The sequence below is a fragment of the Triticum urartu genome, chromosome 6A (genome assembly GCF_056163025.1).
Source record: "Triticum urartu cultivar PI428250 chromosome 6A, HENAU_Tu73, whole genome shotgun sequence".
NCBI classification, from domain to species: Eukaryota; Viridiplantae; Streptophyta; class Magnoliopsida; order Poales; family Poaceae; genus Triticum; species Triticum urartu.
This window is the reverse complement of record NC_141878.1, coordinates 177,850,481-177,922,569: the sequence shown is the minus strand read 5'-3', so window position 1 is coordinate 177,922,569 and position 72,089 is coordinate 177,850,481. Positions and strand designations below refer to the sequence as shown.

The following is a 72,089-nucleotide window of genomic DNA, read 5'->3' as shown; positions in this document are numbered from 1 at the left end:
TTGGGTGTCGGATTCTGGGTTCCGGCAAAACCCTTAAGGTTCGAACACTAGGGTGCGCACGAAGATCTTCACCCCCTCTAGCTCATTCTCTCACCGCAATCTCAAGTCTTAGCGTGTTGAAACCGCAGAACAAAGGGACACAAGATTTATAATGGTTTGGGCCACCGATGCGGTGTAATACCCTACTCTAGTGTGGTGTGGTGGATTGCCTCTTAGGCTGAGGACAAGGGAAGAACAACCTCCTGAGGAGAGGTGCTCTTGTGCTTGGTGAGATGAGGAGGTGATGGATCATCCCGCTTCTAAGGTGGTGGCTAGTACTATTTATAGAGGCCTAGGTCCTCTCCCCAAATATTATGTGGGAAGGGATCCCAAAATGGCCAGTTTGAAGGGGGACAACTAGTACAAGCTATCCTGACAAAAGGTGGTCTTTGCCTGCCAAAGGCTCTGGTGGTGGCACCGTCTTGGGCTCCACGGTGACCTCCGTCCTGCCATCCTGCTCGTCTCATTGCACCGATATGGAAACCTTTGCTTGACGCCTCAGGACTCCGCGTTTGCGCTTGTCTCTTTAGCACCAAAGAGGAAACAAGGACACTGCGTGCGCTGGCGCCAGCCTGGTGCCTGCCTGGCCTTCGTCGTCATGGCTTGCGTCATGGGGACCTCGCGAGGTGCCCCTTGCCTTGATCTCTTTGCCCCTCGTGAGCCAGCCTGGTGAGGCCGCCCCCGAGGAGGTCTTGCGTCATCCACCTCGCGAGGCTTGGCCCCTCACGAGGGTCTTGAGTGCTTGCTGGTGAAGATGGGTCGTTCAGGGCCGCTTGTGGAGCCACGTCATGGGCCTCAGGCAGGCAAGTCTGGGGACCCTTGTTCCCAGGACGCCGACATTGGTTGCGTTAGGGACACAAGAGACTCTTTGTTAGTGGGTTGTAGGTTTGTTTGAGAGAGACCATCTTCATCCTACGCCTCCCACGGATTGATAAACCTTAGGTCATCCACTTGAGGGAAATTTGCTACTGTCCTACCAACTTCTGCACTTGGAGGCCTAACAATGTCTACAAGAATAAAGTTGTGTAGTAGACATCAAGCTCTTTTCTGGCGCCATTGTCGGGGAGGTTAGCGCTTGAAGGTATATCTTTAGATCTTGCAATCGACTCTTTTTGTTTCTTGTTTTATCACTAGTTTAGTCTCTAAAATAAAACTACAAAAAATGGAATTGAGGTTGCCTCATATGCTTCATCTTTTAATGTGTTCCGTGAAAACAAGGATTCTGATAATTGTGCCAAAGTGTTAGAAGAGTAATGTATTAAAAAGTTTGGCACTAAATCTTTGGATGATGAGCATGATTGCAATGTTGTTAGCACGAACTCTTTGAATATCCATAGTACTAATGATGATTGCACTAGTCATGATGAAAATCTCTCTTATAAGCCTGTCAATTTTTGTGGAGTGCATAGAGTTTGCAAGTACACACCAAATAGGGAAGATAGATTTTTCAAAAGGCATAACACTACAGGAATCAGCTATTTTGCCGTCTGCCACGGCGGACGGCAAAGGCATGAATGGCGGACGGCAAAAGGCTCCGGCAAAGTAGGCTACGGTAAACAGTTACTTTGCCGTCTGCTTCCTGGCGGCTGACGGCAAAGGCCCTTTGCCGTCTGCGGCGGACGGCAAAGAGAGCGGACGGCAATAATTGCGCTGTCAGTCCGTTAAGTGGCTAACGGCAGGCCTTTGCCGTCCGCCGCTGACGGCAAAATTTCTAGTGTCTTTGCCGTCCGCCGTATGATGTCATCTACACGTCACTACATGGCAGGTTCTTTGCCGTCTGCCACTGATGGCAAAGTGCAGGTTCTTTGCCATCTGCCACTGATGGCAAAGTCTTTGCCATCTGCCACTGTAGGCAAACTGACCAAATGGGTCAGCTCCCAGGAAGCACAGCTGGATGCCACGTGTCTTCTTTGCCGTCCGCGGCAGACGGCAAAGAGCCCGTTGCCATCGGTGGCAGACGGAAAGAGCCTGCATATTGGCTCTTTTATCTGTTTTTTATTAAATCCAACAATTTTCATCACAAATATATATGACATATATAGATATATTTCAAAAGGCCATTACAGAGCAAACATATAAGATATCCAACACATAACTTCATCATCCAACCATATATATTACATGCATAGTTCCATCATACATAACAAGTTCAACATAGAGGCATCCAACCATATATATTACAATAGTTTCATCCAACGATACATGCATAGTTCAACGATACAAAAGAAACAGAGAAAGGGATAAGGAGCACTCCATCTATGCAAGCTTTCGTCAAGTGAATGAAATCTGCAAAATGAAAAATAAGAAAGTTAGAACAAGAAGAGTAGAACAAGAAGAAGAGTAGAACAAGAAGAAGACTAGAACAAGAAGAGTAGAACAAGAAGAAGACTAGAACAAGAAGAGTATGTTATTTATGAGCTAACTTACGTGAAATGGATCATATATGAGCTAACTAAGTTGAAATGGTCGTTTATGAGCTAGCTAAGGTGAAATGGATCATTTATGAGCTAACTTAGTTGAAATGGGTCGTTTATGAGCTAACTAAGGTCAAATGGATCGTTTTTGAGGTAACTAAATGGATCGTTTTTTAGCTAACTTAGGTGAAATGGATCATTTATGAGCTAACTTAGTTGAAATGGATCGTTTTTGAGCTAACTTAGGTGAAATGGATCATTTATGAGCTAATTTAGTTGAAATGGATCTATTTGAGCTAACTTAGGTGAAATGGATCATTTAAGAGCTAATTTAGGTGAAATGGATCGTTTTTTAGCTAACTTGGTGAAATGGATCGTTTATGAGCTAAATTAGTTGAAATGGATCGTTTATGAGATAACATAGGTAAGATGGGTCATTTTGGAGTTAACCTAGGTGAAATGGGTCATTTTAAAGCTAACGTAGGTAAAATGGATCATTTAGGAGCTAATCTAGGTAAAATGGGTCATTTTTGAGCTAACTTGGATGAACTGGATCATTTATAAGCTAACCTAGGTAAAATTGGTCATTTTAGAGCTAACTTAGGTAAAATGGATCGTCTATGAGCAAACTAAGCTAATTATGCAATTTTTGACATAAGTAAGCTAAGTACAGATCATTTTAGAGCTAACTTAGGTAAAATGGATGGTTTTGGAGGTCAGTAAGCTTATTAAGTCATTTTGGAGGAGAAGAAGCTAAGTCTAGGTCATTATGGTAAGCATTGGAGGAAATAAAGCTAAGTCTAGGTCTTTATGCATGTGTTAAGCAAAACACTAGATAAACTTACCAAGATCTAGGAGGTGTAGGAGCGGGGTGGCTCGTGTCGGTAGCTGGAGAAGGATCGTGCGATGCTTGTCTGGAGTTACGCTGCACCAAAGATCATTTCCAATGTCTTGTTAGCATGATGACACTCAAATGTTAAGACTAGCAAGTAATGTCCATTCAAATAAAACTCACCGTGGTCCCAGGAGCAATCACTGGCATCGGCGGAGCGGTCTGACATGTCTTCTCGCACACAGACTGCACATTTGGTTTTGACGACTCAGTCATACTAGTTAGTAATGAGACAAACACTACATGAATGTTTTGGCTAATCTGCAGAAGAAACTTACCACAAGGAGCTCGTACATGGCCCTTTCCTGCATGTCATTCCGTGCCCTCTCCTCCTCCATCATCTTTGTCGTCCTCTCCTCCAACTCCCGCTGCCTCTCCGCCGCCTCCGCCATAAGTTTCTCCGTTCTATCTCTCTCACTCTGTATAGCAGCCTGCAACACCACTCACATGACCATTTGTAATCATTGATGGAAGCGCACACAATGTAATGGAGAAAGATAACTGAGTACGTATCACTAACCTTGATGGCAAGTTGCACTGGCCGTTCACGAGGCCTTATCTCAGGAGCGGAGCTCGACTGGAGCGCCTTGATCTCCGGGAGAGTGCTAGGACAACGGATAAGTCCATCTCCAATGGCTATGGAGCCATGGGACCTCCCGCCACCAGATATCATCACCAGCTCTGGATCAATGGGACCCTGGCTCGGGTTAAAGTCCTCCCCTTTCCTCGCCTTCCCCTCATCTCTATATCTCACGAGCTTGTTGTGGGAGGAGATGTTGGTGAAGTTGTTTGCATCATCGAGGTCAGACTGAGAGAAAGCCTTGACTTTCTTGAAAGAGGCAGTGTGGGCCATGGCATACAGGTCGTACACCTCTGGCACCTTATCCGCCTTATTGTAGTGTGCCTGAAAGAGAGAAACAATGAAAATTAGTAATTAAAGGGCTCAAGCTAGCATGATGAATGAATTGCATGAATCATGAAGCAAACCACATACCCAGTTGCGCCCGAACTGATATAAGTTGGAGCTGCCTTGATGGTGTGGCACACCTTCCATTTGGGCACGTTTGTCCTTGGCCTCGTTGTGGAGGGCTAGCAATTGTTTTGAGCACCACTCATCGACCAACACCTCCCAACAATCCATCCGATCCGCACACCATCTCGGAGGCGCCTAAGTTAGCAAATAGAAACTTGAGCACTACGGCTAAGAATTACTAAATGAAGGAACTTAAGTAGAGAAGGCCTTAAGAATTACCTTCATGTACTGCTCCTTACTCAGGAACTTATCGCGGCACGCCGGCTTGGTCTTCTTGATACCACGCAAGGCGTAGTAGTCTCGAACAGCCTGCACCCGAGCCGCGTGCCGTAAGTTCTGGAGTAGGCGCTTGCAGACGTTCTCGATAACATGTGCCGCGTCCTCCTCGTATCCCTCCTCACACCTGTAGAATGTCTGCAATCAAATGAGACAATATTGATTATTACAATTAATAACTAGCTAGTTGAAGATTTTTAAATGTGTAAAGGAGAAATTACCCAGAACTTTCTGATCACCATGTCTGCCCTCGTGTCGCACAGGACACCATCGATAATCTCATCCGGCGGGGCCAAGGCAGCCATGTAGTGCTCCCAGCTCAATCCAAGCTCTGGAAGCCGACCCTCACCAGGAAACGTGACAAACCCCGGGAAGTTTTGCCGGCAAAGAACTCCAAGGACGGATTTGGGCCGGCGGACACTATGATGGTGGTCCCAACCCCTGCAGCATGACAAGGCCAATGCATTAGTTATTTGAAGAAACGTGAATGTAGAAGGTACAAAAATATTAAATGCACTTACGTACCTCTCCCCATCAGGGAAAATCAACCGCCTCTGCTCGCGGGTCACCGGCACGGACGGGAGCCGTGTAGCACCACGCTGGTAGACGTTGCCCCCCTCCTCCCCCTCCTCATCAGTCAGCTCCCCGCCATCATCAGCATGGCCACTCGGCTCCCCGCCATGCTCAGGCTGACCCGACCAGGTACCCCATCCAGACGTGTGCTCCTCCGGGGTCTTGTGGGCCCAAGTCTCGTGGGCCGAAGGCCCGTCGACCCGAGGCTCATGGGCCGAAGACTCGTGGACCGGAGGCTCATGGACCGGAGTCCGTGCAGCCTCCTCCTCAGACGAGTCCACCCTAGCAGTCACGTGCTCGGGTGAAACAGCTGGGGGCGGTGGCAAGGAAGGCGCCGTAAGAGTCACCCTACCTCCTCTCCCGCGACCACGTGCTCCACCTCCTCTCTTCTTCTTACCTCGTCCCCTACTGGGCACCGCGGTCGACGAAGAAGGGCCCGGCGGTGTCGCCATACTGTCCAGCAACGCTCGGCGAAGAGGTGCGTGTGGAATGGAAGACCTCGCACCACGCGCCGACGAAGAAGGGGCCTCGGCGCGCTCCCGACCAGCGCCCACCATCTTTCAACACCTGCCATGACAAAGAATAAACGAAATTAGTACAACATAAAAAAAGTACCGACATGAATAATAATATGTATATCACTTAAGTGTATCATCATCAAGTACAACATAAAAAAATTGAATACATGACACTACTAATAATCTCGATCAGTATCATCAATAAATGCATAATCATCATCATCACTATAATCAATGATGGGCTAATAGGGTTCATTGGCATCAACATGTGCAAGGCCACCTTGACGTAATCGGTCAAGCATTGACAGGTCATCCGCAGCAGTAACCTCTTCTTGTTCCGGCTCTTCTTGTTCCTCCTCTGGGGTGATGTCGGATTCATTGTCGCTGTCTACTTCAATGTTTTGGGGTGAAGTATAGCGGTTCTTGGAACGCTTTTTGGAAAGACGTGTCTCTTGGAAGAATTCTCCTTCATATGTGTCTGGGTTAATGTGAGGTTCATAATCCTCTTCCTTTGGGGGAGAAAGTCTAGCACGTGGCGGCACTTCATAAACGACATCCCAACCTTTCAGATTTGGATTAGTTTGGCAGGCCCACGGTAGATAGAATACTTGGGTCGCCTGTTGAGCCATAATATAGACATCAGGAACATCTAAATGAGTGCTTTGGTTGATTTCAACTAGCCCTATATGTTCATGAGTCCTTCTAGTCTCCTTCGGCTAAAACCAATAACATTTGAAGACTATGACATTCGGTGGGTTTTCACCATAGAACAGAAGTTCATAAATTGCTTCAACTCTCCCATAATACTCGGTACCTCCTTCGCCGATAGCAGATACACAACAATTTGTAGACTTTCGGTCGGCCATAGATAGCTCTTTGCCATAGGTACGAAAGCGATACCCGTCGATGTCGTACTTGTCAAATGAACGGACCTTATAGTCAAAACCAGTAGCAACTTGTCTCAATTCGGCGTCCATAGACTCTGAATTAGCCTACAAGTTTAATATGAAAGGATTGTTGCATTATGCACAAATTAGCGAATGAAATGAAATTGTCTAATAGAAATTACCGTTTGTTTGAACCAAGAGATGAAACCGGGATAGCCACCTCCTTGCTTTGTGAGAAGCTCATACTCTTCGACGGAATCCTTTTGGATCTCCGCTCCATACAAGAATATGGCGACGTATCGACTGTATGACATATCCAGGAATAAGAGTAGTTCAAAGGAAATAGAAGTTGCGAAACAATGTACAGAGAACTTACTCGATGTACGGCCGCACTTCTATCAGGTTGTTGAAGATATACAACGAAATGGTCCGCCATTCTTCATTATCCAAAGATACTGGATGTGAAACACTAGCTGGTGCGAGATTCCCTTTGAATAGGCTGAGGTTGGATGCACCCTTTTTAGGCTCGTCAGCATTGTACCGAGGCTTCGGATTATGCAAATGACGATTTTTGGCTTCGTAGTGCGCTGTTACGAAGTTTGTCGCCTCCTCTGTGATGAATGCCTCAGCCATCGATGCTTCAATTCTACGTTTATTTTTACATTTTTCTCAAAGCGTCTTCTGCATCCTCTCAGTTGGGTAGCACCAACGATTTTGCACGGGCCCCCCCCAATCTTGCCTCGGTCGGGAGATGCAAAATCAAATGCTGCATTGGATTAAAGAAGCCCGGTGGAAAGATCTTCTCTAACTTGTAGATCAACTCCAGCACAAACTCTTCCATTTCTTCTAGCACGCCAGGCGATAGTTCTTTCGCACAAAGAACACGGAAGAAATAGCTGAGTTCTGCCAGTACTAGCCATTCATCCTCAGGGATGAAGCCACGCAACATCACCGGCATTACCCGCTCAATCCATATGTGTCAATCATGACTCTTGAGACCAAATATCTTTAGTTTATCAAGATTCGCTCCCCTCTTTAGATTCGCTGCATACCCATCGGGGAACATCAACTGCTGTTGCACCCACAAGAGAATTTCCCTCATAGCTGGCCTTCCAAGATTGAACCATGCCTTTGGCTTCGTCCAGTTCTGCTTTCCTTTCGGTTCTTTCATGTTTTGTAACGGCCTATCACATAGCGCCTCCAGATCGACTCTAGCCTTAGTATTATCCTTTGACTTCCCATCTATGCCGAACAATGTACCAAAAAGTGCCTCGGCGATATTCTTCTCAGTGTGCATCACGTCGATGTTGTGTGGGCAAAGGAGGTCTTTGAAGTAAGGCAGATCCCATAAGCATGTTTTGTGAGTCTACGCGTGCTTAGTATTATACCCCTTGAAGTACCCTGGACGTTGTGGATCTGGCTTGAGAGCGTTTAACTGATCCAGGGTCTGTTGGCCTGTCAATGCAGGTGGTGCAGAGTTTTTGACAACTCTACCCCTGATGAAGTTCTTCTTGTCTTTCTTGAACTTATGGTGAGGATCCAGGAACTGTCTATGCATGTCGAAGCAAGAAAACTTGCGACCGGCCTGAAGCCAACGAAACTCAAGAGCTCCCTTGCATGTGGGGCACGGGAACCTTCCATGCACACACCAGCCAACGAATAGCGCATACGCCGGCAAGTCATGCGTCGAGTACATGTACCAGACACGCATTATGAAGTTTCATTTTCTATAGGCGTCATATGTCTTGAACCCATTATCCCAGGCTTCTTGCAATTCGTCCTTAAGCGGCTGCATGTACACATCATATTTTTCCCCGGATAGTTGGGCCCTGGAATTATCAACGTCAGGAAAATGTTCTTTCTTTGCATAATCTGTCCGGGGGGGAGATTGAGTGGAAAGACAAATACGGGCCAACAACTGTATTGGGCTGCCATCATACCAAACACACTGAACCCATCGGTGCTGATGCCGACTCGAGGATGCCTCGGATCTGCCGCTTTGTCAGCATGTAATTCATCAAACCTTTTCCACGCAACACCATCCGATGTGTGTACCATCATCAGTTTCCCATCTGCATCTAGTTCGGTTCTTTTGCCTGTTTTGTGCCATGTCATCTGTCTGGCCGTCTCTTCGACCATGAAAAGACGTTGAAGTCTTGGTACGATTGGCATATACCGAAGAACACTAACAGGGATTTTGGTCTGTGTCTTCTCACCCATACCGTTGTCTACCACAATATACCTGGAACACATGCAAATGGGACAATAGTTCAAGTCCGCATAGTCAAGCCTAAATAAGGCACATCCTTTCTCACAGGCATGTATCTTCTCATAGGGCATCTTCAGTGCACGGAGGATTTTGTCCGACTGGTACAGGTTTGCAGGCATTACATGGCCTTTGGGTAGAAAGCGTCCAAATACTGTCATAATTGCGTCATAGCATTCTCTGCCCAAGTTGAACTGAGCCTTCAAAGCCATTACTTGTGAGATGGCATCCAACTGACAAAGCTCAGTGTGCTCGTGGAGCGGACGTTTTGAAGACTCCAAAATTTCATTGAAGGCCTTTGCAGATTCCTCCATCTCCTCGTCCGAATCCCAAGCATCATCATAGTCTTGCACCATGTTTTCCATCCCGGTACCATGCTCGTCGGTGCGACGATGATCCACCTCAGCTCGGTCACGTTGGGCAGACTCACCATGAAATGTCCACACCGTATAATCGGGCATAAAACCATTCTTCTGCAAGTGTTTACCCATTTCCGCCTCTGTCCTCTTTTCCCAATTGTCGCATCAGAAACAGGGGCACCAAGTTTTCCTCTGGCCATTTGCAAATGCGGCTTGCACAAACCCCTTGGTTTTTGTGAACCATTCAGCGCTCCATTTGTTCTGACCAGTGTGACCGGTATACATCCACGCACGATCACTCATCTTGACTTTCAGAGCTACTGGACACACAACAATTATATATATAATTCACCATGTATATATTCATCAGTTGATCTACTTTGTCAATTTTATTACGTCCATGCAACCTACACTCTAATAGGTAATGATAGGTCCTAATCCCACCCGAGTATGTGTAGATTGGGTTCATTTTCCCATATGCTATGCTCCGGATCCGACGCAAAATTTCGGCAGCACCTCCCTGCTGTTCTCCTGATACACGTCTCTGCAATAAACAGAGAGGATGTGTACCCGGAGAACAACAGGGGAGGCACTGATGAAATTTATGCGTCCGATCCAGAGCAAAGCATATGGGAAAACGAACCCAATCTACACATACTCGGGCTGTCCGTGGATAGCGTTGGACAATTCGAAAGAATCAAGGTTATAAATATGCAAATGCATGCATATTTATAACTATGACGCTTTCGAACGGGAGACACATATTGGTTACACATACTGATGATTCAAGACACATATATAGCTAGCTACCAAATTTCATGTCATTTGTGCAAATAATTAATGGGGGAGAAGGACATGTCATTTGTGCTCACCCACGAACGAAGGGGCAAAGCTCGTCAAACGCACGGCGCGGTCGTCGAACACCAAACCTCGCAGCGATGAAACAACTGCACATTTAAATCTACCCGATCAACACAATTATATATGATGTTTTTCATAACAAAATCGAAAAATATATGACCTAACTAATAATTCACAAATATATAACCCCGTCGGCCTCTAGAAGGCCAAAGAGCACCTTTTCGGGAGGTTTAGGGGGTCGGGGTGTCATGTCGGTGTCGGGGTGCTGTTTCGGGGTTAGGGTGTCGTGTCGGGGTCGGGGTGTCGGGGTGTGGTGTCGTGGTCTGTGTGTCGGGGTCTGGTGTCGGGTTCGGGGTGTCGGGGTCAGGGTGTCGGGGTCAGGTGTAGGGGTGTGGTGTCGGGGTCGGGGTGTCGGGGTCAGTGGTCGGGGTGTTTCCTCCTATCCTTCTTCTTCTTTCCTTCTCTTCTTCTTCTTTTTTCTTCTTCTTTCCTTTCTTCTTCTTCTTCTATCCTTCTTCTTCTTTCCTTTCTTCTTCTTCTTCTTCTTCTTCTTTCCTTTCTTCTTCTTTCCTTTCTTCTTCTTCTTCTTCTTCTTTTTTCATCTTTTTTCTACTTCTTTTCTTTTGTTCTATTCTTCTTCTTCTACTTCTTCTACTTCTTTTCTTCTTCTTCTTTTTCATCTTTTTTCTACTTCTTTTCTTTTCTTCTTTTTCATCTTTTTTCCACTTCTTCTTCTTTTCTTCTACATATTCTTTTTTCTAACACTAACACTAAATTTTCTTCTTTTCTAACACTAAATCTAACACTAACACTAACAATTAAACAAGAATTAAACAGCAAAAAAAAGAAAAACAGAAAAAAAACTCACCGGAGCAGGGGGCGACGCTGGCGCCGGGGTGGTGGGTGGGTGGGGGGCGGGGGGGCTCCGGGGCAGTGGGATGGCCGGGCGGCGGGGGCGGGGGCGGCGCCGGGCGGGAGGGGAGGGGGCAGCGCCGGGCGGCGGGACGGTGGGGGCGGTGGCGGGTAGGGGAGGGGGTGGGAGCGGCGGCGGCGCCGGACGGCGATGGGCGGTGGCGGGTGCGGCGAGGGCGGGGGCGGCGCCGGGTGGCGGGGGCGGGGGCGGTGGGGGCGGGGGCGGAGGAGGTCGAGGGAGAGAGATGAGTAACGGGCGGGGGAGGGGGCTCGGCCGTTAGTTAGGTTAGTTAGGGTAGCCTTTGCCATCCGCCCTCCTTTGCCGTCCGCTTTTCTTCATATTTGCCATCTGCGGCGGACGGCAAAGCGGGGGGACGTTAAGTATTTTTAACCAGCTCCTCAGTGGGGCCCCCCTCCCTCTTTGCCGTCTGCTAGCGGACGGCAAATATTCTTTGCCGTCAGCTAGCGGACGGCAAAGAGCTGGCTGATGGCAAAGGCTTTCTTTGCCATCAGCCAGTTCTTTGCCGTCTGCTTTCGGGTAGCTGATGGCAAAGAGCTTCTTTGCCGTCCGCTAGCTGACGGCAAAGAGCTGGCAGATGGCAAAGTAGCTGATTCCAGTAGTGTAAGTATTTAGAAACTAAATGGTTGCAAGAAAGGCTAGATGTTTGTCCTGAAAATTTAAATTTTCTTAGACATCCTTGTGAACTTTGAAATGAACGTGATCATTTAAATCTCCAATGCAAATCATTTCATGATCGAACCGTGTCCAAAAATGGTGATGACTTGATTTCCCTTGCACATCATAATGAACTTAGTTTGCTTGTGGGTTATGAAGAAATGAAACGTATAACGAAGGATCTTCCAGAATTTGTCCTTGATAAAGTTCTTGATTTTGATATAGAGGAAATTTATATGTATTGTGCGGTGAATTGCATTGAAAATCCTTATATTGCCAATTACATAAAGACAAGAAAACAAATAGAAGATGAAGAGAATACTAATGAAAGGGAAGAGGTTTCCCTGTATCCTCCTATTCTTTTTTATGATGAATCAGGTAACGAGGAGGAGCTTTGTCTTCAACCAATCCCATTAATAAGGAGCTTCAAAAGGAGGATTAAACCCACACATAATGAGAAAAAAAAAAGAAAAGACAGAGAAGCAAAGGTAAAAAGGTATCCCTCCCAAATTATGTTGCTCCTATCACTCATTGTGATGATGATAATTGCTATACTATTAGTGCTATCCATACTATTAATGATGAGAGTGATTATGCTTATGATATGCAAAGGCACAAGCTTGGGGATGCTATGTTTGATGAGAATGACATGTTTAAGAATTTATTTGCTGCAATTAATGTTTGTCCCAAGCTTGGGGATGCTATGTTTTATGAAGATGATATTTTTAACCTCCCAAGTTTTGATGAGAAAATTTATTATGATGATAGCATGCCTCCTATTTATGACGATTATATTGATGGAAGTGGGTTTGGAAGAGTGTCAACTTTAGGAAGTAATGATCCCACTATTTTGGAGGATGTTGAATCTTATTGTGATAATTATAAAAGTGGATTTGGAGAGGTCATGACTTTATTTACTAAAGATTCCACTATATTGGAAGAGGTTTCAATTGATTATGATGAGAACAAAGTTGCTACTTATGATGATTATTGTGATGATACTTATGTTATAAAAAGTAGTGATGATTATATTTACAAAACCATCATGATTATGATTACCCTTTTTTGAACATTACTCTTTTAATTTGGAAACAATTTATATTATTCGAGTTTCTTATGATAATCCCACTATTCCGAATGAGAAGAATTTTGCTTATGTGGAGAGTAATAAAAATTATATGCTTGTGGCTCATGAAAATAATGCTTTTACATGATAGTTATATTGTTGAATTCATTCATGATTCTACTGAAAATTATTATGAGGGAGGAATATATGCTTGTAGGAATTGCAATAATATCAATTTTCCTCTCTATGTGCTTAAAATCTTGAAGTTATGCTTGTTTTGCTTTCCTATGCTAGTTGATTCTTGTTCCCATATATTGTTTGCTCAAAAAATCCCTATGCATAGGAAGTGGGTTAGACTTAAATGTGCTAGTCATATTCTTCATGATGCTCTCTTTATGTTTCAATTCTTATCTTTTATGTGACCATCATTGAAATCATAATGCCTAGCTAAGGGCGTTAAACGATAGTGCTTGTTGGGAGGCAACCCAATTTTATTTTTATTCTTTCATTTTTGTTCCTGTTTAGTAATAAATAATTCATCTAGCCTTTGTTATGATTGTGTTTTTATGTTTTAATTAGTGTTTGTGCCAAGTAAATCCTTTAGGATATTCTTGGGTGATTGTTGTTTGATCTTGCTAATAAAAACAGAAAGTATTCGCTCACGAAAATAATTTTCATTTTTTAGCAGAGAGCGATAAAATACCAATTCCAACTGCAGTAGATCAATATACAAATTACCCTGGTCTTCCCAATTTTTCAAAACAATTGGAGTTACATAAGTATTCGAAACCTACAGATTGATACAGACTGTTCTGTTTTTGACAGATTCTGTTTTTCGTGTGTTGTTTGCTTATTTTGATGAATCTATGAGTAGTATCGGAGGGTATGAACCATAGAGAAGTTAGAATACAGTAGATATAACACCAATTTAAAATTAGAATGAGTTCACAACAGTACCAAAGTGGTGAATTATTTTCATATACTAACGGAGCTTATGAGATTTTCTGTTGAAGTTTTGTGTTGTGAAGTTTTCAAGTTTTTGGGTAAAGATTTGATGGATTTTGGAATAAGGAGTGGCAAGAGCCTAATCTTGGGGATTACCAAGGCAACCCAAGGTAAAATTCTAGGACAATCAAAAGCCTAAGCTTTGGGATGCCCCGGAAGGAATCCCCTCTTTCGTCTTCGTCTATCGGTAACTTTACTTGAGGCTATATTTTTATTCACCACATGGTATGTGTTTTGCTTGGAGCGTCTTGTATGATTTGAGTCTTTGCTTTTTAGTTACCACATTCATACTTGCTGTACACACCTTTTGGGAGAGACACGCATGAACCTAAATTTATTAGAATACTCTATGTGTTTCACTTATATCTTTTGAGCTAGATAATTTTGATCTAGTGCGTCACTTATATATATTTAGAGCACGGTGGTGGTTTTATTTTATATAAATTATTGATCTCTCATGCTTCACTTATATTATTTTTAGAGTCTTTTAGAACAGCATGGTAATTTGCTTTGGCTATAAAATTAGTCCTAATATGATGGGCATCCAAGATGGGTATAATAAAAACTTTCATATAAAGTGCATTGAATACTATGAGAAGTTTAATTCCTTATGATTGTTTTGAGATATGAAGATGGTGATATTAGAGTCATGCTAGTTGAGTAGTTGTGAATTTGATGATACCTGTGTTGAAGTTTGTGATTCCCGTAGCATGCACGTATGGTGAACCGTTATGTGATGAAGTCGAAGCATGATTTATTTTTTTGATTGTCCTCCTTATGAGTGGCGGTCGGGGACGAGCGATGGTCTTTTCCTACCAATATATCCCCCTAGGAGCATGCACGTCGTACTTCTTTTTGATAACTAATAGATTTTTGCAATAAGTATGTGAGTTCTTTATGACTAATGTTGAGTCCATGGATTATACGCACTCTCACCCTTCCACCATTGCTAGCCTCTCTACTCTCGCGCAACTTTCACCGGTACCATAAACCCACCATATACCTTCCTCAAAACAGCCACCATACCTACCTATTATGGTATTTCCATAGCCATTCCAAGATATATTGCCATGCAACTTTCCACCGTTTCGTTTATTATGACACGCTTCATAATTGTCATATTTGCTTTGCATGATCATGTAGTTGACATCATATTTGTGGCAAAGCCACTGTTCATAATGTTTCATACATGTCACTGTTCATTCATTGTAGATCCCGGTACACCGCCGGAAGCATTCATATAGTCATATTTTGTTCTAAGTATCGAGTTGTAAGTAAATAAAAGTGTGATGATGTTCATTATTAGAGCATTGTCCTAGTGAGGAAAGGATGATGGAGACTATGATTCCCCCACAAGTCGGGATGAGACTCCGGACGAAAAATAAAAAAAGGAAAAAGGGCATAAAAAAGGGGAGAAAAGTCCCAAATGAAAAAATAAAAAGAGAAAAAGAGAGAAGGGGCAATGCTACTATCCTTTTTCCACACTTGTGCTTCAAAGTAGCACCATGATCTTCATGATAGAGAGTCTCATATGTTGTCACTTTCATATACTAGTGGGAATTTTCATTATAGAACTTGGATTGTATATTTCAATGATGGGCTTCCTCAAAGTTCCCTAGGTCTTCGTGAGCAAGCAAGTTGGATGCACACCCACTTAGTTTCTTTTGTTGAGCTTTCATGCACTTATAACTCTAGTGCATCCATTGCATGGCAATCCCTACTCACTCACATTGATATCTATTGATGGGCATCTCCATAGCCCGTTGATACGCCTAGTTGATGTGAGACTATCTTCCTCCTTTCTGTCTTCTCCACAACCACCATTCTATTCCACCTATAGTGCTATGTCCATGGCTCACGCTCATGTATTACGTGAAGATTGAAAAGGTTTGACAACATCAAATGTATGAAACAATTGCTTGGCTTGTCATTAGGGTTGTGCATGATTTAAATATTTTGTGTGATGAAGATAGAGCATAGCCAGACTATATGATTTTGTAGGGATATCTTTCTTTGGCCATGTTATTTTGAGAAGACATGATTGCATTGTTAGTATGCTTGAAGTACTATTATTTTCATGTCAATATTAAAATTTTGTCTTGAACCTTTCGGATCTGATCATTCATGCCACAATAAAGAAAATTACATTCATAATTACGTTAGGTAGCATTCCACATCAAAAATTCTGTTTTTGTCCTTTACCTACTCGAGGACGAGAAGGAATTAAGCTTGGGGATGCTTGATACGTCTCCAACGTATCTATATTTTTTGATTGTTCCATGCTATCATATTATCAATCTTGGATGTTTTATATGCATTTATATGCTATTTTATATGATTTTTGGGACTAGCCTATTAACCTAGAGCCCAGTGCCAGTTTCTATTTTTTCCTTGTTTTTGAGCTTTACAGAAAAGGAATACCAAACGGAGTCCAATTTACGTGCCAATTTTTGATGATTTTTTATGGACCAAAAGAAGCCCCCGAAGTAAAATAGTTGGGCCAGAAGAGTCCCGAGCCATCAACAAAGAGTCCCTGGGCGCGTTCCCCTTTCTCGTGGACAACTAAGAGACCCCCCTGACATGAGACCAACGCCAAAAATTCCTATAAATACAGAAACCTCCAGAAAATAACCTAGATCGGGAGTTCCGCCGCCGCAAGTCTCTGCAGCCACCAAATACCAATCGGGACCCTATTCTGACACCCTGCCGGAGGGGGGAATCATCACTGGTGGCCATCTTTGTCATCCCGGCGCTCTCCATGACGAGGAGGGAGTAGTTCACCCTCGGGGCTGAGGGAATGTACCAGTAGCTATGTGCTTGATCTCTCTCTCTCATGTTCTTGATTTGGCACGATCTTGATGTACCGCGAGCTTTGCTATTATAGTTGGATCCTATGATGTTTCTCCCCCTCTATCTCCTTGTGATGAATTGAGTTTTCCCTTTGAAGTTATATTATCGGATTGAGTCTTTAAGGATTTGAGAACACTTGATGTATGTCTTTCATGTGCTTATCTGTGGTGATAATGGGATATTCACGTGATCTACTTGATGTATGTTTTGGTGATCAACTTGCGGGTTCCATGACAATGTGAACTTATGCATAGGGGTTGGCACACGTTTTCATCTTGACTCTCTGGTAGAAACTTTGGGGAACACGTTGAAGTTATTTGTGTTGGTTGAATAGATGAATATGAGATTGTGTGATGCATATCGTATAATCATACCCGCGTATACTTGGTGACATTGGAGTATCTAGGTGACATTAGGGTTTTGGTTGATTTGTGTCTTAAGGTGTTATTTTACTATGAACTCTAGGGCTGTTTGTGACACTTATAGGAATAGACCAACGGATTGATCGGAAAGAATAACTTTGAGGTTGTTTCATACCCTACAATAATCTCTTCGTTTGTTCTCCGCTATTAGTGACTTTGGAGTGAATCTTTGTTGCATGTTGAGGGATAGTTAGATGATCCAATTATGTTATTATTGTTGAGAGAACTTGCACTAGTGAAAGTATGAACCATAGTCCTTGTTTCAATGCATTGCAATACCGTTTTCACTCACTTTTATCATTAGTTACCTTGCTGATTTTATATTTTCATATTACAGAAACCTATATCTACCATCCATATTGCACTTGTATCACCATCTCTTCGCTGAACTAGTGCACCTATACAATTTACCATTGTGTTGGGTGTGTTGGGGACACAAGAGACTCTTTGTTATTTGGTTGCAGGGTTGTTTGAGAGAGACCATCTTCATCCTACGCCTCCCATGGATTGATAAACCTTAGGTTATCCACTTGAGGGAAATTTGCTACTGTCCTACAAACCTCTGTACTTGGAGGCCCAACAACGTCTACGAGAAGAAGGTTGTGTAGTAGACATCATTACATATACGTTTGCTTATGTTAACATGTGTGTGAATTTACAATATGGACAGTTATATGCAAATGCCTTCTGGACATCGGGCACACGCTTAAAGTCAATGAACTGTGTACGATACTAATACTTTCCATGAAAATTTGTGAACTTGGGTAACAACATTTGAGAAAATATATATAGTTGTTACACTATTCGACAAAAGGACGATCTTCGTAACACGGTTTTGACAACCATATTGTCCATATCTATGTACTTAACATAGTAAAAACTATCTCATTTTAACAGGCTAAGGGCCAACAACCATATGGTCCATATCTACATACTTAACATATATAGTAACAACTAGCACATATTAAGAGGCTAAGGGCCAACAACCACAACTATCCACTGGAAGAAACTTTATCACGGCGACTCGGCATCTCGTCAATGAAAAGGAAGATCCCTCATGTGCCTTGGTAGAGCATGAGTAGAACAGTGTCTCCAATTTTCCAATATGGATGCATTGCCATGAGAAGTGAGAACTTGTTAATTTGAATGGTTCCATTTCTGTGGGAAATGCAGTACCTTGCAATCACTTTGCCGTTATTAGCAGGCACAAGTGTCATTCAACCATGTTGGGAAATCGATCCAGGAACTGCTACAGGGGGCAATTTCTATTGACATGTAAAATAAAAAACAATTGTAACTTGATGTTGAAGATCTATATAGTTTATGGGCATCAAAATTAAAATAAGACTTTTTACCAGCATTTTGTGCACACAATTGGTCTTGTTCAGTGTGTGCACCATAGGTCTAATTAATCCCATTCAAAATCTAGCGTTCATACATTGTGCTATCTCTGTCAGATTATCAACAAAGTTTATGACATGCTTCAAGTCCTTCCAGTGAAATTTGGTACGCTTAGTAACATACAGATCGTTCATTATGCATCCAACATATCCTGCTTAAAAGGTGGAAATGTATTATTTATTCAGAATATGGCAGAAGAATATATAGTGCACATAAATTGGTAAATAGAATTTGTTACTGCCTAGGAACGGAGTCATAATAAGATATCACAATTGGTTGCTTAAATAGTAATATGATAGCATGGAGAAAGTTGATAGGACTGTATCCTCGATCAGACTTTGATCAGCTGATGACGTTGGGGGAGTAAACATCCATGTTAATTAGACCAGGCTGTGGTGCACGCACTAAAATTTTATTGCCAGCTTTCAGTTCATAACACTTAGACATTTTTCTCCAAAGGTCCGCATTAAAATAGGAGTGACCATCTTTATCAAGTTTTACGCTAACCGTCATTGTAAATCCATGTTGCACATGTTGCATTGTCAATATGACATCTTGGGAGTCATCAGCAAAGTAAAGCCCAAGATTTCCTTCAACTCATTTTCTTGCAAAGAAAGGGATGTACTGCTTGAAATGAAAATTAAGATCGTAAATTAGATATATTGAAATAACAAAGCAAGATGCAAATATGGGAGTAACTGATAGAACAGATCAATATATAGATGAAAGCAAAGTACAAAAATATAGAACTAAAAATAGATAATGTAACAAAGATTTGATGCAAATATATAGATAATGTACCAACAGACGGTATATGTTCACAAATTTAGGCCATGCCGACCATGGTAGGTTGAGATTGAACATGCCGAGCGCTCCCTGAAGTCATCTGGAATGGTGAGATTTAACTTCGTTTCGGACTGGCGACGACCACAATTGCCCAATTTGTGCTTGCAGTTTGGACACATGAATGTACACCCACGAATCAGCTAGAACAGAAATGATTCCATGGCGATTTCCGTCGGTTGATTAACAGCGACGGACGGACTACGATAAGAGATGACTGAATATTTCGCTAATTAAGTTGATTACCTTCTCCATGATAAAAATCCCCGGCCCAATCCTGCAGAAAACCCAAGTCGACTAGAGTCTAGAATGTCGGTGCAGATAGGAGGTGGAAAGCGGTAGGGGCGAAATCCCGTGCCATTTGGAGCGCGACCTACGCCCACCGCCAACAGCCGTCGAGCTTAGAGTGCAGAGTTGCGGAGGAGTCCGCAACGAGTGAGTTGGGATGAAGTGGGCGAGGGTTTTCTTTTTTCCTTTTGCATGTGTGAGTGAAAACACACGGTTCGCAGAGGCGACGGAGATGAATCGTGTGCGATAGTAAATCACCGAGATTGAATGAGAATCCAAATTTCCTTTGTCCTTCATCCATGAGTTTTTTTCTATGATGAACCTAAACCCTACTAATCACCGTGTTCAAATTTGACACTTTTCCGGGTTCATTTGCAATATTTAGGGGATTATGTGCATTTTGTAGGCATTAATGCACATAATTCAAATTCAAACAATTGTTGCTTGAAAAGGTGCACAAGAACGGTCTGCAAAAACCACAATCGTGGTATTTAGTAATTTCTCAAGCCTTTTACAAGGAATGGGTAGAGATTTCAATGGAACGCGTGGCAATAGTCAACCACAAACGTGTCATTTACTAGGTTATCAATTATAGAACAATGAAATATGTGCTTGAAAAACGTGACGCCTGGCATGGTGCCATGGTATGGCCTCACTGTGCCCTGGATAAAAGCTGAGAAGGTTTGATTTATGTTGTCATGCACACCCTTCATAATCGAAACATCACCGAGGAAGTTCAATGCTTTCGAGAGGGAAATCACCAAGATTGAAGGGGAATCCAAATTTCCGTCCTAGTTTGTCATTCAGTTTTTTCCAACGATCAACATACCGCCTCAAATGTAACGTGTTCAAATTTGACATTTTTCCGAACTCATTTACCATATTTAGGGGATTATGTGCATTTTTGAGGCATTAATTATGCACATAATTCAAATTCAAACAATCAGTGCATGAAAAGGTGCGCAAGAACGGTCTGGAAAACCATGCTCGTGCTATTTGGTACATTATCATGCCTTTTACAAGGAATGGGCAGATATTTCAAGGAAGTGTGTGGCAATAGTCAACCATAAACGTGTCGTTTATTGGGTTAAGGACTATACAAAAATGAAATACATGCTTGGAAAACATGATGCCTGGTGTGGTGCCATGGTATGGCCTCACTATGCCCTGGTAAAAATGTCATCATGCACGCCTTTCATAGAACGAACCATCACCGACGAAGTTTCATGGTTTCGAGGGGGGAATCACCAAGATTGAAGGGGGATCCAAATTTTCTTTGTCCTTTGTCCATGAGTTTTTTTTCTATGATGAACATACAAACTACAAATCACCGTTTTCAAATTTGGCACTTTTCCGGGTTCATTAGCCATATTTAGGGGATTATGTGCATTTCCTAGGCATTAATGCACATAATTCAAGTTCAAACAATCGGTGAATGAAAGGGTCCACAAGAACGGCCTGGAAAACCATGCTTGTGCCATTTAGTAAATTCCCATGCCTTTTACAAGGAATGGACAAATATTTCGATGAAATGTGTCGCAATAGTCAACCACAAATGTTTGTTTGTTGGGGTTTCAACTATAGAAAAATGAAATAAATGCTTAAAAAACATGACACATGGCATGGTGCCATGGTATGACCTCACCATGCCCTGGTAAAAAATTGAGAAGGTTTGGCTTATGTCGTCATGCGCGCAATTCGTAAATCGAACCATCACCGAGGAAGTTCTATGCTTTTGAGAGGGAAATCCCCAAGATTGAAGGGGAATCCAAATTTCCGTCCTAGTTTGTCGTTCAGTTTTTTCCAACGATCAACATACCGCCTCAAATGCAACACGTTCAAATTTGACATTTTTCCAAGCTCATTTACCATATTTATAGGATTATGTGCATTTTCCAGGCATTAATGAACATCATTCAAATTTGAACAATCGGTGCATGAAAAGGTGCACAAGAACGGTCTGGAAAACCATGCTCGTGTTATTTAGTACATTCTCATGCCTTTTACAAAGAATGGGAAGATATTTCAAGGAAATGTGTCGCAATAGTCAACCATAAAGGCGTCGTTTGCTGGGTTAACAACTATACGAAAAATGAAACACATGGTTGGAAAAGATGACGCGTGGCGTGGTGCCATGGTATGGCCTCACCATGCCATGGTAAAAATTGGAGAATTATTTCCTTATGTCGTGATGCACGCCTTTCATAAATCAAACCATCACCGAGGAAGTTTCATGGTTTCGAGGGGGAAATCACCAAGATGGAAGGGGGATCCAAATTTCATTTGTCCTTTGTCCATGCATTTTTTTCTACGATAAACATACAACCTGCAAATCACCATGTTCAAATTTGGCACTTTTCCAGGTTCATTTGCCATATTTGGGGGATTATGTGCATTTCCTAGGAATTAATGCACATAATTCAAGTTCAAACAATCGGTTCACGAAAGTGATGAGCACATGGGTACATCATACACGACATTTCAGAAAAGTGCACAATTTAGTTGGAAAGAATTACTAAGCCGAATCAAGCAAACACATGACCAGGTGAACGCTAATTTAAGTTTACCTTGTAGCCATCATGACACAACTATGCTTTCATCCCCATTATTATTGGTTGAACTTAGGTATCACATGGAAGAAATCCATCAACCTATATGCTATTGAAGCAACCGGTTTGGAGGAACAAGTTTCAAGTGAAGCTGATGCTGTCAATTTTTACCTCTAATGTTTCATTGTGGCACACCCGTATGGTGGAGAGACGGGGCCATAGGGGTACATCAACAGAAGATAAATCAAATTATCTTTCCAATACAAAAAACCTCACATCATTTGGAGTTGTGAGTCAAAAGTACTAGTCGTTCTCGTGGAAGGTGTCGAGGCTGTCAAGGCTTCGTGAATTTCTGAGGAGCTCTCCAACAACTCCAAAAGTTGACTGCTTATTCACCCAAGGAAGCCATGCAAACCTGCTTACTTTTGAAACCATTTTCACACCTAGCCAAGGGGGGTTGTCCCTGCTATGAAACCCCATCTCCCCCATCCTCTAGAAAAACCATTTGTCAAACCATTCAGCTACAAGCTTATGCAGCAAGACTACTAGAGAGATCCGAGAGATCTTACTACCTTTGATCTTGTGAGTTCATTTGGATTTTCAAGAAGGAGCCTCTAGTTCCCCCTAGTCTGTGCTCTATGGTTCCGACCGTTTTGTGTGGATTAGTCCCGGTTTGTGGTTCTGCGATTGTTCGGACAGCGGGTCGGAGTTCTTGTAGCTTCGGTCAGCCGTCCCCAACGTATGAGTTGCATCCAACCTTGGCAGGTATAAAGCTAGTTATCTCGGCTTCTTGCAGCTAGTTATCCCTCCTGATTCGATCCTACGACATGAATATCGGGCCACCCTCGGGCGTGAACTCGTTCATCGGATTCCCACCTATCATCTGGCATGAGAGCCTTCGTTGACACGGTAGGATTTTTTATCCAAGTTTATCTTGCTATCATCCGTTTAGATCGAGTGTTTTTCACGCTATATTTTCTGTCCTAGAAGTCCAAGCCCCACCAAAAATAAATCCAAGCCTTGTTGGTGCTGAGATCTTGTTGTTGCATACCTTGCATGTTCTTCATCTTTTAGATCTGCACCAAGTTCATCTTTGTAATTGCTTTCAGATTTGGTTGTTGTGCTTTGGAAAAAGAGAAAAAAAGAGTGTCAAAAAAAGAATCAAGGAGAGAAAAAAAAGTGGAAAAAAAGTCAAGAGAGAAAAAGAAAGTGTTGTGTAACATCCAAAAGTTTTATCTTGGTAGGAAAATTTCAAAAGCTTGTGTGTTGTGTCTTTTTAATCTTGGTGCCAAGGTGCAGCAGATCTATCCCCATATTTTCTTAGTTTTCATCAACTTGATTTTAGCACAAGCCCCTTTTTGTTTACCCCACCGAGCTCCACCAAAAACCGAAGCTAGTTCTTTAATATCTCTCTTTCAATCGCTTTAACACATCCGGGAGAAGCACAATCTGATGTGAACTCATAAGAAATTTGGTGAGTAAGAGGTGAGGTTATGTGATTCCATAAAATTATCCTATTCCACTTTTAGCCTTACTAACATGGCAGGATCTAGATCGAGTGTTCATGGAGAAGATCATGGGGAAGAAGGTGCCTCGTTCACACGTGCCGAGTTTCTGGAATTACGGAACATGGTTCAAGAATTTCAGAGGAGGCTTAATGACCGTCTTCGAGAAGGTGGTGATGGGGTTTGACATAGACAATACCCTATTGCTCGTGAAGTGCAGCAAAGAAGACATGCTCGAGGGCATGATCTTGTTGCTCATGGGCGTGTCACTACTACCCATGAAGTGCAATAAAGAATACATGCTCCGACGCTTGATGTTGCTGCTCGTGGGCGTGTCACTACTACTCAAGTAGTGTAGAAAGAGGACATATTCCCGGGCATGGTGTTGCTGCTCATGCATGTGTCGCTGCTACTCCTGAAATGCGGCAAGGATGGCATGCTCGAGGGCAAGCTACTGCTGCCCCTAGGTGTGTCGCTGCTCCTCATGAATCGCAGCAAGGATGTCATGGCCGACGACAGAGTTATGGCACCCATCGGCACACCGACGACCCACCGCAAAGCAGGACCATGGTTGATGAACCGACTCCGATGATTCATAGCCCATGTTTACATGAGAAAATCATTCCTAATGTTGCCATCTTGACCACCACTATTCTCTCAACATCCAAGAAGCATGTGCCACAAATTTCATGTGAGGAAGAGAGTCCATAATCCAAAATCCCACAACTTGTGAGTGATAAGAAAAGCAAGCTGAGTGACTCCACCCAAAGTGAGGAAGAGTGTCCACTTTCAAAAATCCCACCACTTGAGACTGAAAAGCAAAATGAGTTGAGTGACTCCACCAGAAGTGAGGAAGAGTGTCCACTTTCAAAAATCCCACCACTTGAGAGTGAAAAGAAAAATAATTTGAGTGACTCCACCAAATGTGAGGAAGAGTGTCCACTTTCCACAATTCCATATATTTAGAGTGATAAGGAAAGTGAGTTGAGTGAGTCCACAAAATGTGAGGATCATATTGTTCATCATGAGATTAGAGAAATGCAAGATCTCCACCTAGATATACCACACAATCAGGGAGAGAGGCTTAATGAGTTGTGTGAGTCCACAAAATGTGAGAATGAGATCATTCCACACCACATTATAGAGATGAGTGAACCACAACATAATATACCACATCATCCAAGAGAGAAGATTAGTGAGTTGTGTGAGTCCACCAAACTTGAGCCTGAGGTGTTTCCCCATAATATGAAAGAAATGAGTGATCCACCAAATGAAAAGAGAGAGGAGTATTCAATTACTAACCATTCAGAAAATTATCTTTCTTTACAATATGTGCACATGCAAAAGTCATACCTATTAGCTCTCTTGCAACGATGGGAGAACGAGATCCAGGAACAATTGTGGTGCACTTGGAACACCACTACAGAAGGTGCATGTGTTTAGATTGATTTTCCAAAAGGCATTCAAGTACTCAATGAGGTAAAACAAAAAGGATCTTACATTTTGATGAAAACAGAGGTATGCACTTTTGAGTTTTTGAAGCAATGGTGTGATAAGATTAGATAAAAATGGTTGGTACATCATCCATCCAACAATTTGATTTTGTTAATCTTGAAGAAACTATAAAAGATCCAATAAAATTGAATGTTGCACATGATTATTCATCATTTTGTTTTCCTAGTCATTTTGTATTGTCCTCATGCTATAATTTTGTAGACCAAATGAAGTCAAGGACGACTTTTCTCCTAGATAGGGAGGCTGGTATGAACATGATTATGGCGGGTTACAAATTTATACTCCATGGAATTGTTTGTTGGAAGGAACTCCTAAGTCTAACAAAGCATCATATTGGCATCGTCCATAAGATAGCAAAGTTGAAAACTAAAATTCAACATATCATGAAGCCCTTGCACTATGATCTGGTATTGCCTTGCTTTCTTTTGTGTTATGACCAGGTAGAGTCGAGGATGACTCATTTTCAAGAGAGGGGGGATGATGAGGACATCTTGGTCATTGAAACAACACCAATCATCCCTAGGCAATCTCCAAGTTGTGACAAACAAATGCATGATCAGATCCAACACAATTCTAAGGTGAAAGCTACAAATGAGGATTGCATTATTTCTTTGCATGGATATTATCTACTTCCCTTCTAATTATCTTTTGTAGATCAAAGAGAGTCGAGGACGACTCGTCATCAAGGGAGAGAGGATGATGAACACATGGGTACATCATACACAACATTTCAGAAAAGTGCACAATTTAGTTGGAAAGAATTGCTAAGCCGAATCAGGCAAACACATGACCAGGTGAACGCCAAATTAAGTTTACCTTGTAGCCGTCATGACACAACTATGCTTTCATCCCCATTATTATTAGTTGAACTTAGCTATCACATGGAAGAAGTCCATCAATCTATGAGCTATTGAAGCAACCAGTTTGGAGGAACAAGTTTGGAGAAAACAAGTTTTAAGTGAAGCTGATGCTGTCATTTTTTACCTCTTATGTATCGTGGTGGCACACCCATATGGTGGAGAGACGGGGCCATAGGGGTACATCAACAGACGATAAATCAAATTATCTTTCCAATGCAAAAAACCTCACATCATTCATTCTCGTGGAAGGTGTCCAGGCTGTCAAGGCTTCGCGAATTTTTGAGGAGCTCTCTAGCAACTCCCAAAGTTGACTGCTTATTCACCCAAGGAAGGCATGAAAACATGCTTACTTTTGAAACCATTTTCACACGTAGCCAAGGGGGGTTGTCCCTGCTATAAAACCCCATCCCCCCATCCTCTAGAAAACCTTTTGTCAAACCATTCAGCTACAAGCTTATGCAGCAAGACTGCTAGAGAGATCCGAGATATCTTACAACCTTTGCTCTTGTGAGTTCATTCGGATTCGCAAGATGGAGCATCTGGTTCCCCCTAGTTCGTGCTCTATGGTTTCGGTCGTTTTGTGTGGATTAGTCCTAGTTTGTGATTCTGCGATTGTTCGAACGATGGGTCGGAGTTCTTGTAGCTTCGGTCAGCCATCCCCAATGTACGGGTTGCATCCTACCTTGTTAGGTATAAAGGTAGTTATCACGGCTGCTTGCAGTTAGTTATCCCTCCCGATTCGATCCTACGAGGTGAAGATCGGGCCACCCTCGGGCGTGAACTCGTTCATCGGGTTCCCACCTATCAGAAAGGGTGCATAAGAATGGCCTGGAAAACAATGCTCGTGCCATTTAGTAAATTCTCATGCTTTTTACAAGGAAGAGACAGATATTTTGATGAAGTGTGTGGCAATAGTCAACCACAAATGTTTGTTTATTGGGTTTTCAACTATAGAAAAAATGTAATAAATGCTTGAAAAACATGACGCCTGGCATGGTGTGCCATGGTATGACCTCACCATGCACTGGTAAAAATTAGAGAAGGTTTGGCTTATGTCGTCATACACACCCTTCACAAATCGAACCGTCACCAAAGAAGTTCGATGCTTTCGAGAGGGAAATCACCAAGATTGAAGGGGAATCCAAATTTTCTTCGTTCTTTGCCCTAGAGTTATTTTCTACGACGAACATACACACTGCAAATCACCGTGTTCAAATTTGGCATTTTTCCGGGCTCATTTACCATATTTAGGGGATTATGTGCATTTTCTAGGCATTTAGCGCATATAAATCCAATTCAGCTACAGGTGCACGGGTGTGATGTGAGGGACGTAGATTGTCGTTCAGCCGCGACAAATCCTGTGGTGCACATGCGCGATCCGTGTGGCTGGGGTTCCAGCCAATCATAACGTAACACACAATAGGCTCCGCGCACATTGTTTTTGGAAGCAGCGGAGATGAACTGTGTGCGATAATGAACGAGCAAAATTGTAAGGGAAGCCAAATTTCTGTTGTCATTTGTCGTTCAGCTCTTGAATACCACTGCACTGTATGGCAGCCTAGCCCCTCCATCCCAGAGCTCTCTCCATGTGTTGCCATGGCACCGCGGCGCATAGTAACTGGTAAGGAAGCGGTGGCATCCCGCCGCGCCGCGTTCCTCGCCGCCCACGACCGCACACATGGTAAGGAAGCGATGGGATCTCGCCACGCCTAGTTCATCGCTGATGCCGGCTAGACAGTTACATGGGAGGACTTTGAGGCTACCATGGCCGAATGGGTGGTGGATCTAAAGGCAGCTAAAGCCGCAAAGAAGGAGCGGAAAAGGCAGAAAGCAGTCAAGAAAAGAGATTCCCGCCGCCGCAAGAAAAAAGAGGCTGCACGTCATGGTGAGGAGAGCTTGGCGGAGATCGAAGCATGATGGGTTGCTGCCTACAAGGCCAGGAAGGAGAACGCCGGCGTCTGGCCAGAATGCCCCGATGGCAGCATGTGAGAAGTAGTTTAAGTTTGTAGTATTAGAGCAAATTACCAGTAGTACTTTAAGTTTGTAGTATTAACATACAATGTCGGTAAGAGCATCCTTTGAGGGCTTTGAGCGTTGATTAGCATGTGTGCCCATGTGCGTTTTTTGCATTACTCATTAGAAGATCACAAAACGCATGGTTTCTATGCCGTACCCTTAGGCGCACGATTTCAGAATTTCATTAGGCGCATGATTTCATTAGGTGCACGATTTCAGAATTTATTCCTCCAACCACATCCCCACCTTTAGTCATTGTTGAGGAAATCGTTAACTGGTAGCTGCTCGTTTGGCTAGTGAGTAGGGGATTAATCGGCTAATCGGCAAGTTAATAGGCCATTTAATCAATTAATCGACGATTTTTCGGTTTATCAGCTACTCGGTGACCCTATGAGTAGGGATTAATCGGCAATTTAACTGGTTAATCGGATGAATTCTTGAACAGGGCCTTTAGTATCCCTCCATTGCGCCTCCCCCCTACCGACATCTCAAACCGCCACTGCCACAACCATAGTTTCAACCACATCTACGTTCTGCTCGGTTCCAGTCCGGTAACCCACCAATCTCTATCATGACCCGGCTTGATTGCTTAAATGGCGCATGCGAAACATCCTCATGCCTCCAAATCCCCACCGCCAGGAGCTGATGGCGGTCCATGGGGCGATGGTCGTTGTGTGTGTTGACCCGGAGGAACACCTCGCCTCCGCTGCCGCCGACGACATGGTGCAGGCTCTGGCCTAGATGAAGTCCCCTAGCGACTACCCCCAGGACTTAACAGGTAAGATCTGACCAGCAAAATCTTACCAATACCACTTGCAATGGCTATGATTTGTACGGTTGATCTATGAAGCATGCTCGTGCCTTGTTTATTTCACTACTCCTCATTGTGGAGGCGATGTTGTTGTTTGCCATCGAGGTTAGCTGCATCTCATGTCTTACAGTATTTCACATCATTTGTGCAATTGTAGTTTAACATCCACTGGTCTGCGTCGGTCCTAAACAAACGGTTTTTTACCCCTTTCTGCGAGGGCAGTAGGAATCGTTGCCAAGTGAGTGTGTGCGATAGGGTACCCTTCCCACACGACCTAGAAATCGTCGGGGAAAGGCCCTCCTGGGACCCAGGCTAGGGCCGTGTGCGATCGGGTGAGGCATCGAAACCCAATCATTTCCGTAGGTATGTACATCCCACACAGTGAATCCCAAAAATCATTTTCATAGGTATGTACATCCCACATGGTGAATCCTAGAAATCATTTCCGTAGGTATGTACATCCCACACGGTGAATCCCAGAAATCATTTCCGTATGTATGTACATCCCACACGGTAATCCGAGAAAATCATTTCTGTAGGTATGTACATCCCACACGGTGAATCCCAGAAAAACATTTCCATTCATATGTATATCACACACAGTCAATCCAAGGAATACATTTCCGTTCTTAGGTACATCGCACACAGTCAATCCAGGGAAAACGTTTCTGTTCGGACGTAAATCCCACACAGTTTTATGTGTAGGCTCGTGTGTGAAAGTTGTAACTATCACAGACGGTCTTCCTTGGTTAACTGTTTTCTTTTATCAACTATATCACACACGATTTGATGAAGAAAACTGTGCGGCATTGGTCTATCCATCGCAACCACTTTTACTGCTAGAACCATTTGCACAGGTCCATGACACATTTAGCAGGTTTATTAGTTTACAATTAATAATTCCAGTATTACGCAAATTCCCCTTTCATATCGAATAGCTGTTTGCCAATTTCATATCAGGCACGTAAATATATTATAACATCACAGTACGGTAGCTACATGAAAACATCACAGTACAACATATAGCTAGTTCAACTTCATAAGAACAGTATATTCTTTTCCCTAATCAAGATCATCCAGGCTCGTCTTATCCACCTCTGCTTTCAGTTCAGTAAGAACCCATTTTGCACAGGCCAACTGGGAAAGTGCCTCCTCCTTCGCCAACACCTTCAACTTTTTATCCCGCATCTTGAAATATGCTTCAGCGTTGACAAGACTTTCTCTAAGCCTAGTTGTGTTCACTTCTTCATACATGCTCCAGAGCTTCGTTTGGCACATCTTCAAAGACTGTGGCCACTCTTGATCAACCCACTCCAAGTAAGAACACTTCCGTTCATCCTATATATTTAAAACTAGATCAGTAACAATTGTAGGGGAAATGGGTTTATAGCAACATAGAAAATCACCAATGGTTATTTTGAAAAACTAAAGAAACATGTTAATTATGACATATCTTCTCAAAAAGATCAATGTGCAAATGAAATAATTAACTACAACCAAATTCTGGAACATCAGAAGCTATAATTAACTACAACGACGCTACAAGTTCTTACTCATGTACAATAAATAACAAATTGAACATTTTATGAGGAAGGTAAATATAACTGCAATAGCATAGCGACAGTGTTTGGATGACAGTAAATTGATACTAACAGGTGTGTACATGCACACATTTAGTAACATAGAACTAATAGCACTAAGGCCGTCCACTATGTGTGCCAAAACTGGTGTAGAGACAACTGTTGCTACATCTCGCACCGGTGCCCTGAACTGGCGAGCCGATGCAGCGGGAAAAAATCAAGGACCTCGACTCCTGAGCACGTAGTTGCTCCGATGCCCAGTTACTTCGTGGCATAAAGATTTAGTATTTTACAGCTTGGCTGCTCGGATGTGTGGACCAAAGTTGGCTACACAAACTGCTGAAGAGGTGCCAAATAATTTTCTAATGGCACCGCTGATGAGATGGAAACAATTGAAGATACTAGGTACAAAATGTGACACTGTCTTAGGATGCATTTGGTTGAAGGTGTGGTATGAATGCGTTGGGACCATGACAGTGTCTGAATCACATTTAACAAATGATTTGTAACAACGGAAGAGGGTCTAACCTTCTCTGCACATGCCAGAAACTTCCTCCCAGTGTCCACAGAATCAAACACAAGTAGCTTCACGCATGGAGATTGATGGTGAAAACGAGCAGATAGATCTTCAGCCACCCCGCTCCATTCATTGCCACTGATGGTCTTAGGCAGCTACAAGAGGAAGAAACGACTCAAATCGACCTCCAGGTAAAAATCCTTCATTCCAAGTCATAGCCCGAGAGAGAGAAAAGAGGTATACCCGGGTGGTGAAGGAGTAGTCACCGGATGAGGAGCCGCTGGAGAAGTCTTTGAAGAAGACCATGGCGACCCCGGCACTAGGATGCGAGACGGCGACATCGAGGAAGCGGCTATAGCTTAGCAAGGAAGGAAGGAAGGAGGAAACAGGGGAAATGTGACTTGTGGTCGGGGAGAAAAGGGGTGGGGAAGGGGGGAAGGGGTAGATATTTTGGTGGTAGGCCAAAATTTTGGAAATGTGGAGGGAAACTTTGCGCGCGGTGCCGCCGGACCATTCACTTTGAACGATTGTGTGCATCGCAAATGATTCTTCTACTTTACGTGCATGGGATGAGTTTGATAATTCAAATTTTGGTGGAAATTTCCCCGGGTACGTCATTGCATAATTTAACATCGCTTGCTAATTTGGGCACACAAAAGAGCGTACAACAGACAGACCACACTTACTGAATCGAGCAATTTTAGTAATTACACGGAGCTAGTTGACCTAAACATTGCTCTAACAAAAGACTAGCATTAAATACAAAGCCTAAGTACGCATATTTAGAAATCCACCGCCGCGCCGGCCTATGCATCGCCGGTGTGAGATGAGACGTCAATGACTTGTCCTGGCGACATGCTGCCATTGGTGGACTCCACGTTCCCCTTGCTAAAGTCGACCGCGTTCTCGTCCTCGTCCTCGGCGCCGCCCTCAAGGTTGTAGTACTCGTAGTAGTGGCTGCGCCAGAGCTCGTGTTGGTACTCCATCACGGATTCCTCGATGGATAGACTCTTCTCTACCTCAACTTCAGCCACGCGCAACTCATCCTCCCGGCGCTCCTTGATCTCCGCCGCCTCCTGCATCTCCAGCTCCCGCTCGGCGACCTCATGAGGAAGCAGGTGCTCCATGGCCACCGCCGCCTTTTCAAACGTTGGTTGCATGTTGTAGTCTGAGGTGGCCTGGAATATCTTGGCACATGCATCCTCGATCTTGGCGTGGATGGCCTCGACCCGGGCCAGGGCGACATCAGCGGCACGGACAGCAGCTCGAGCGCTCTCAGCGTTTGCAGCCGCCATCACAGCAGCAGCTGCAGCCATCTCGGCTACTGCAGCTGCCCTGTCGGCTGCTGTAGACACCCTCTTGATGGAAGCGGCCGCCCTCAATGCGGATGTGGCGACACTCTTGGCGTAGGAGGCGGTGCTCGGGGGGGGGGGGACGCGGCCATCGTACGGGCCTTCACGAAGCGTTTCCATGGCGTCATCTTTGAAAGAAGGTGGTGCGGGAATGGGGATCGGGATTCATGGATTCAGGGGTTGCCAGCACTAGAGCAGACGAGCCGGCGAAGCTTAAGGAGGGAGGCTTAAATAGACCCAAATATTTTTATCGCAAACTGTTCCTAGAAAACAATTGTGTGTGATGTTGTAGATATTTTTTTTATTAGCTGTGAAAGACAAATTTGGAATAAAGTGCTAACGGATGATGTTTTAAATGAACGAGAATTTTTTTAGTACTAATACAACTATCATGTCAAATTTTGGAAAAATTCAGGGGTCATTTGACCTTCTAAGACATTTAAGTGATTTTCTAACCATTTAACGACCGTAATTGAAATTTGAACTACATGTACATGCAACAGCTAACCATAATGGTTTGAAAACTCATATTTCATGTACCTGTGTGTGATTTAATTCCATGTGCAGTAAATTGGAAGGAATTTTCAAACATATTGGTCTAACGGCTATTACACAATTAAGCATGGAGTGACATGGCATTTTAATTCCAAAAAATTAGAAAAAAAATCAAAAACACATGAAACCTTGGTTGATGTAATGTCATGCCACCAAGATGACGTGGTAAAAAAATTGGCATGTTTGACCAAAGTTTGGACACACACCCCTCACAAACCGGAGCAACTCACTAGACGGCTCGTGGTTAGCTTCCTCTTACGGCCTTCAAATTTTTTTCTATGTCTAACGTGCACTACTACAACTGTATTGTGAATTTTTTTAAAATTCTAGGGGTCATTTGACCTTTTAAAGACATTTAAGTGATTTTCTAGCCATTTAATGACCGTAATTCAAATTTGAACTGCATCTACATGCAACGCGTAACCGAAACAGTTTGAAAAATCATATTTGTGTACTTGTGTGCGAGTTAATTCCATGTGCAGTAAACAAGACGAAATTTTCAAACATATTAATTCAAAAAAATCAGAAACACATGAAACCTTGGTTGATGTAATTTCATGCCACCAAGATGATGTGGTAAGAAATTGGCATGTTTGACGAAAGTTGGGACACACACCCCTCACAAACCGGAGCAACTCGCTAGAAGGTTCGTGGTTCCGAGAGGAACAATGCATGTGTGATGACGAACGGGAGATAGCTTCCTCTTACGGCATTCAAATTTTTTCTATGTCTAACGTGCACTACTACAACTGTAATGTGAAATTTTGGAAAACTCTAGAGGTCATTTGACCTTTTAAAGACATTTAAGTGATTTTTTAACCATTTAATGACCGTAATTCAAATTTGAATTACATCTACATGCAACGCCTAACCAAAACGTTTTAAAAAATCATATATGTGTACTTGTGTGCGAGTTAATTCCATGTGCAGTAAATTAGAAGGAATTTTCAAACATATTGGTCTCACGACACGGCACATGCATACGTATGCATGGAGTGAAATGGCATTTTATTTCAAAAATAGAAAAATGATGAGAAATACATGAAACCTTGGTCGATGTAATGTCATGCCCCCAGGATGATGTGGTAAAGAAATTGGCATGTTTGACGAACATTTGGACATGCACCCGTCACAAACCGGAGCAACTCGCTAGAAGGTTCGTGGTTCCGAGAAGGAACAATGCATGTTTGATGACGAACGGGAGATAGCTTCCTCTTACGGCCTTCAAATTTTTTTCCTATGTTTAACGTGCACTAATACAACTATCATGTGAAAATTGGTAAATTTCAGGGGTCATTTGACTTTTTAAAGACATTTAAGTGATTTTTTAACCATTTAATGACCGTAATTCAAATTTGGACTACATCTACATGCAACGCCTAATCATAATGGTTTGAAAAATCATATTTTGTGCACTTGTGTGCGAGTTAATTCCATGTGCAGTAAATTCGAAGGAATTTTCAAACATATTGGTGTCAAGGCATGGGCACATGCATGGAGTACATGCCATGGCATTTTAATTCCAAAAAATTAAAAAATGATCAGAAAAACATGAAACCTTGCTTGATTTAATGTCATGCCACCAAGATGATGTGGTAAAGAAATTGGCATGTTTGACAAAAGTTTGGACACACACCCCACACAAACCGGAGCAACTCGCTAGAAGGTTCGTGGTTCCGAGAGGGAACAATGCATGTTTGATGACGAACGGGAGATAGCCTCCTCTTACAGCCTGGAAATTTTTTCAACGTCTAACGTGCACTACTACAACTGTAATGTCAAATTTTGGAAAATTCTAGGGGTCATTTGACCTTTCAAAGACATTTAAGTGATTTCTAACATTTAATGACCGTAATTCAAATTTGAACTACATCTACATGCAACGCCTAACCAAAACGGTTTGAAAAATCATATCTGTGTACTTCTGTGCGAGTTAATTTCATGTGCAGTAAATTAGAAGAAAGTTTCAAACATATTGGTCTCAAGACATGGACACATGCATACGTATGCATGGAGTGACATGGCATTTTAATTCAAAAAAATAGAAAAATGATCAGAAACACATGAAACCTTGGTTGATGTAATGTCATGCCACTAAGATGATGTGGTAAAAAAATTGGCATGTTTGACGAATGTTTGGACACACACCCCTCACAAACCAGAGCAACTCACTAGAAGGTTCATGGTTCCGATAGGGAATAATGCATGTTTGATGACGAACGGGAGATAGCTTCCTCTTACGGCCTTCAATTTTTTTCCTACGTTTAAAATGCACTAATACAACTATCATGTGAGAATTTGGTAAATTTCAGGGGTCATTTGACATTCTAAAGACATTTAAGTGATTTTCTAACCATTTAATGACCATAATTTAAATTTGAACTACATCTACATGCAATGCCTTACCAAAACGGTTTGAAAAATTATATTTTTGCGTACTTGTGTGCGACTTAAAAAATCATCAGACGATGTAAATATCTGATGTTTAAAAAAGAAAATGTAAAGATCTGGCAAGACAGCCGCCCCCACATGATTGACAGTCTATCTCGCGGCTCGATGTTTGGTAGGTGAATGGCGCGGATCATTAATCAGACACGATTCTGCATTGGAAACCGTCAGCTATTATGTTCACACACGAATTTTGGCTTATGTTCACACACGGATTTGCTGCGGGAATTATGTGTAATTCAAACTACAGTACATGTAAATTCCGGCGACCGGCGTGTGTACTATCCCCGTTGATCTAGATTCCAGCCGCCAATAAATACTACCTTGCTCATGTTGTCCCGCCTGCATTCTCATCTGCATCCTCCCCTCGCCCGCCCTCTCTCTCTCTCAATTCTCTGACATGGCATCGCCGGTCTGCCCATGCGCCGACGAGGAGTCGCCGCCCCCCGAGGATGCTCACTCGATTAGCAGTGACGAGGACCCCTACGCGCCGCCTGACGAGGTTGTGCCGGACCCCCCAAGTTTGGACTGGTTTTGGGCCAGTACAATCTTTGTATGTGGAAGTCACTGCCGCCGGCTGAGAAAGCCAGGCAAGTGGCGTTCAAGAAGGAGAGGGCCGAGGAGGAAGCCAAGTACCAGGCGGCCTGTGAAGCCCGTGATGTCGCCTGGAAAAAGGAGGCGGCGGAGCATTAGGGGCGGGCGCGTCGTCGTGCCGAGGAGGTGTACAAAGACGGGTACTTCACGAAGAAGGTCATAGGCGCTGGGCGCCTCGTCACTGCGTGGAGGTGGGCCGATAAGCTCCAGCATGCCACCGACGAGGACCTCTGGTGGGCACTCAACGAAATGGCAAGATCGGCCGTGCGCATCCGCCAGCAAGAGGCAGATCGGTACGTCAAGCGCTGCGAGGCGGAGGAGTCAGAGTACTGCCTCTACACTGGGAAGACACCGCGCACAAGGGAGCTGCTGGCGAGGGGCTGACATAATACTGGCCTCAGGAGGGATTATTAGTTTTAGTATTGTTTGTTTTCAATTTTATGCATTGTACCTAGTAGTTAAGTATCATCATATATATATATATAGGATGACACTATTCTAATTCCGGGATCAAAATAACTATTTCGATCACAGCGCTCTATATAGGGCCCGAAGAGGCGTTCCCGAACTTCCGAAGCCACGGAGAAAAAAACCCACCCAGTCCCGCGCCGCTCCCTCCCCTTCCCCGGAACCAGCCACCACGCCGCCACCGGCCCTAAGTCCGGCCGCCTCGCCGCTCCCTCCCGGGATCCGGCCGCCGCGACACCACCTCCCCCGGATCCGGCCACCGGACCGCCTCCTTCCCTCGGATCCACCTGGGGCTGATCCCGCCGCCGCCTACTGCCACCAAGCACCGGCGTGCGACCCTGACGCCGCCTCCCGCCATGAAGCGCCGGCGCGCGACCCCGTCACCTACCTCTGGTACGCCGCCGCGCCTCCCCTGGGACATAGGCTGCTCCCAACATCGCTCAACTCCTCCTCGCTGCTTTGCCCCGACCACAGGCGCCTCCCCATCCAACCTCCAGCGACGCAAACTACCTCCGCCCGATGTAGCAGAGGGCATGCCACCGTTCATGGCCTCCCCCCCCCCCCCCCCCCCCCCCCCCCCCCCCACCCGTCTGCCACTGTGTGAGAGAGGTTCACCGCTTCAGTGTGAACTTCCATTCGCTCTGGCGCGGCCTGCCCTTCCTTCTGGTGTGACCTGCCCTCTGCTACGCCGCACCCTCCTCCAGCGCCTGTCTCCTGGACCAAGTTCAGGTCATGTGTTGCAGTGCAGGAGCAGATGCCCAGGGCTTCACTTGAATCGCCCAAATAGTAGCCCATACACTCGGATGGAACGGCAAGCTACTAGCATTGCTGTCGCTACATGCACTTGTATCAACATCAGTGTCATAGTAGGATGGATGGGAAACTTGATACCAAGGCAGATCCTGCTGGGCTTCATCACCATGGGAGGGGAAGGTGCCAAGCAGCTGCGTCATGATATCGGACTCCTCGCCCTGCGGCGGGAAGTCAAACATGGTCCAGGCAGCCTCTGAAATTAGGCCTCCGGCCTCCATTGAGATGTAAATTTGGGACTTGGGAGCCTTGGAGGCGAAGGGTGGCTTGGGGAGTGTGGTTGGAGGCACTTGCTGTTGAGAGGGGTGAAGACAAATGCACAACAGTTTAGGTGCTTTTATACTGTTCAGGATTCTGAGAAGTTGCAGGGGACAACATCTGCAGAATAAAGAAAATGTGAGGATGAGTAAACAAATGACAGTCAGTGGGTGGCATGAAGTGTGTGGTGATAGGCTAGCGATTAGCAACAACTATGGTAATGTTGTGGTGATGTGTAGAGCTGAATACGACAAGTTTAGAGGATTTCAACTACTAGTTGGTGAGCAAGACATTGACTTTTCCAAGATTACAGTTATGCGGCCTGTCTCCAAAGAAACCGCACAATGATTAGAGACATTTTACTAATCATTGGTCCATGATTCATCGAGGACAGGAAAAGGACGTATCTGAGCTCTGGACCGGAATAGCAAGAGTTTACCTCAGAATAAAATAAAATAAGATTCAGACAACTGTGTGCTCATGCTGCTTTCTTGCAAAAATATGTGTACTTGTGTTGGTTGGAGAGATAGAATAAACAAAAGTAGGATATGCAAAGACAGGCCTGCACGAACATGTTGGAAGGAATCTTAACATTCTTAAGAACTTGGTCTAGGAGCAAGCCATCGTTCTTCTTCTACTCATGCGGTGGAGCATGCTGCAACTTTCGTTTAGTTCTGAAACTCTAATTCTGTCAGTTTAGTCCTTGTTCTTGTAGGCACAAATTTGAAGAGTCAAAGAAAATGGAAAAAGAATGCATCAGTATAGCTACTTAGCAGAAAATGGTCAAAGAGTATGTTGCCTCGATGGTTTTGTGTGTGCTTCTATTTGAAAAATTACATCAAAGAAAATTCAGCAACTTGTGTACGTATGTGGATAACGTGGGAACAATATTCCACCCACCATCTGTTTTTGCTAATGAGTTTGTTTGTCTTCCATTTTATATGTTAGGAAAATTGACGCCAGAATATTTTGTCTTGAAAAGAAGTTCAAATAAATAGACAGGAGAAGGTCACATATGTTTACCGGGAAAAAGTTTGCGTTTTAAAGGAGGACTGAAGTTCAGAGTGATGTGGATGTGATGGTTCAGAGATGTTTTTTAGTATATTTAGACATGTTTTTCCTCTCTTGTTTTTCATTTATTAACTTCTTCATAATTGATTAGATAACTTCTACGGCAACATGTTGTTATCTGAAAAGCTTATGGACTCTTGTGTGTACGTAAAACACTTTGATCAGCATACCCTTTAGTTTATGATTCTTTCTTTCCACTATCACTCAAGCTTGGTGTTCCTAAAAAAATGGTGCACCTCCCGTTTGCGAGTCTGTGTGCCCACAATCTTGTGGTTAAATGACCTTTGTGAAATGTGATGATTGTTCGTACGGTTGTTTGTGCAAAAGGAAAAAAATATTCAGGTGTCTGCAGCAAAACTCTAGTGCATAAAACAGATGTTTTGTGTTTATCTTTCTGAAAAATTGGCCACTGTTGCAGGCCGCCTTTGCCTGGTGTATCAGTTGAGCTGCAACAAAAAATAATTATATGTGTTTGCCTAGTTTAGTCCGTTGTTGAACAACAAAAAGGGGCTGAAAGGTCAAAATGCTTTATTCGTGAAGGTCAGAAGTATGATAAGTATATTTTCTGGAACACTAGCACCCTATGTACATCATGTTGTCAAGTTATTCACACTTGCATTCTGCAGAACAGAAAAAGAAAAAGTTAGGGTGTTTAACTTAGTAACCCACCATAGTGACGATGATGACATGCCACTCTTCCTTCTCTAGCGACGACTTGGTGCTCCTATGGACCAACAACAACTTCTGACCTTCTAGCGATGGCCGACTTGACCTTCCTAACAAATCGGTTCAAAATGTTTGCTACAAAAACAAGGGTATTTCTGTTACTAACAGAAATAAACCAAGAAGTCCAAATTAAAAAATAGAGAAGTCCAATATTTATAAAAAAGTCAAATTTTCCTCGTTACCAAAGAATAAAATTAAGAAGATCAATTAAAATAAAGGAGTAGTTTGATGTATACAAAAAACTTAAATTATTTTCGTTTCTAGGAAAAATAAAAGTATGAAGTTCAATTTAAAAAAAAGTTTGATTCTTATTTAAAAATATATTTTTTAAGAATAGGATTAAAGAAGTTCAATTTAAAATAACAGAGAAGTTCGTAGTATATAAAAACCTCAATTTTTTCTCGTTACTGAAGAATAAAATGAGGAAGTTCAAATTAAACAAAAAGGAAAAACTAAAAAAGGGTTTGAAAAAAAGAAATTTTCTATTTTTCAACGAAATAGAAGTTCAAAATAAAATAACGAGTGGTTCGATGTTTACAAAAAAAACTAGGATTTTACCATTAAAAAACTAAAATATCCGTCGTTATTAAAGAATCAACCATGAAGTTCAAAAATAGAAAAAGGCCAAATTCGATGTTTGTTTTAAAATCAAACACAATTGTTTACTCAAAACATAAAATATGTGAAGCTCAAATTAAAATATCACAGAAGTTCAAAGTATATTAAAACCTAGGATTTAGAAGATCAGAAAACAAAAACAAGAAACAATGCCATTTTGGGCATTTTTCTCAATACTAAAGATTAAATCCAAGTAGTTCGATTCTAAAAAACAGAGTAGTTCAATGTATGTAAAAAACTCAGGTTTTCTCGTTACTAGAGAATAAAACCAAGAAATTTAATTGGAAAAAGCGGAGCAGTTTGATATGTATTTGAAAATTTGAATTTTTCCAGTTACTAAAGAATAAAACCAATAAGTTCAATTTGAAATAACGAAGAAGTTAAATGTTTCTAAAAGACCTCCAAATCTCACATTTCTAAAAAATACACAATGAAGTTCAAAATAAAAAAGGTAGAGTGGTTCGATGCCTATAAAAAACTCAGATATTTTAACGTAATCGAGACAAGTTTAGATTGATAATTGCGAGAAATTCACGTACTACATGGTGTGCATTTTGTATTAAAAAACAATGAAAAAGAAAAGGCTAAAAGTTTTGTTGCTAGAATTTCGAGTGCTCGGCTTGAGAAAGTTTAAAAATTCTTTTGAGAAAGGTTGAACAAAAATACGTGATAGAAGTTCAAGGTGAAAACAGCGGGAAGTTCAACTACTACACCGAATGCGTTTTAGATCAGAAATATAAGAATAGAAAACAAAAAGCTTAAAAGGTTTGTTGCAAGAAGTTCAAATGCTATGTCCGAGGAAGTTTAAAAATTCTTGCGAGAGTGGTTCACCTTGTATTTGCATGTTCGATTTTTCCATATAAAAATCGAATACAATTCTTTACTCAAAATATAAAAAGGTGAAGTTCATATTGAAATAAGAGAGAAGTTTGGAGTTTATTAAAACCTAGGATTTACCTGTTCAAAAAATAAAACACACAATGCCATTTTTTGCACTTTTAAAAACAACTCATAAATGAAAAAAATGTTTGCTAGAAGTTCAAGTGCTCGGCGAGGAAAAGTTCAAAAATTCTTGTGAGAGAGGTTCACCGTGTATTTAGATGTCCAAAATACATAAAAAAAGTTTTTTTGTTGTATTTTAAAATAATTCACTCAAACCAGAGAGAAGTTCAAAGTGCTAACATCCAGAAGTTCACGTACTGCATGGTATGTGTTTCGTATAAGAAAAATACAATAAAGTGAAACAGAGTGAAGTTCAAACAGATTGCCCTAGATGTTCATCTACTTCACGCATTGCAAAAAATAGCACGTCAAAAACAGAGTGAGGTTCAAAACAGATATGCTTGAGAAGTTCAACTACTTCACGCAGTGCGTTTCCATTCGTGATGAAGGCAGAAATCATGATCTCGTCATTTTCTAATTTATTTCAAAATGGCAGGAATATTATTTGTGTAAGTTCAAGTCCTCGGACGGAGAAAGTTAAAAAAAATATTGTGAGAGGTTTGTTCAAAACGAATATCATTGGTGGTAACACTGACGAAATGGATGAAAAAATTACAAACAAAAATACGTCACAGAAGTTCAACGTGAAAACAGCAGGAAGTTCAACTACTACACTGAATGAATTTTAGATGAAAAACTTTTGAAATCATCGCGAGTATGAAAAAATGTTCAACACGGGAAAGTTGCGTGTTTGCAGCAGGTTTCCGTCGGTGTATCATCTGCTCAATTCCGGTGAGTGGATGGAGAGCTACGAGCAGTGGATGAAGAGCTACGAGCAAGAAAAGCACGTGAAAAAACAGAGTGAAGTTCAAGTACACATGCCGAGAAGTTCAAGTTTTTCACGCGGTGCATTTTTGAAGAATCTGTTTCGCGTAAAAGGCAGAACGAATGATCCCGCCGTTTTCGAAATTACTTGAAAACGGCTAGGAATCAGAGAAAACCATCAACATGAAAAAGTTTCACATTTTTCGTAGCTTTTCAGTGGTATATTATTTGTCTAATTGCAATAAAGGTTGTAGAAATTACAGCAAAAATATGTTTTTAGCCATTTTCAAAATCGACTTAAAACAGTAAGGAATTGAGAGAAACAATATATATAGAAAAGTATCGCATTTCCTCATGCTTTCCAATGTCGTATCATTTGTTGCATTCGGAAGCACGGTTAAAAATTAGCTTGAAAATACAAACTTGATGAAACTTTAACTGTTTCCTAAATTACTTTTAAACTGTTCAAAACTAGAAAAAACTTTCAACATGAAAAAGTAGCGCATTTTCACAAGCTTTCCAACGCCATATCATTTGCCTCAATTGGATTAGCCGTTTAGAAATTACATTGAAAATACGAACTCGGCTCTTTGGTTTGTGAAATTTTACGATTTTACAAATTACTCTTGATCCATAGGGAATTAGGGAAAACTTTCAACATGTCGAAGGAGCGGTTTTGCAGCAGCTTTCCAACGCCGTATTATTTACCCCATTCCGATAAACGATTTAGAAATGCGATCGAAAATACGATTCACATTTTTTGTACATAGAAAAAACGGTTTTCAAAACTGCTCTTAAACCGCTTACATTTTGCCAAAAATTTAACTTGGTTCATGATAGTGGTGTCCATAGCTTTCTAACGGTATATCGCAAGCCCCATTTGGACACCTTTTAGTTGAAGTTCAACCTAGTACTCGGGGAAGGTCAGGCGCGTTACTTGGGAAGTTCATGGTGTGATCAGAATATTATTCTGATCTCGTGATCAGAATAGTGTTTATGTATGTATATATATACTAGTTGATCCGTTGCGCCAAATGGCGCAGAGACCCGCTATAGCCATGTTGTCGATGAAAATAGTTCTATTTTGCAAGAACCTATTCAATATTGGTAGTACAAACTCATGTGTTAAACGATGTTATATTGAAAATGTGGTTATCACGGTGCGAAATCTGAGTTTGAAAAAAAATTATATTTGTGTAACATGTACAAACCAGCTAAGGAAGCATTGTTTTAGTTGAAAATAAGGTTATAATGATTAGATATCTCAGTTTGAAAAAAACATATCAAAAAGAAAATTCATGGTTTAGTTGATTTAGTTGTGAGCAAGCACATATGGTAATAAATTTAACCCCTCTTAATAAAAAAAGAAGAGGCTTGCTGTGTACAATAAGATGTATAATAAATTTACCCCTTGCGCCACAGGTCTCATTTGAAACAAAGAGTTATTCGACAATAAATGCTTGACAAATTGGCAATAATAAAGATCCTTTTAATAATGAAAATTGAAGGAAACATAGCTTCAAACTATGTAATAGAGTTTTCAAAATGCAGGCATTCTCCCTATATAATTTTGCTATGTAAGTTGGAACTTAGGAATCCATGTCACGGTTTATCCTTGATACATTGTTGGTAACTCTCCCCTCCCACTCTGGATCCATAGCATTTCGTCCTTCACAACCCCTTTATAGTCTTGACTGGTTTTGAATGTCACCATGGAAACACCATTCCTGCTCAAATAATAGCAAGCCATGGATATCGAGCAATAATATAGTGTGAATAACTGAACATGGAAATCTGATACTAAGACTAATGGAACACTAAGTACACCTCCTGCAATTTCTTCCATCTTCCTTTCAATTCTATGGGAAAAGGTTGCAACATGAGGAATAGCCTGCAGAAATAGATAGTATCAAATACTGCACAAGTCAATAAAATGTTACTACTAGCCATAGTGCATACATTCTATCTCTTATTGTACTTTTTGCATCCTACTACGACTCAGAGCACGTACATGACATATCCCGGTAATGCCACAATTGTTGTTAGCGACTGAAATGAGTTGTCCAGGTTTTTACTGGTAAATCAATTCAGTTTACATGCAACTAATAAAATTTTCCAGGGAAATGTTGTAGTGATATCATGGTGGCGCAAGCATAGAAGTTGTTACAGAGTGGAAAGAACAGTCTAGATTTTCAGTACTGAATTTGTCTGGCATAGCATTGCAGAAAGATAAAGTTTATTAAGAGCATTATCTCCCAACACACAGAAGGAACCCAAAAGCTGCAAACAGTGATACGCCTAAAAACTTACAGCATATTATTAGCTGAAAGATCAAGATGTTGAGTGATACGTGACAGAATACTCATTGTATGTTGTACATGAGGAGGTTTGTGAGCAAATTGACGGACTGTTAAATGAGTCATAGGACCGTACCAGATAGAGCATTCACTTCTTCAAAATGTATTCAATAAACTGAAAGAGAAATGCATCATGTTACAGGTGTAGCCAAGTACAGCTGAAAGCAAACTTGATATAGCTTTGTAAAGTTGAAAGTATAAAACTTCACACAAGGTAAAGCAAGTCAAATCAGAGGGGAAAGGAGGTCAGGAACATGCACCTGGAGCAAGAGGGGGCACAATCTCGTGTTCTGGCTTTCTGAAATAGAGAACACTTTTACATCAACTAAAACAGGTTCATGCAAATGAACAATCAGATAGAGTAGCTCAAATGCATTAATAACTTCCGTTTGGCCTTGCAGACAACACTGCAAGAAGAGGCTTCGTAACCCAACCACATCATCTATACAAAGGGAAAAAAGAAAAGGAAAGTGAATTGTGTGTACGCATACACTGGAAGACACTGTAGACCAGTTCCTAATGCTTCTCTAGCTCTTACAACCATCTGTTAATCCGTGAGCAGGAGAACGGAGAAAAACAAAGTGCAGATCTTAGTCTCTAAGGCATTTCATCAATCATGTAAAGATCTAAAGATGAAGCGGTTCTGGATTTGGGTTGGGAAATTGGCCGAGCAATTATGACCACGCTGCACCAATAAGTCCTTGCCAACATGTAAATTATCCAGTCAATAGAAATGGTATACCTTCGTAAATAACATGTCCTATTTAGACAAATAAATTTGTAATCTTTTATTAATCTAGGACAAAGTGAGATGGCAAGGTCTTCAGAAACATCTAGCCGACAATATCAAATTAGAGGGTTGAATTAAAAACGGATCTTCAACTACTTCAACACAAGATCAAAGACGAGCATTCCACCTTGTTCAAGAAGGCTGTCAGATCAATTTTTAGCTGATTCTCATGTTGCTAAAACAGAAATTGGATAAGGGCTCTGCCCCATTAGCTTAGATCTTTTTTCTTTTGTTTCTATTTCTCCTTTACCTTTGTAACATACTATTTTTTAATGAAAATATACCATAGAACTATTGTTCTACGGTTTGTTGTTCAAAAAAAGTGAAATTACCTAAAGGGCTATGTCCATCTTCCTCAGTCCTATTCACACTGAGAGGAAATAACAGAAAACTTACAAACATGACAAAAAATAGATCTTCAGTCCTATTCATATGGTTAATATGTACCAATGCATGGTTTTTGTATATAAATAGAAAATTTTGAAGGCACATATTCTAGTTTTCTTTATTTACTAGAACACCATAGAGATCACATGGCTATAGTTTATCATGCAAGATTCTGCAAATTAATAGCTAGAGCGACATTTCACTACAACAATTAGTGGATAATGTATTTGACTAAAGTAGTACTGTTATAGTGTCTCTGTTGTATCTCAAGAATTAACTGGATGTTTGTACAACAAATACTATTCATAAGCAATTGTCACATGCAATTCTTATTACATCCAGTCCTTCATCCAGCGCAGCAAGATGGATCCATATCCATAATTGGCGTTGTAATGAACTGCGGTTTCTTTCAAAAAATTAGTTTGAGAATTGGACAAATATGCTTCTGTGTACAACAGAAAGAGTGAGCACGGGGGCATCGAGTTACCATGACCTCCAAAACATGTATAACAACAGAAACAAGCGGACAAATCCTGCTCACACACAGACACGAATTATAAGCAACACGAGAACGAACAACACACGATGCCCGACCATATCCGGAACATTTACACGATCGGCACGGCATACAGATATTTAAAAGATCACCAGGCAGACAGCGTGACACGAAGATACTCAAAGTAAAACACGCACACTTGTAGTAGAAAGGAAAGAAGAAAACCTTATGAGTCGAACGACACAGGAACAGAAGAGATTGTACAGCCTGCGAAAGTGCGAAATACACAAAAAAATAATCGGTTAGAGCACAACGACACACAGGCATGCAATGAACACTCAGCCAGTCACAGAAGCAACAGAACGGCCTATTTACCCGAGGCAGCAAGCAGAAGCACGTTGGGTAAGCAGCAGGACAGATGAGAAGAAGAAGCGCTGGCAATGGGAAAAGTACGCTGAACCATAGAACAAGCATCAACACACATGCATTTCATCAAACATTTTATAGGCAAGCACAAGAGGAGTGGACTAACCTCAATGAGAAGGAGAGACGGACCCAAGGCTCGACGCAAGCGACAACAGGAAACCGTACCAAACTGCCCATGAAGGAAACGAAGGCAAACATGCAAAATTAGCACGACGAATCCAAAGCAGCGGCGAAGAACATGCGAACCAGAGAACGACGAACCTCAACTAGCGGCAACATCGAGCAGAGGAGGCCTATCGAAACAGAGCATGGGGCTGCCGCATCTCGGCCACCATGCGGCACGGCGAGGCAATATATCCCAGTCCATCTGTCCTTTCCTTTCCCGTCACAGTTTCATTCATCTTCTAGATGACTAACACAATTAGCACATCAACCAAGAAAATAAGAGGAACGATGAACATCACACGGAAAAAACAAGAACGATGAACATCACCTCAAGAGGAGAAGAGGTAGATCGATTGGGCTATTTGTCCTCGGCCGCCAGCGGCGTGGTCGGAGGGCGATGCTTCTCTTCTCCCATCCCGTTCTCCTCAGCGGGAGGCAGCGACGCTGCCTGGACGAGGCCCTCGGCTCGGTCGCAGGACTCGCTGAAGGCATCGAGGCAGCGGTGGAGGTCCGTGAGTGCCACCGTGCACCCGGGCTCGCGGACTGCGGCGGACGCAGCGTCGACCAACGCGTAGTAGGCACCAATTCATCTCTCTCTCTCCAACTGCGGATGGAGGTGAGGCACGCAAGATGCATCGGTCAGCCAGGCCCCACAAGTAAATGCATCGGGCAGCTGCAGTCTATCCTCTCTCTCCGAAGTCCAAAAGTAGACGAGAGACAACACCACACATAGGAAAGGGGTACATGCGCACTAGACACAGGAGTAGCAGCCGACGAGCGGGACCAGAGCAGCGGCGGCCCACACGTCATCGGGCTAGTACAAACGCATGTGCACAATCTAGGTGCACATCGTCGACCCACCCCTCTGCAGCTGACACAGGAGGCAGTAACTCCCCACGATGCATGACGCGGGCAGCGCGTGAGGAGCGCCGGGCCAGGAGCAGTTGACCGAGGTAACAAGGAAATATCATATACACAAGACATGTAATCACCGCAGCTGATGAGCGGGACCGGGGCCAGCACTGGCCCACACGTCATGAGGACAGCACAAGCGCAGGCGCAAAATGCGAGGAGCAGCGCGCAGCGCCCGCGACCCGGACTTCCTCGCATGCACGCGGCACAGCACGACAGGCTGCCCCATGCACCCAACAAGTTGGCACCCAGCCAATGAAATTCGGCCCGAGCCCACAGGTCATCCGCTAGCCAAGATCTACCGCCCATTGAAAACGCACAAGTGAAAACGCAACGACCATCGAACGGACAAGAACGAAGAAAAGACCGGGTTGACTAAAATTGAACGGCCAACGAATCTTGCCATCGAGGGAGCGCCCTGGGAGCGAGTTGCCCAGCCTCATTATTAGTTTAAATATATAATATACATATATATATATATATTGTGTGATGATCTAATGAACAATTAATATATATATTCTGAATTCCATTTTCTATCTGTTTTTCTATACTAATTTGAATCTAGCTGTTATCATCCACACATATAGAATGGAAAGCATATACACACATATTGAAACAGAACATATAAGAATAGAAAACAGAGTACACACATTGAAATAGAGCAATACTATGATTGTTGCGAATACAAAGCTATCCGCGTCGAAACAACTTTTCAAAATAAAACCCGTCCATGAGACCATGACCAGCACCCCTTGCCTAGGGTAGCTCTTGGCTCTACCTTAACTCGTGCAGGCATTCGTCCAAGAGGTCGACACACTCGCGGTACATCTGGAGCATGATCTCGAGCTCCAAGTTGGCTATTTCATCAGAGATCACCAGCTCGAGGATGCGACGGTCATGTTCCTCTACTGCGCCCAGGTGGACACTTAGGCCAAGGAGGCGGTCGAGCCTACGGACCAGCGCGTTGGATTCCAGCGGGCCGCGGACAAGGCGAACGGCGGCACCCATGCGAATGGCACGGCGGGCATCCGGTGCAAGTACGGCGTGGCCGACATCTGGTGCAAGTACGACGCTGAGGGTCTCTGCCCACTCCTGGCGAGGAATAGGGGTACTGACGGGACGTGTACCCAGTTGTGACACCGTGTTGACAGCAGGAAAGCGCCGATGGATCCGCTCTTGTTGTGCAGCGCGCCGTGCCTCTCACTCTGCGGTGCTCCAAGGGTCTCGTCATGCGGCGAGCAGTAGCCTATCGGCGTGGACGTGCCTAGCTTGCTCTGCGGCACGCCATCGATCATGTTGTGCGGCGAGCTGCAGCCTGTCGGCGCTGACATGCCTATCTTGATCCGCGACGCTCAAGCGCCATGCGCCAAAGGTCTGCTCAACCCCGACGATGACGTGCATCACAACATCATCCATCGTGTTGCCGGGGAGTGCCTCGGCCTAGACGAGCCGTGGCGCCTGCTCGTTTTCCTCATCGACGAGGTTGATGGCAGAGGCGGCGCTTTGGTAGGTTGGCATGCTTGGAAAAGGTGGATGTGCTACAGGATGCGCTTGTCGCCTCCATGTGTCACGCTCCCCCTATGCGCAATATAGCAGGGTGGCGGGAAACATATGAGGAAATGGCGGGAAATGGTGGCGTGTTCATAAAACGCCATCAATTAATGGAAACTTAGCATCGAGCTAGCACAAGAAGTAGATGATGATCTGATGAACACGTACCACACTAGGGATCCCGTCAGTGATGAATTCATCAATCCCAAACGGTTGAATACTATCAAGCGTTTGCCCACAACACACACGGCCCATTCCATCACAAATAGGTCGGATGGATCAACTGTATGCCACGTATCGCACATTGTCAAAAAGTAATGTAGTAGACCTCCTTTAACATGTGTTAAAAAACAAGGACCTCGAGGTTAACCTAATTTAACATCGACACAACTTCCCATCCAGTCACCCATCCGATGGCTGCTCCAGCCTGAGCACACTTAACTTGATAGTTTTCTTACATGAGCTACTGGTGGAACAGCTAGTCCTTGCGGATAGGAATGCCTCTTCGCATCCTTATGGTGTATCCAGCTGACTGCCCGTCCCATAATGGCCAATAGATGTCACATACGTCTTATTAGAAGCAATCATCCGCGTTATTAGCAGTCTTCACACACATTTCTGATTACAGACCTGTTTGCCGCAAATCACACACATCTTGTCATATTGAACCATTTCTGTTCTCTTCCCAATGACAAACAGTTTATCCAAGTGAATCGTATGCTCTACATCGCACACACCTTGATCGGGCTGTTCGTTTCTTTTGTGCTTCCTAATCACAAACAGTTCATCCGAGTGAAACGTATGATGTGTATCGCACACGCCTCCATCTGGCTGCCCGTTTCTTTTGTGTTGCCTCATCGCAAACAGTTCATTGAACTGAACCGTATGCCCTTCATCGCACACGCAACTAAAACATGAACCGTGTTCGATGCATCCGTCATCGCAAACGTTTTACACATTTCTGACGGTTTTCATACAACACCATTTGCGATCATTGCATCGCACACAGTTTCTCGAAGGGTCTCTGATCGTAGTGCTGTGTTAGCAGCATCCTGCAGTTGTGATCTACCATTTACTGGTTGCCTGTAGGTACACATGTTAGTGGCACTAATCCACACTTCGACCCGGAGGAACATCTCGCCTCCGCCGTCGCTGACTTTGGGCGGGCTCTGGCCAAGAAGAAGTGCCCCAAAAACTACCTCTCAGGACTTACCAAGTATGTACTCACTAGTTTAATCTTACCAATGCCAGTTGCAATTAATGGCTATGTTTTGTACAGTTAATGTATTAAGCATGTTCTAGTAAACATGCCTAACACGTTTTTGCTACTTTTCCTACCTTTTTATAGACATCTGGGCCATTCTCTGCTCTAGCAGCACCTGCCTTGTGATGTTTAACTAGGCCAATTGCATTTTTATCAGTACCAGTTTGAATGTCTATTAAGCCTGTTGCAATTAGTAGTTGAATCCATTTTTAAATAGTTGTATTTCAATGGCTACAAACTTACAAAACATGACTTAGGATGCTGTTAAGCCTGTTGCAATTAACAATTGCATCCATTTTTTAATCTGTCCATTTGCTACCATGCTTCTCTCCGCAATGAAGATATAATAGAGATGCTACACATTTGCTATTTTTGGTGGATGCTAACCCTGTTCTACTTGCATGTCCATGTACTTACGCAGGGTCATAACGGCCGATGCTGTTGTTTGCCGTCGAGGTTAGCTGCATCCCATGTCTTACAGTATTTCACATCATTTGTGCAATTGCAGTTTAACTTCTACCATTTACTAGTTGCCTGTAGGTACACATGTCAGTGGCACTGATCCATGCTTTGACCCGGAGGAACAGCTCGCCTCTGCCTCCGCTGACTTCGGGCGGGCTCTGGCCAAGATGAAGTGCCCTAGCAACTACCTCTCAGGACTTACCAAGTATGTACTCACCAATTCAATCTTACCAATACCAGTTGCAATTAATGGCTATGTTTTGTATGGTCGATGTATTAACTATCTTCTAGTAAACATGCCTAACATGTTTTAGCTATTTTCCCCACCTTTTATCTGCTCTGGCAGCACCTGCCATGTGATGTTTAATTCTTCCAATTGCATTTTTGTCAGTACCGGTTACAATGGCCATAAAGCCTGTTGCAATTAATAGTTGTATCCATTTTTAAAGAGTTGTATTTCAATGGCTACAAACATACAAAACATGAATTAGGGTGTTGTTAAGCCTGTTCCAATTAACAATTGTATCCATTTTTTAATCCATCCCTTTGCTACCGTGCTACTCTTTCGCAATGCTACAGATGGTGCAGTTTTATTACCATTTACTATTTTTGGTGGATGTTAACCATGTTGTAGTTATCATTGGATTTCCATGTACTTACACAGGGCTACAATGGGCAATGCTGTTGTTTGCCGTCGAGGATAGCTGCATCCCATGTCTTATACACCATCTATTCCTAAATATAAGTATTTTTAGAGATTCCAATATAGACTACATAAGGACCAAAATGAGTGAATCTAGATTCTAATGTAAACTATATCTATAATTATATATACATCCGTATGTAGTTCATATTGAAATCTCAAAAAAAAATACTTGTACTTAGGAACATAGGTAGTACTATTTTACATCATTTGTGCCATCTCAGTTTAGCTTCTAACATTTACTGGTTGCTTGTAGGTACATATATGAGTGGTACTGATCCATGCTTCGATCCCTTTTGCGTATGGGGTAATGAGATATTCATGAACAAGCGTCAAGTGAGGAAACTAAGAAAGATTGTTAGGAGAAATAAACAGGTGATTGGAATTAAGATCTTTATTTACACTTTGTCGAAGACAACAGTGAACTTTAGGATGGTAAGTAATGTGTTGCCTTTTCCCCTGCCCACAACAAGTTACTCTATTAGACCTCATTATCTGATATTTTTATATTTTCAGTGGTTTCCTAAGCTATTTACTGATGATTACCTTGCAAACTACATGACCAGAGTGGAGGCAACTAAGGTTAAAGTATATAATTCATGCTACCATGATAATGCTCTAGAAGTCTTCCCGAAGGCGGTGAAGGATGGGCGACCGATCGTCACAAGGGGTTGGACAAAAGTGGTTCGTGCCTATGGCATGCAGAAAGGCACATTATGGGCATTCCGCTTCTTCAACACCGTCGGCAATCAAAATGATTTACACTTGTCTCTTCACCTTTACCTCCTTTAAATATTGTGGTTCATCATAGTTAATTGCTGCCTAATCCTGTAATTGCTGAACATATTGTACTGGCAATTTTATTTATGGATTCGTTGTTGAACCATTGTGATGAGAATTTGAATTGCATGTTTCATATTTCAAAATTTCCAATTCGAATAATAAATTACAGGCAAAAATAAAAAGAGAATAGACGGTCATGGAACTTTGCAAACGGTTCTGGCAGTAAAAGCACTTGTGATGGATAGCCCAATGCCACACAGTTTTCTACATCAAATTGTGTGTGATGTTGTTGATAAAAGCAAACAGTTAACCAAGGCAGTGCATGTGTGATAGTTACACCTTTCACACACGAGCCTACACATAAAACTGTGTGGGATGTACATACGAACGAAAACGTTTTCCCTGGATTGACTGTGTGGGATGTACATAAGAACGGAAACGTATTCCTTGCACTACTGCAGGATGCTGCTAACGCGACACTACAATTAGAGACCCTTCGACGAAACTGTGTGCGTTGCAGTAATCGCAAATGGTGGTGTAAAAACTGTCAAAAAAGGTGCAAAACGTTTGCGATGGTGGATACATCAAACACGGTTCATATTTTAGTTGCGTGTGTGATTAAGGGCATACGGTTCAGTTCAATTAACCGTTTTCGATGAGGAGGAACAAAAGAAACGGGCAGCCATATGAAGGTGTGTGCGATGTACAACATACGGTTCACTCGGATGAACTGTTTGTGATTAGGCAACACAAAAGATATGGTCAGCCAGATCAATGTGTGTGCGATGTACAGCATACAGTTCACTCGGATGAACTATTTGTGATTAGGCAACACAAAAGAAACGGTCAGCCAGATCAAGGTGTGTGCAATATACGACATGTGGTTCACTCAGATGAACTGTTTGCGTTGAGACAAGAGAACATAAACAGTTCAATATAACAAATGCCATTCAAAGATTACAACGCCCAAATTCAAACCTTGCAAACTGCGTCATTTTTGAAAAGGGATCAGCCGCTGACAAGTCATGTATGGGTTTGACACAATGACTTCCAATTGCTTTACCATATGCTCTTCCAATACGAAGTTTGGCATTTTTGGAGGCACTTCCATTCCGCAGTACCTGCCGGCTCTAATAATCATACCATTGATATTTCCTAATTTAATCCGTGTTCAACCTCGGTACCCTCAGCACCTTTGCTCTGGCAAGAAAGAACCTGGCGAGTGTAATCTCCGGTAAGGCCCTCGGTAGGAGTTCAAAGTAATATTTGAGAGATGCAGATCCAGGCATTCGATGTGATTGTCGTTATAAACATTATCCACCTTCGGGCCTATTATTATCTATAAAAGAAGAGAACGTGTTAGTGCCTACATGCAGTTTGAACACTGCTACACGCCCATTTGGTTTGCAGGATTTGTAAAATGCACCAACGTGCCATCTTCGATCTGGCATGATTAAAATGGGCATTTGATTACAATATAGAAACATGTAGCCTTCTTCAAAAGAGGTTGGATTGGATGAAAAATTCACTAAGAAAACTAGTACAAACGAATTCGAAGGAGAAATGCTTATGGACGATTGTAACCATATGAACGAAGGAACCAATATGGGGTGGGGGTCTATGTCCTAAAATCCTCCAAAATTCCTTCAGAAATCGTAGTACATTGTCATTGTAAACTTGGGAAAAAGGTGGAAAAAATTGAACTCCCTTATGGTTAACATTTAACAGGAAAGGAACATCACCTTGAAATACAGCTTCGACAGGCACGGAAAGCATCTCAGGCAACTGACAACTTGGTCCAGGTAGGGGCCGACAGATTCTAGTGCCAAGACCTTCACTGTGCCCAGAGTCTGGGTGAAGCTTCGATGCATGACGGATGAACATACATCTTCAAAACTAGAAATAACATTGATATCAAGAAGGAGAGGTACAGAAGGCGACTGTTGTACCTGAAAGTTGTAGTATTTGACAGATGAGTAGCCCACCACTTTCAATTTCGGTGCAGAAATGACATTGATTCTTGTTGGACCTTGTTGATCAACTACAAGTAATCTCTCAAGAGAAGGAGTGTCCTGGATGACCATACTGTGGTCCACCTTTTGTGATCTCTCGTTGAAGCACCAACAACACACATAAATAATTCGAAGAGTCCTGGAGGTGATGTGCAAGGTACTCAACCAATTCATCGCCTGAAGACGAAGGAACTCGAGTGCAGTACAGCCGCAGAGCACGTGCTCCATGTCATCCTTTGGAATGTGGACGGCGACAAGCTCGAGGTGCTTCAGTCGTGGTAGAAAAAGAGCGGGCGTGTCATTAAGGGGGGGATGGCAGTTAATGAACTTGGTGACGCGCAGCATGGGCGCGAAGCGGAGCGTGGACGTTGGCAGCAAGCAGATATGCCCATCATTATAACTTAGCTTCTTGAGCTTATCTTTGGTGGGGAATCGGAACCACTCGTCAAGCTTGGCTCGGTCCTTGCCATTGGAACAGAACTTGCTCGTGATAAGGCCTTTGATTGGGCCATCGTGACTGCCGATGATCTGGATGAATGCATCCACGCTTTGGAGATAGCCATGGCAGAGCTTGTGGTCGTCGAGGAGGCCGATAGGGGTGCGGAGCCATAGGGTGCTCCACTGTCGGGAAAGGGCGGTTGTCCTCGCCCGATATTTGATTGGGAGGGGGGATATGATGACTATCAACATATCATCGGGGAGGTTGTTGATGAAGTCTAGGCCTGTTGGAGTCGCTTGCGGTTCTTTCTCGACCCGCCTCTGCTTGTTGGCAGCATCATTCTCCATGTCGTCAGCGGTGACGGAAACCTCTGTCTCCATATTCACGCAGTGCCCCAGTGCTTCAGCAGCCCCGGCGTTGCCACTCCCTCCAATGGGGCGCTTCGGCGGCATCTTCATACACTGATGGCTTTAAGGACTGAGAGCGGCGTCGAGGATGCGGGTGGAGAGAGAGGAATTGTGTGTGTGGCGAGGATGGGGGGTGCGGCCGCTCAGCGGCGCCATTAATATAGACTAGTGGGAGCGAGGCGGGCGGCGGTCCAAGGCTGTCTCGCTTCCCAGTGAGAACGATTGCTTAATCTCTAGTATGAATGAAATCTATGCTTAATTACTGAATTTTAGTTGCAAAAAATAGATAGTGCTATTGATTTTTAGCTACATATTTTGACAAATCACAGTGTCTCTTGGCTTAGCGCTGAAGTCTGGCTTTAATTTGCATACCGTAATCTAAACCGTTTGCGTTGAAGAGATGCACAGATCTCGCGTTGAACATCTTGTATGCTTCCCGGTGAGCCTACGCACCGGACTAGGCTCGCATGCCTCCCATTCAGCCAAGCAGCTGTCCACATGGCACCTCTTATAGCCATTAAAACCAAGACACATGGCATCACGTGAATGGTTAACAGAACGCACACGGTTTGAATTATACAAATGTTTGAGATATTAAACTGGCAGCTAGTTTTTCAAAATGCCTTTGTTGGCTGTCATTATTCGAATCCACCTTCTCTCAAATTGGACACGAAAAATACCACAACATGTCGGGTCCCCATCCATGATAGCATGCCAAGTTTCATTAATTTCAGACAAGTTTTAGATTTACTAGAATTTAAAAACAAAGTATCACAACATTTTGCCAGCAATCAACGGTGCCCTGGTGTTTGAAATTCATTCCCATTTCTTCCATGCACCCAAGGACACAGATTTGATTTTTCAACCAATTTATATGCACTAGATCATGTGCATGTAGTTCAAATTTGAATTATGCACATAAATGCATTGAAATCTGAGTTAATGCATAAAAATGTCGAAACGAACCCCGAAAAATCACAAAAATTGACACAACACTCCTATGGTTCTATGTTGACACGAGAAAAAATTTGAAAGCAATAAGAGGCAATGGATATCATTTCGTCCCCAAAGGTGGGATGTTCCCTATCGAAACCATCATGCTTGTTGTGAGAAGCTCTGGTTTGTGAGAAGCATATACACAAACCTGCCCCAAATGGGACAAAAAATTTACCATGGCATGTTGATGCCGCTCCATGATAGCATGCCAAGTTTCATGAATTTCAGACGAGTTTTGGATTTACTATAATTTAAAAATAAGGTATCTCAATGTTTGCGGGCGACTGACGGTGGCAGGGTGTTTGACAATCATTCCCATTTCTTGCATGGGACCTAAGCATGCACCCAAGGACAAATATTTGATTTTTCAACCAATTTCTATGCATTGGAGCATGTGCATGTAGTTCAAATTTGAGTTATGCACATAAATGCATTGAAAACTCACTTAATGCATAAAACTGTCCAAACGAACCGCGAAAAATCACAAAAAAACACAACACTCCTATTGTTCTATGTTTACAAGAAAAAAAATTGAAAGCAATAAGAGGCAATGGATATCGTTTCGTCCCGAAAGGTGGGGCGTTCCCTATCGAAACCATCATGCTTGTTGTGAGAAGATCTGGTTTGTGAGAAGCATATACCCAAACCTACCCCAAATGGGACAAAAAAATTTACAACGGCATGTTGATGCCGCTCCATGATAGCATGCCAAGTTTCATGAATTTCAGACAAGTTTTGGATTTTCTAGAATTTAAAAATCAGGCATCTCAATGTTTTGCCTGCAATCGACAGTGCCCTGGTGTTTGAAATTCATTCACATTTCTTGCATGGGACCTAAGCATGCAGCCAAGGACACAGATTTGATTTTTCAACCAATTTATATGCACTGGAGCATGTGCATGTAGTTCAAATTTGCATTCTGCACATAAATGCATTGAAAACTCACTTCATGCATAAAAATGTCCAAACGAACCCCAAAAAATCACCAAAAATAATACAACAGTCCTGTTGTTCTATGTTGACATGAGAATTTTTTTGAAAGCAATCAGAGGCAATAGATATTGTTTCGTCCCCAAAGGAGGGGAGTTCGCTACCAAACCATCATGCTTGTTGTGAGAAGCTCTGGTTTGTGAGAAGCATATACCCAAACCTGCCCCAAATGGGACAAAAAAATTCCACGACATGTTGATGCTCTCCATGATAGCATGCCAAGTTTCATGAATTTCAGACGAGTTTTGTATTTACCAGAATTTAAAACCAGGTATCTCAATGTTTGCGGCAGAGTCACGGTGGCAGGGTGTTTCACATTCATTCACATTTCTTATATGGGACCTAAGCATGCACCCAAGGACAAAATATTTGATTTTTCAACAAATTTATATGCACTAGAGAATGTGCATGTAGTTCAAATTTGAATTATGCACATAAATGCATTGAAAACTCAGTTTATGCATAAAAATGTCCAAACGAACCCCGAAAAATAACAAAAAATAACACAACACTCCTGTTGTTCTATGTTGACACGATAATTTTTTTTCAAAGCAATAAGAGGCAATGGATATCGTTTCGTCCCCAAAGGAGGGGCGTTCCCTACTAAGACCATCTTTCTTGTTGTGAGATGCTCTGGTTTGTGAGAAGCATATTCCCAAACCTGCCCCAAATGGAACAAAAAATTTACCACGACATGTTGATGCCGCTCCATGATAGCATGCAAAGTTTCATGAATTTCAGACGACTTTTGGATTTACTAGAATTTAAAAACCAGGCATCTCAATGTTTGCGGCCAAGTGACGGTGGCAGGGTGTTTGGCATTCATTCTCATTTCTTGAATGGGACCTAAGCATGCACCCAAGGACAAAGATTTGATTTTCAACCAATTTATACGCACTGGAGAATGTGCATGTAGTTCAAATTTGAATTATGCACATAAATGCATTGAAAACTCAGTTAATGCATAAAAATGTCCAAACGAACCCTGAATAATTCCAATTCTTTTATGATCACTATAGATAAAAGGTCTAGGAATTCAAACAGAGTCTATGACCATTGTGACCCCATTATGTAATTCAAATCAAGACAAAAATCAAGTAGATCCCACACGGTTTATTATAACCAACCGTATGAGATGTAGCACAAAATATCTTGGAGCACCGTTGGAGTATAGTACAGATACGGCTTACGCGAGAAGGTGCGATGGCTACAGTTCATAGCCTGCTCTGAATAAGGTACCGTGTCTGATGACACTTGATATGTCTCCAACGTATCTATAATTTTTGATTGTTCCATGCTATTCTATTACCTATTTTGGATGTTTAATGGGCTTTAATATACCTTTTTATATTATTTTTGGGACTAACCTACTAACCAAAGGACCAATGCAAATTGCTGTTTTTTTTGCCTATTTCAGTGATTCGCAGAAAAGGAATATCAAACGGAATGAAACCTTTGGGAGAGTTATTTTTGGAACAAACGTGATCCAAGAGACTTGGAGTGGACGTCAAGAAAAAAGCAAGGAGGCCACGAGGCAGGAGGGTGCGCCCAGGGGGGTAGGCGCGCCCCCACCCTCATGGGCCCCTCGCAGCTCCACCGACGTACTTCTTCCTCCTATATATGCCCATATACCCCTAAAACATCCAGGAGCACCACGGAACCCTATTTCCACCGCCGCAACCTTCTGTCCCCGTGAGATCCCATCTTGGGGCCTTTTTCGGCGCTCCGCCAGAGGGGGAATCGATCACGGAGGGCTTCTACATCAACACCATAGCCTCTCCAATGATGTGTCAGTAGTTTACCATAGACCTTCTGGTCCATAGTTATTAGCTAGATGGCTTCTTCTCTCTCTCTGGATCTCAATACAAAGTTCTCCTCGATTCTCTTGGAGATCTATTCAATGTAATTCTTTTTGCGGTGTGTTTGTCGAGATCCGATGAATTGTGGGTTTATGATCAAGATTATCTATGAACAATATTTGATTGTTCTCTGAAATATTTTATGGATGATTTAATATCTTTGCAAGTCTCTTTGAATTATCAGTTTGGTTTGGCCTACTAGATTGATCTTTCTTGCAATGGGAGAAGTGCTTAGCTTTGGGTTCAATCTTGCGGTGTCCTTTCCCAATGACAGCAGGGCCAGCAAGGCATGTATTGTATTGTTGCCATCTAGGATAAAAAAGATGGGGTTTATATCATATTGCTTGAGTTTATCCCTCTACATCATGTCATCTTGCCTAATGCGTTACTCTGTTCTTATGAACTTAATACTCTAGATGCATGCTGGATAGCGGTCGATGTGTGGAGTAATAGTAGTAGATGCAGAATCGTTTTGGTCTACTTGTCGTGGACGTGATGCCTATATACATGATCATTCCTAGATATTCTCATAATTATTCATTTTTCTATCAATTGCTTGGTAGTAATTTGTTCACCCACCGCAGAATTTGCTATCTTGAGAGAAGCCACTAGTGAAACCTATGGCCCCCGGGTCTATTCTCCATTATATTAATCTCCCGTCAACTAGCTATTTCTTGTGCCATTTATTTTGCAATCTTTATTTTACAATTTATATCATAAAAATACCAAAAATATTTATCTTATTATATCTATCAGATCTCACTTTCGTAAGTGACCGTGAAGGGATTAACAACCCCTTTATCGCGTTGGTTGCGAGGTTCTTGTTTGTTTGTGCAGGTACTAGGCGACTTGCGTGTAATCTCCTACTGGATTGATACCTTGGTTCTCAAAAACTAAGGGAAATACTTAAGCTACTTTGCTGCATCACCCTTTCCTATTAAAGGGAAAACCAACGCATGCTCAAGAGGTAGCAAGAAGGATTTCTGGCGCTGTTGTCGGGGAGATCTACGCACAAGTCAAGACATACCAAGTGCCCATCACAAATTCTTATCCCTCGCATTACATTATTTGCCATTTGCCTCTCATTTTCCTCTCCCCCACTTCACCCTTGCCGTTTTATTCGCCCTCTTTTTCGTTCGCCTCTTTTTACTTGCCTCTTGTTTGCTTGTGTGTTGGATTGTTTGTCACGATGGCTCAAGATAATACTAAATTGTGTGACTTTTCCAATACCAACACTAGTGATTTTCTTAGCACTCCGATTTCTCCTCTTACCGATGCTGAATCTTGTGAAATTAATACTGCTTTGCTGAATCTTGTCATGAAAGATCTGTTTTCTGACCTTGCTAGTGAAGACATCTAAACAGCTTTGTTGATTTGTGTGATATGCAGAAGAAGAAAGATGTGGATAATGATATTGTTAAATTGAAGCTATTTCCGTTTTCGCTTAGAGATCATGCTAAAACTTGGTTTTCCTCTTTGCCTAAAAATAGTATTGATTCATGTAATAAGTGCAAAGATGCTTTTATCTCTAAGTGTTTTCCTCCTGCTAAGATCATCTCTCCTAGAAACGATATTATGAATTTTAAGCAACTTGATCATGATCATGTTGCACAAGCTTGGAAGAGGATGAAATTAATGATACATAATTGCCCTACACATGGTTTGAATTTATGGATGATCATACAAAATTTTTATGCTGGATTGAATTTTGCTTCTAGAAATCTTTTAGATTCGGCCGCAAGAGGCACTTTTATGGAAATCACTTTAGGAGAAGCTACTAAACTCCTAGATAATATTATGGTTAATTATTCTCAATGGCATACTGAAAGATCTACTAATAAAAAGGTGCATGCGATAGAAGAAATTAATGTCTTGAGTGGAAAGATGGATGAACTTATGAAATTATTTGCTAGTAAATTGTTTCTTCTGATCCTAATGATATGCCCTTGTCTACTTTGATTGAGAACAATAATGAATCTATGGATGCGAATTTTGTTGGTAGGAGCAATTTTGGTAACAACGCGTATAGAGGAAACTTTAGTCCTAGGCCATTTAATAGTAATTCCTCTAATAATTATGGTAATTCCTACAACAACTCTTATGGAAATTTTAATAAGATTCCCTCTGATTTTGAGACTAGTATTACAGAATTTATGATTTCGCAAAAGAATTTCAATTCTTTGCTTGAAGAAAAATTGCCTAAGATTGATGAGTTGGCTAGGAACGTGGATAGAATTTATCTTGATGTCGATTCCTTGAAAGTTAGATCTATTCCACCTAATCATGATATCAATGAGTCTCTCAAAGCATGAGAATTTCCATTGATGAGTGCAAAGAAATAACTGCTAGGATGCGCGCTAAGAAAGATTGCTTTGTCAAAGCGTGTTCTTCTAGTTTTCATGATAATAATGATGAAGATCTAAAAGTGATTGATGTGTCCCCTATTAAATCTTTGTTTTGCAATATGAATCTTGATAATGATGGTACCGGAGATGAGTCCACTTTAGTTAAAAGGCGTCCCAATGATTCAGAGTTTTTAGATCTTGATGCAAAAATTGGTAAAAGTGGGATTGAAGAGGTCAAAACTTTACATAGCAATGAACCCAATATTTTGGATTTCAAGGCATTTAATTATGATAATTTCTCTTTGATAGATTGTATTTCCTTGTTGCAATCCGTGTTAAATTCTCCTCGTGCTTATAGTCAAAATAAAGCTTTTACCAAACATATCGTTGATGCCTTAATGCAATCCTATGAAGAAAAGCTTGAATTAGAAGTTTCTATCCCTAGAAAACTTTATGATGAGTGGGAACCTACTATTAAAATTAAAATTAAAGATCATGAATTCTATGCTTTATGTGATTTGGGTGCTAGTGTTTCCACAATTCCGGAAACTTTGTGTGATGTGTTAGGTTTCCGTGAAGTTGATGATTGTTCTTTAAATTTGCATCTTGCGGATTCCACTATTAAGAAACCTATGGGAAGGATTAGTGATGTTCTTATTATTGCAAATAGTAATTATGTGCCCGTAGATTTCATTGTTCTTGATATAGATTGCAATCCTACATGTCCTATTATTCTTGGTAGACCTTTCCTTAGAACGATTGGTGCAATTATTGATATGAAAGAAGGAAATATTAGATTCCAATTTCCGTTAAGGAAAGGCATGGAAAACTTTACTAGGAAAAAAATTAAATTACATTATAAATCTATTATGAGAGCCACTTATGGATTGCATACCAAGGATGATCACACCTAGATCTATTCTTGCTTTTATGCCTAGCTAGGGGCGTTAAACGATAGCGCTTGTTGGGAGGCAACCGAATTTTATTTTTGGTTTCTTGTTTATTGTTCCTGTTTAGTAATAAATAATTCATCTAGATTCTATTTATATGTGGTTTTATGTTTTTAATTAGTGTTTGTGCCAAGTAGAACCTTTGGGAAGACTTGGGGGAAGTCTTTGCGATCTTGCTGTAAAAAACAGAAACTTTAGCGCTCACGAGATTTGCTGCCATTTTTTTAATGGAAGTGATATTAGGTTGATTATTTTTGAATATGATTAAGAAACAAATTCCTCACGTCCACCATTTTATTTCAGAATTTTTGGGGTTACAAAAGTATTAGAAACCTACAGATTACAACAGACTGTACTGTTTTTGACTGATTCTGTTTTTCATGTGTTGTTTGCTTATTTTGATGAATCTATGGCTAGTATCGGGGGGTATAAACCATAGAGAAGTTGGAATACAGTAGGTTTAGCACCAATATAAATAAATAATGAGTTCATTACAGTACCTTGAAGTGGTGGTCTATTTTCTTATACTAACGAAGCTCATGAGATTTTCTGTTCAGTTTTGTGTTGTGAAGTTTTCAAGTTTTGGGTAAAAATTTGATGGATTTTGGAATAAGGAGTAGCAAGAGCCTAAGCTTGGGGATTACCAAGGCACCCAAAGGTAAAATTCAAGGACAACCAAAAGCCTAAGCTTGGGGATGCCCCGGAAGGCATCCCCTCTTTTGTCTTCGTCTATCGGTAACTTTACTTGAGGCTATATTTTTATTCACCACGTGATATGTGTTTTTCTTGGAGCGTCTTGTATGATTTGAGTCTTTTCTTTTAGTTTACTACAATCATCCTTGATTTACACACCTTTGTAGAGACACACATGAATTGGAATTTATTAGAATACTCTATGTGCTTCACTTATATCTTTTGAGCTAGATAATTTTGCTCTAGTGCTTCACTTATATCTTTTAGAGCACGATGTTGGTTTTATTTTATAGAAATCATTGATCTCTCATGCTTCACTTATATTATTTCGAGAGTCTTTTAGAACAGCATGGTAATTTTCTTTGGATATAAAATTAGTCCCAATATGATTGGCATCCAAGATGGGTATAATAAAAACTATCATAAAACGTGCATTGAATACTATGAGAAGTTTGATACTTGCTGATTGTTTTGAGATATGAAGATGGTGATATTAGAGTTATGCTAGTTGAGTAGTTGTGAATTTGAGAAATACTTGTTCTAAAGTTTGTGATTCCCGTAGCATGGACGTATGGTGAACCGTTATGTGATGAAGTCAGAGCATGATTTATTTATTGATTGTCTTCCTTATGAGTGGCGGTCGGGGACGAGTGATGGTATTTTCCTACCAATCTATCCCCCTAGGAGCATGCGCGTAGTTCTTTGTTTTGATAAATAATAGATTTTTGCAATAATTATGTGAGTTCTTTATGACTAATGTTGAGTCCATGGATTATACGCACTCTCACCCTTCCACCATTGCTAGCCTCTCTAGTACCGCGCAACTTTCACCGGTACCATGCACCCACCTTATACCTTCCTCAAAACAGCCACCATACATACCTGTTATGGCATTTCCATAGCCATTCCAAGATATATTGCCATGCAACTTACCACCGATTCATTTGTTATGACACGTTTCATCATTGTCATATTGCTTTTCATGATCATGTAGTTGACATTGTATTTGTGGCAAAGCCACCGTTCATAATTCTTTCATACATGTCACTCTTGATTCATTGCACATCCCGGTACACCACCGGAGGCATTCACATAGAGTCATATTTTGTTCTAGTATTGAGTTGTAATTCTTTGAGTTGTAAGTAAATAAAAGTGTGATGATCATCATTACTAGAGCATTGTCCCAAGTGAGGAAAGGATGATGGAGACTATGATTCCCACACAAGTTGGGATGAGACGCCGGACGAATTCGATAAAAAAAGAGAAAAAGAAAAAAAAGAAAAAAATGACAGAAAAAGAGAGAAGGGACAATGCTACTATCCTTTTACCACACTTGTGCTCCAAAGTAGCACCATGATCTTCATGATAGAGAGTGTCCTATGTTGTCACGTTCATATACTAGTGGGAATTTTACATTATAGAACTTGACTAGTATATTCCAATGATGGGCTTCCTCAAATTGCCCTAGGTCTTTGTGAGCAAGCGAGTTGGATGCACACCCACTTAGTTCTTTTGTTGAGCTTTCATACACTTATAACTCTAGTGCATCCGTTGCATGGCAATACCTACACACTCACATTGATATCTATTGATGGCCATCTCCATAGCCCATTGATACGTCTAGTTGATGTGAGTCTATCTTCTCCTTTTTGTCTTCTCCACACACACCATTCTATTCCACCTATAGTGCTATGTCCATGGCTCACGCTCATATATTGCGTGAAGATTGAAATTTTTTGAGAACATTAAAAGTATGAAACAATTGTTTGGCTTGTCATCGGGGTTGTGCATGATTTAAATACTTTGTGTGGTGAAGATAGAGCATAGCCAGACTCTATGATTTTGTAGGGATAACTTTCTTTGGCCATGATATTTTGAGAAGACATGATTGCTTTGTTAGTATGCTTGAAGTATTATTATTTTTATGTCAATATTAAACTTTTGTCTTGAATCTTTCGGATCTGAACATTCATGCCACGATAAATAAAATTACATTGAGAATTATGCTAGGTAGCATTCCACATCAAAAATTCTGTTTTTATCATTTACATACTCGAGGACGAGCAAGAATTAAGCTTGGGGATGCTTGATACATCTCCAACGTATCTATATTTTTTGATTGTTCCATGATATTATATTATCTGTTTTGGATGTTTAATGGGCTTTAATATACCTTTTTATATTATTTTTGGGACTAACGTACTAACCAAAGGCCCAGTGCAAATTGCTGTTTTTTGCCTATTTCAGTGTTTCACAGAAAAGGAATATCAAACGGAATCCAAACGGAATGAAACCTTCGGGAGAGTTATTTTTGGAACAAATGTGATCCAGGAGACTTGGAGTGGACTAGGTAGGAGGGCGCGCCTAGGGGGTAGGCGTGCCCCCACCCTCGTGGACCCCTCGCAGCTCCACCGACACATACTTCTTCCTCCTATATATACCCATATACCCCTAAACAACCAGGAGCACCACGGAACCCTATTTCCACTGCCGCAACCTTCTGTACCCATGAGATCCCATCTTGGGGCCTTTTCCGGCGCTCCGCCGGAGGGGGAATCGATCACAGAGGGCTTCTACATCAACAACATAGCCTCTCCGATGATGTGTGAGTAGTTTACCACAGACCTTCAGGTCCATAGTTATTAGCTAGATGGCTTCTTTTCTCTCTTTGGATCTCAATACAAAGTTCTCCTCGATTCTCTTGGAGATCTATTCGTTTTTGCGGTGTGTCTGTCGAGATCCGATGAATTGTGGGTTTATGATCAAGATTATCTATGAACAATATTTGATTCTTCTCTGAAATCTTTTATGCATGATTTAATATCTTTGCAAGTCTCTATGAATTATCAGTTTGGTTTAGCCTACTAGATTGATCTTTCTTGCAATGGGAGAAGTGCTTAGCTTTGGGTTCAATCTTGCGGTGTCCTTTCCTAGTGACAGCAGGGGCAGCAAGGCACATATTGTATTGTTGCCATCGAGGATAAAAAGATGGGGTCTATATCACATTTCTTGAGTTTATCCCTCTACATCATGTCATCTTGCCTAATGCATTACTCTGTTCTTATGAACTTAATACTCTAGATGCATGTTCTATAGCGGTCGATGTGTGGAGTAATAGTAGTAGATGCAGAATCGTTTCGGTCTACTTGTCGCGGACGTGACGCCTATATACATGATCATGCCTAGATATTCTCCTAATTATTCTCTTTTCTATCAATTGCTCGACAGTAATTTGTTCACCCACCGTAGAATTTGCTATCTTGAGAGAAGCCACTAGTGAATCCTATGGCCCCCGGGTCAATTCTCCATTATATTAATCTCCTGTCAACTAGCTATTTCTTGTGCCGTTTATTTTGCAATCTTTATTTGCCAATCTATATCATAAAATACCAAAAATATTTATCTTATTATCTCTATCAGATCTCACTTCCGTAAGTGACCGTGAAGGGATTGATAACCCCTTTATCGCGTTGGTTGCGAGGTTCTTGTTTGTTTGTGCAGGTACTAGGCGACTTGCGTGTAATCTCCTACTGGATTGATACCTTGGTTCTCAAAAACTGAGGGAAATACTTACGCTACTTTGCTGCATCACCCTTTCCTCTTCAAGGTTCTCAAATACCAACGCATGCTCAAGAGGTAGCAAGACTATGCGCGCCAGTTTTTTCGCTAAAGCGATTCCAAATTTTCGGCTTCCGTGGAAATATCTACCTCCCTGCCCCTCCCCCTTACCAAAACACACATTTCCCCTGCTTCCGCATTCCTTTCCAAGTTGAAACCTTCACTCCTTGCTTGCAACGCTGCCTCCTCGCCGGCGACCCACCTTCATGCTTCTCGGGCTCGCCTATCCAGGCAGGTAATCCACACCCGACCCCCATCCTCCTCCTCCTTCCACATCCCATATGCCCCGACCACCAGTGCGAGCGCGACACCTTCCACCCAAATCACCTAGCCCTCCACCAAATAAGCGCCGGCCTAAGCCTTGGTGCACGTAGTATAGCCAGGACCTCAAGGAGCATTTGACAGCGGAGAAGCAAATCACGGCCACACACGCGGATGAGGTCGCGATGGCTGCCATTCGTGCCGACCCCCAGATCTTGGAGGAGCACCTCGCCATCAAGGCTACCGTTGACGCCTCGTGCGCCAATGCCGTGACGCGGTTGGGTGCTTTAAACGACAATTTGTGGTGTTTTCTCGAGGCCACCGTCAGTGCCTTCGACGAAGACTACGAGGTGTTTTCTCAGCGTGCACATGCTTACCTCATCTCGAGAGCTAGCAGGTTGGTGCATGGAGCAGCTCAGGAAACTCACCACTACAACGAGGGCACCCACGATGCGGAGGCCTCGCCCTCTTCCACGTCCAAGGAGCCAATCGTCATCGATATCTTCGACAATGAGGAGCATCTTGTCTTATTAGCTCACTATAAGGACCCATGTTTAGTTTGCTAGCTACAGCCTTTCCTTAACAAATTCTAGTGAATTGTGCTATCTAATTTTACCATGCAATCTTTTGCTATAGTGTATATGTTCTATATGTCGTGCAATGTGGTGTTCAGTTAACTGCTTGGTTCAATTCTGCAAATGTGATGTTCAATTCTTCAGGGTGCAATATTTCCAAGTTGTCAAGCATGCTTGGTTTGGTTAACTGTATGATCCTCTATTAGGAGTATGTTATATTGGGCAATGTGGTGCTCAGTTAATGTTTGGTTCATTTGTTATGGTGTTTAATTAACTGCTTGGTTCAATTCTATAATGTGATGTTCAATTGATGTGGCTGCATTCTCTTATTGTATAGCATGTGAGGAATAAATCGAATTTGGTTGCACTTAATACATGATAAACATATACAAGTGCTATATTTCCTAGTTCTTAATCATGCTTGGTTTGGATACATGGGTTTTCCATGTGGCTTGAATTAATCTGATGAATCTGCAATGTGCTTATTTTTTCATCAACATATTTTACTGATAGCATGCGAACCCTTAATTAACCTGATGAATAACTACCTTATATGTGTTGCACGTAAACAATGGGAAGCACTGAGGTTTACAAGATGGTACTAACTATTATACCTTGCCTTTTTTATTCCTTTGCCCCGTTTCCAATATAGAGAAGATATTTATGCACATCCTTGTTTTCAGGGTTCCCTTATGATTACCTCTCAAACCACCTCTGTGGTCAGGAGGCGAGGAAAGTTTTCATACAACACCCACGGTTCAATATTGAAGTGTTCCTGAAGAGGTCGAAGGATGGATGGCCAATCATCCACAGGCACTGGCCTAAAGTTCCAAAGACCTTCAACATGAATGAAGGCTCAATATTCGCCTTCCGCTTCAACAGTTTTCTAGCTGAGATGCATCTCTCTATGTACCGTCTATGATGCTAATTTCGAAAGGTTCTAGATGTTGCATGTGAAACTTGCTGCTGGTGTAGTTGTGTAATGGGGTAGTTGAGTGCTGAAGCTATATCATGTTGTACTCCGATGTATTTCAATTATGAACTATTGCTTCCTTAATATGGAAATGGAATATATTATGTGGTTAATATGAATGTCAATTAGATTAGTAAATGGATTATTAATAATAGGGCAATTAGCCTACTAATTGGACAATTAGCTTGCTAATTGGGTTTTCCTATTGCAAATGGTTAATGAGAAAACACTGTGGGCGATGACCTCAGGCAACGCACACAGTTTCTAGGAATAAACCGTGTTGGATCAATGAACAATCACACATGCCATTCTCTTCAAAACTGTTTGCGTTCTGCCACCTTGCGCAAATGTTTTCTTTGGAGTGACTATGTTTTATGTATATACGAACAAAAACATTTAGAGGTGACTTACTGTGTGGGATGTACTTACGACCGGAAATGATTTTGCTTGTATAATTGTATTTTTTGAGCACTAATGTACATATTTCTGTATTTGACTGCTCGCCAGTCGCACACGACCTCATTTTTCCAAGCGTGTGTGCTAGGAGGGCATATCCCCAAAGGTTTCTGGGTCGTGTGGGAAGGACCCCCCTATCGCCCACACTCACTTGGCGACGGTTCCGAATGCCGTCGTGAAAAGGGGTTAAAACCGTTTGTTTAGCACTGACGCGTACCAGTGTTGGACTGACTGTGTGTGATATGCATACGTACGGAAATGATTTTCTGGGATTCACCATGTGGGATGTACATACCTACGGAAATGTTTTTCTGGGATTCACCGTGTGGGATGTACATATGAGGGAGTCCTGGATTAGGGGGTCTCCGGATAGCCAGACTATATCCTTTGGCCGGACTGTTGGACTATGAAGATACAAGATTGAAGACTTCGTCCCGTGTCCGGATGGGACTCTCCTTGGCGTGGAAGGCAAGCTTGGCAATACGGATATGTAGATCTTCTTCCTTGTAACCGACTCTGTGTAACCCTAGCCCCCTCCGGTGTCTATATAAACCGGAGGGTTTAGTCCGTAGGATGACAACAATCATACCATAGGCTAGCTTCTAGGGTTTGGCCTCTACGATCTCGTGGTAGATCAACTCTTGTAATAATCATATCATCAAGATCAATCAAGCAGGAAGTAGGGTATTACCTCCATCGAGAGGGCCCGAACCTGGGTAAACATCGTGTCCCCCGCCTCCTGTTACCATCGTCCTTAGACGCACAGTTCGGGACCCCCTACCCGAGATCTGCCAGTTTTGACACCGACATTAGTGCTTTCATTGAGAGTTCCACTGTGCCGTCATCGTAAGGCTTGATGTCTCCTTCGATCATCAGTAACGATGCGGTCCAGGGTGAGGTTTTCCTCCCCGGACAGATCTTCGTATTCGGTGGCTTCGCACTGCGGGCCAACTCGCTTGGCCATCTGGAGCAGATCGAGAGCTACGCCCCTGGCCATCAGGTCAGGTTCGGAAACTTAAACTACACCGACGACATCCGCGGAGACTTGATCTTTGACGGATTCAAGCCCATGTCAGGTGCGCCGCACGATCACGACGAGCATGATTTAGCTCTGACGAACCTGGGTAAACATCGTGTCCCCCGCCTCTTGTTACCATCCGCCTTAGACGCACAGTTCGGGACCCCCTACCCGAGATCCGCCGGTTTTGACACCGACAACATACCTACGGAAATGTTTTTCTGGGATTCACCATGTGGGATGTACATACCTACGGAAATGATTGGGTTTCGATGCCTCGCTCGATCGCAGACGTCCCCAGCCTGTGTCCCAAGAGGGCCTATCCCCGATGATTTTTGGGTCGTGTGGGAAGGACCCCACTATCGCCCACACTCACTTGGCGACGGTTCCAAATGCCATCGCGGAAAGGGGTTAAAAACCGTTTGTATAGCACTGACGCATACTAGTGAACCTTCGAATACTAGAGATTTGTCAAAAGCCATAAGCACAAGGCATGGATATTTTCCAAATCTCACAATCATATCAAGATCACAAAGCATTGGGGCAGACATTAAGTTGTATCCAAGGGATTTAACAAGCATCACTTTATCCATGTGTTGATCCTTTGAGATAGCAACTCTACTTATGAGTGTCAGCAAATGTGATATGGCTTTTAGTAGATGGTCGAAGAGTAGAATCCATGAGAAGACTTCGATCACCAGTCATGTGATTAGTCCATCCATTGTCCATAATCTATTCTGTAGCTTTCAGAGTTGTACCCTACAGGGCGGTTAGTAGGATAGGATTCACAAAGAGTATTGTGAAGGAGAAACATTTGGCGAACAAGCATACTATCAAATGTAAGATTCTTGGATGGTAAGATAGGATGTTCATCGAGAAATTCAGGGACGGAGTAAATGGTAAGACAATTTTGGCATTTTATCTTGCATCCCATGAGATGCTTTAGGTCCCCAACATTGTCTTCGGAAGCCAATGATTTTTGACTGGAGACCCGACCCTACAAGAGAAGTTAATTCTTCTTAACCACCCACATCTTAAGGAGTGGCTTAGAAGCAATGAGTCTAAGTGAAGCATCTGAGAACTTTGGCTTTGAAGGCCTAGCAAATAGTTTTGCAGGAGGTGAATAGTACTCAAAAGAATATGCAGAAAAATTCTTTGATTTGTGAACATAACAGTTTGAAGAAACATGCTCATATTCATGAGTCTGATGATAGTTTCCCTGCAAAACATTGGCATTAGGGTGCTTGTGAGGTCCTATGTCTGTATGAAGACTTAGGGGCATATGAAGCCTTTTATCTAGGGTTTGTCTTATTCCCTGGTGGTGTCATGATGACATTCACATGAAGCTTCTCAGGACGACTTTTAGGAACCCAGATCTTCTTCATAGGTGACCCATTCCTATAGTTAGTTCCCATAAACATGGCAAACACTTCACCGTTCTGATTCTTGAATAGTTTATAGTTTGAGACAAATGACTCGTCAATGACAATAGGCTTAGCACAAGTGAAGCCAGATAAGGTGGATGCATCCACTGAAGGGCCCTTTGCAGCAACCCATGTGGTTTTGGGTTACCGATCTGGCTCCCAGTAAGAACCATCAGCATTCATGTTTCTCTCGAAACCAACACTCTCGCTCCTAGAGTTTCGGTTCAGAATCTATTTCTTGAGGACATCACATAGTGTCTGATTCCCTTTGAGGCTTTTATACATACCTATTTCAAGCAATGTCTTCAACTTGGCATTCTCATCAGCAATAGTAGTGGTATCCACAGAAGAGGGGTTAGTTACCACATCAACAGTTGAAGATATTGCAACTTTAGAAGCTGTAGAACATTCAACAATAGAGATAGCATTATCACGCTCAAGGCATTTTAAGCAAGGTGGCACAAAATCTTCCTGAGCCGAACAGATTTGTTGAGCGAGTTGTGAATCATTTTCTTTTTGAAGATCTTCATGAGACACTCTCAATTTCTCTAGATCTTACTTCCTTTGAAGATAATCATAGGAAAGCTTTTGATGTCTTTAATTCAGGACTGAGTTAGATTCATTTCCTCGTCCAATAGGTCATCACTTTTGTCTAGACATTTTTGAATCTTTTCCATGGATGTTTGTTGTTCAGTCGCAATCTTAGCAAGAGTTTTATAGCTGGTTTGGATTCACAATCAGATTCATCTTCACTAGAGGTCTAAAAGTAAGCACCCCGAGAGTTTACCTTAGCACCTCGTGCCATGAAGCAGTAGGTGGAAGCAGAACCATCATCATCATTTGCTTCACCATCAGTGTTGTGACCATTGTCTTCAGTGTTGAAGATGGACTTGGCAACGAATGCCGAAGCTAGAGCCAGGTTTTCCATCCCTGAATCAGACTACTCCTCAGAGTCCACCTCTGCCTCCTCAAAAGCATACTCCTCCTCTGAGTCCATTTCGTTGCCAATGAACACACATGCCTTGCCAGATGAGCTCTTCTTGTAAGATGAAGACTTTGAAGAAGACTTTGAGGATTTCTTCTTCTTATCGTCAGAATCATATTCCATGCTCTTCTTATTTTTTCTTTTCCTCCTTGTCCCATTGAGAACATTCAGATATATAGTGGCCTGGCTTC

General features: G+C 42.3%; 1 long non-coding RNA gene across 11 annotated transcripts; it reads right to left on the bottom strand.

The window, feature by feature from the left end:
- Positions 1 to 43,075: 43,075 nt before the first annotated feature.
- Positions 43,076 to 46,905, bottom strand: LOC125517628 (uncharacterized). Of its 11 annotated transcripts, XR_015607830.1 has the most exons (7): positions 46,319 to 46,905; positions 46,164 to 46,226; positions 46,007 to 46,085; positions 44,219 to 45,898; positions 44,035 to 44,073; positions 43,429 to 43,492; positions 43,076 to 43,328 (listed from the first exon to the last, which is right to left on the bottom strand). It is a non-coding gene; the product is annotated as an uncharacterized LOC125517628 (long non-coding RNA). The 11 variants fall into 11 exon arrangements; XR_015607829.1 differs by having other exon boundaries at positions 43,912 to 45,898; XR_015607828.1 differs by having other exon boundaries at positions 43,076 to 43,492.
- Between the last annotated feature and the right edge of the window lie 25,184 nt (positions 46,906 to 72,089).